At 45.4% G+C, this 71377-nt stretch overlaps 4 protein-coding genes and 1 long non-coding RNA gene across 9 annotated transcripts; 4 read left to right on the forward strand and 1 right to left on the reverse strand.

Moving 5' to 3' along the window:
- The first annotated feature begins 1033 nt into the window (after positions 1-1033).
- On the forward strand, positions 1034-12583 carry LOC127334822 (uncharacterized). 5 transcript variants are annotated; one of them, XR_007872483.2, is made up of 4 exons: positions 1034-1577; positions 2223-2327; positions 11081-11232; positions 12057-12583. XR_007872483.2 is itself a non-coding variant. In XM_051361362.2 (3 exons), exons 1-3 carry the CDS (start codon positions 1146-1148, stop codon positions 11123-11125), a joined length of 582 nt encoding a protein of 193 aa, XP_051217322.1. In that variant the 5' UTR covers positions 1034-1145; the 3' UTR covers positions 11126-12583. The 5 variants fall into 5 exon arrangements, 3 of the variants coding, with proteins under 3 accessions (XP_051217322.1, XP_051217323.1, XP_051217321.1); XR_011752378.1 differs by having other exon boundaries at positions 2223-10883; positions 11081-12583; XM_051361362.2 differs by having other exon boundaries at positions 11081-12583.
- A 12167-nt stretch (positions 12584-24750) lies between these two features.
- Positions 24751-27336, forward strand: LOC127334824 (uncharacterized). The gene is made up of 2 exons (XR_007872484.1): positions 24751-26644; positions 27049-27336. It is a non-coding gene; the product is annotated as an uncharacterized lncRNA (long non-coding RNA).
- A 1791-nt stretch (positions 27337-29127) lies between these two features.
- Positions 29128-31267, forward strand: LOC127334825 (monooxygenase 2). Its single transcript, XM_051361364.2, has 5 exons — positions 29128-29589; positions 29687-29752; positions 29910-30084; positions 30215-30443; positions 30523-31267. The coding sequence occupies exons 1-5, from the start codon at positions 29324-29326 to the stop codon at positions 31068-31070; spliced, it is 1284 nt and encodes a 427-aa protein (XP_051217324.1). The 5' UTR covers positions 29128-29323; the 3' UTR covers positions 31071-31267.
- A 3795-nt stretch (positions 31268-35062) lies between these two features.
- On the reverse strand, positions 35063-36410 carry LOC127334826 (uncharacterized). Its single transcript, XM_051361365.2, has 2 exons — positions 35693-36410; positions 35063-35581 (listed from the first exon to the last, which is right to left on the reverse strand). Exons 1-2 carry the CDS (start codon positions 36311-36313, stop codon positions 35372-35374), a joined length of 831 nt encoding a protein of 276 aa, XP_051217325.1. The 5' UTR covers positions 36314-36410; the 3' UTR covers positions 35063-35371.
- A 15397-nt stretch (positions 36411-51807) lies between these two features.
- On the forward strand, positions 51808-52871 carry LOC127334827 (probable glutathione S-transferase GSTU6). The gene is made up of 2 exons (XM_051361368.2): positions 51808-52235; positions 52339-52871. Exons 1-2 carry the CDS (start codon positions 51912-51914, stop codon positions 52720-52722), a joined length of 708 nt encoding a protein of 235 aa, XP_051217328.1. The 5' UTR covers positions 51808-51911; the 3' UTR covers positions 52723-52871.
- The last annotated feature ends 18506 nt before the right edge of the window (positions 52872-71377 follow it).

Genomic DNA, 71377 nt, shown 5'->3' on the forward strand with positions numbered 1-71377 from the left:
ATAAAGTCCATATTAGCCAACCTGATTTAGCCAACTTTTAACTATTTTCATTCTTAGAATTAATGTAAAAATATTCTGTACAAAATGTTTAGAATTGGTGCAAACATCTAGCCATTCATGCACCAAGCCACCAACAGACCGATCAAACAGCAAAGAATACAGAACTGAACTTTTTAAAACTGAAATAGCTCATGTACATACAGGCATACATCCGCACATCCTATAGCAGTGCACTTGTTATCTCACAGTATGAATTCATGGAGAAGATCTGGATGTATGTGACTCGTGGAGATCCAAGACAGCGACGGGAGATCTGAGACAGCAAGATCCAGCGGCCAATGCCTTACGGAGATCCAATACAGGAATAGGAGATTAGGCATAGGGGATCCCGACCACAAATAATGCCGCTGAATGGAGATGACGGGGACATGAACTCCTCCTCTCGGTTGGACGACGGGAACAGTGGCGGCTCGACGGGGACGGCGGCGGCGACCGGGAACCCTAGTGCTTGTTTCGTCTCGTGAACGGGAGGAGGAGGTGGAAAAAAACGCCCAAGGGGCTGTCGGGCTGGGGAAAATAGCAAGGGCCGAGCTTCATTATAAGGGAGGGCAGTTTTTTCGTTGATTCGTCGAAGAGGTAGGGGCATTTTCGGACTCCGTCGCTCGGGAAGCAGGCCGCAGCTCGGGAAGCATCTCTCGCCCAGCTTTCGGACCTCACGTACATTTCCTCGCAGCGCTTCTCACAAGTGCTTTGCAAAATTTTGCTGTTTGTTAGCAGAAGCAGAAAAACAGCAGCCCAAACAAACGGGGCCTATGGCTGTTGCAATCCCTGAGTTCTCAGCGTTTTGGCGGTGCGTGGGCCAGCCTATATTAAACGCGTTGCGCTATCTGCGTTCTCAGGCCGTCTCCACGCGAGCGAAACAGCTGGCGCGCGCGCTAGCCTTGGCCGGTGCCCTGTGGCCCCGGCCCGTCACACGTTTTCCGTTTTGCCTCCCTAAATCTTATGGCTTCGTGTGTGTGTGCCTGTGTGGGTCCCTTTGGTCATCGGTTTGGCGTAGATTGCGGGTCTGTATGACTTCTTCTTTTATGGCGTAGATTGTGGGCTGCTCCGTGAGGTTTGAGTTTGACCGATGGTGGTTTCTCTCGATGGGTTCCCCGCCGCCGTCCGGCAATCTCCCGCCGTCGTTCTTTCTGCTGTCGCCCCCGTCATCCGTAAGGTTGCTCGCTGCTACGCGTTGCGCGGTTTCCGTGTCGCTGTTGATGACCGCAACGTCTCCATGGACGCCGGACTCGGCCGGGACCGGGAGAACCAGGTTGCTGCTGCTGGCCAGGGGCTGCCCCTTTTCCCTCCCGAAGCTCTTCCTCGTGGGGCCTCCTCAACGAGGCCAGGCAGATGCACGAGGCCGGCAAGCTGCGGTGTATCCTGGAGGGCGCCGCGGCGCGGGACCGGCCCTTCGTCTGCAACGCCTGGGGAGCGTCCGCTTCATGCCCTCCCGTGCCTACACGGGATACTGCGAGATCTTGGTCGAGGAGGAAGGCCGCACTAGCCGCTGCGGTGACTGCAACGACAACAGCTTGGTAAGCTGCTCCACTTGCTTCCTGTAGGAAGTAGGAACCTTGTACTTTTAGATCCCAAACAAACACGTTGTTTGTGCCGAGGCTTGGAACACACATGACAGAAAAGGCTTCTACCCTCCTCACGTCCCTTCGGACTCTTCCCCAACTCCCGCACCTCCTAGCCAAGGCCAGCACCACCTCGTGCCGTTGCGCCGTGCGGATAGTTGGCGGCAGCGGCGGCGTAGAAAAGCTCGGTAGGGATCCGGTATAGGACGTGTATGTGGACAAGCTCAACTCCCACAAGTGTTACCTCAGCGAGGTGGGTCTGCCTTTAGTCTACACGGCTGTGTCCGTCCGGTTCTTGGTTTGGGCCTGAACTGGTCGGGGGAAACTGCATCCCTATTTCAGATTCGGGGCGGTTTCGCTCTTCCTTCAATACGGACAGAGCGACTTCTTCCTTGATCCGTGGTTCTTGCAGTACTGGAGTGATGGCCGGATGGGCTTCCTTGATTTGTTGATTAGTGATCTCTAACTCTGCTTGTTTTCCAAATTTTCTGTGCTATCTACTTGTTTCCCGTTGATATATTCTCCTCTGTATTGAACAATCTGTGTATTTCCCCTGAATATAATTGTTCTATCAGCTAATCATTGGATGTGCTACTGCAGATAATGGCGTCCAGCTCCAGCATGAAAGGGCTCTATGTTGGAGATGCGCTTGCTTACCATATCATGCAGTCCCCTGCCAAGGTTGGAGAGCCTATCTTGTGTCAGGTTTGTGTCCTCTGATAGTGTACATATATCCTGGCAAGGCTTCATTCATACTTGCCAAAGGTTTAAGACGGGTTGTCTACCCGACTGCTGAGAGTGTCCCCTTACAACGCGTTATTGACTGTTTGATTATTGCTGGGTGTGAACCATCGTTTTTTTATCTTGTGCAGTAATATTCTGATTACTTTTACGTTCATCCCCTCTCAGCTAACACTGGGCTCCAAACTATGTTAGACACAACACTTAGATGGAGGGTAAGTTGGATCTGGTAAAAATAATTACTTTCAGTCATGCCATGAATCCTCATCATCGACAGCAACATGCCAAGAATGTGAGTCAGCTCCATTCTGCTATCGTTGCTATATTTCCTTAGTGCAAGAACAATTCGGTGTTCTAAATGTCTGCAAAAAAATTCTTGGTTTGAATTTACTGTCCCTTTGCAATGGATGGGTGTAATAATTGCAATTGGATTTTTTTCCCAATTGGATGGCTTAATCGATAAATATAATGGTTTATTGTAGAATTATTGAGGTATTCTTAGACTGTTAAATATTAATGGAAACTGCTAGCGCACAAATTCCCTTTAATAAGGAAAATATATGATTAATCTGATGTGAGGAATAATGCTACATGGTGAAAAACAGTTACAATATTTCCATAAAATCCTATGGGTGAAGGCATTCCTTTCATCTTGCAGTCCTATAACTATAAGTAAAAAAGTTTGGAGGTATAATTAGAAAATTAAAATCGTGTATGCGGCTATGATTTATAGTAAATAGCATTTGACTCATATAAATAGTGGATCTATCGAGTCCTTCTGTCTGTGTTCCGTATCTTTTTTACTCATGTAGCTTGTGAGAATATTATAATCTTATGGGCGTACTGAGAGTAGAGTGTTCCGATGGGGACAGTAAGCTAAGATGACCAAAATGTACATAACTGTCGAAAATGGTTGATTTGGGAGTGACTTGCTCGAGATATGAAATTCATGTATATTACACCGTTCATCCCTCTTTTAATGTTGATTTGGGAGTGACTTGCGCAGGATTTCATTTCCCACCATAAATATCTAACATTGTTTTGGTAATAATGATTTTGTTTCCAAGAACAATCTGCCAATTGCTTTATGTGTTGTTTCTGAAGTTATATATTACTTCACTTCCTGCAATTAAAATATTCTTGAGGTCTAAACCACCAAGAATAAGTGATTTCATTTACCACCATCGATATGTAACATTGTTTTGGTAATAATCGTTTTGTTTTCAAGAACAAATCTGGCCAATTTCTTTATGTGTTGTTTGTGCAGTTATCAAGGTTCGGGAAAGCGGAAAAAAGCGTCGCTTATGCGCGCTAAAGCGCAATGCGGAGGCCTTCCGCATCGATTGCATAAGCGCTTAAGCAGAAAAAAGCAGAAAAAAGAGGGGAAAAGCGCCGCTTATGCACGCTGAAGCGCTAACCGGAAGGCCACCACACCGATTACGCATAACGCTTTCTTGAACCTTGGCAGTTATATATTCACTTCCTGCAATTAAAATATTCATGAGGTCTAAACCACCAAGAATAAGTGATTTCATTTATAACCATCGATATCTAACATTGTTTTGGTAATAATGATTTTATTTTTATTTATGTGTTGTTTGTGTAGTTATATATTACTTCACTTCCCGCAGTTAAAATATTCTTGAGGTCTAAACCACCGAGAATAAGTTACGTGGTATATAGTTCTACCTGATAGTTGTTGTTCAGCTATAAAAATAAGAGTAATAATTTTCTTTTAGAGTTCACATTGGTAGTGGTGATCGTGTGGTTTGGGATAGTTAATACTAATATAGGTTTGTTCTTCTTACCCAGTGTTGTTGGTAGTCTCATTTATGCCATTAGGTAGAGTAGGACAGCTTGATCTTTTTATGTGTTATCGTTATGGGGAGCTTGTGATGGATAAATAGGAAATCATTTTGTCTCTTATCATTTGCTTTGGTTACTGATCTGCAGTTAAATAAAGTGCTAATTTGACATAATGGTATTCCATCTGAAGTCATTATTATTATCTATTAAAATGGCACTATTATTTGTAGGTGAAATTTTCTATTTATCCATTATGTCGAATATACAAATGATCTTATTAACCACTATTAGCAATAGATTCATGATCTCATGTTTTCGTTTGGTGTTCCCAAGCTGAAAATGAGCGGGCGTGCTTCCTCTCTTTGCGGAAGTCATACATTTAGATTCTAATTCCTTTTAGGTTCCACAAGATTGAATTGCTTTAAATGAGGCTCAATTGTATCTTGATATTTTGCAAGGCGAACAAAATTTTGTTTAGTTTAAAAGCTGCGATTATCGGTCTTTCACATGACAAGATTTTTTATGGCGCCAATCTGTTTTAGGTATATTTTTGAATTCTCTTTGTGATGTTCATGGTGTATTTCTTATAACATGCCTGAATGTACATCCCATTTTCTGGTGTAACATTCATCGCATTCCTTATTTCTCCAAGGTTTTCCAAAATTATGCAAGAGCACTTGATACTTCAATAGTTTGTGAGATAATTTCGCATTATTGACAATTTAAGTTAAAGAAGAGAATATTCATGGTTCTCTAGGTTCAGATTAGATATCCAGTTTCACCATACACTTTCCACTTTACCTATTTTTTTGTGTCATTGATAGTTGGAACCCATTATTTCATAGTTTCTATAACATGGTAGGCTTCACCAGAACCCCATTATTAGTAAGAATCAGCAGATGGTACAAAATAATCATGAAATGTCATTTTTTTTTGCATGATGAAGAGAGTTTTGCACGTTGTCGGGTTTTTTTTATATCATATTGTATTTTTACTGATAAATAGAGTAATGTAATCGAGTAATATTTTTATCCTAAAAAATTATAAGTTCCTCCACAGAGTATTATCGTATGTTTACGTGTTTCATCTTTCAATTGATGGAAAAAAAGGAAAAATTACAAGATGATCATGTTCTATTTGATATTGTCGTATCTTATGCTTCAAAGTAAATGCAGTATGCATTTTGTTTTGTATCTCTGCCTTTATAATAATGTCAATATTGAGCTCTTATCGTTTTTATTATAAATTATGCATGACATAGCGTCAACCTTTGCTTTTTGTCGGAATGAACTTACCTATGTCATAATTATTAATGTTTACATTTAGATGTGTACATTACTTTCTTTCTAGAGGATACGTGATATCAAAGGCCACGTGTGTACCAGAGATATTGTATTACACTCTGCAGTTTGCTGTTATTTAGAGGATTCATTTCCACAAAATAAAATTATATTTGTACCTATCATGGCCGACGTGCAGCACCAAGGACTGCTGGCCGGCGGAGGAGGTGTCGGGGGCCGTGGCCTTCCCCTTGAAAGGTTCAGACACACGGACCTTGCTGCCTTCTGGCGGCGGCGGCGGCTTGGCCGCGGAGGGCCCTTGGCTTGACGGCGGAGTTGGGGTGGCCCCAGTTGGCTCGAGGATAGGAGCTTCTGGCGGCGGTGTAGAGGAAGCCGGCGCGGCCTTGGAGGGGGAAGAGTTGGAATGCTCCTTCTTTTTTTTCTTCGGGGCGAGAGGAACCAGAGGTTCCGCCCGCCCGGTAGCTTCTTCATCGGCGCCGATGTTGCTGGCGCCGGCATCTTGCTTCTCTGGAGGGGAGATGAGGTCCTCCTCCGCGCGGTGATCAGGAGGTGTAGGGGCCGCGCGCCCCGCACTTGAAGTGCCTCCCAGAGGGGAGGCAGAAAGGTTGCCGGTACCAGAGGGTACCGGGCTTGACTGAGGAGGAGGTGTTGAGGCCTCAGGCTTCGAGCCACTGGTGCTCTTGGAGAGTTTGAGCGCAGGGCTGAGCAAGAAAAAGAGAAAGAGTCAAAAAGAGAGCCAAAAAGAAGAGTTTGAAAAATAGAGCGAACAAAGGAACAGAAGCTTACCCGGAAGCAACAGGCATTGTTTTCCCCTTGTAGCGCCTCTTGCCTACTTCTTTTCCCCCAAGGACTTCCGTCCGGGAGCGTTTGGCGGGAGGGGCCTGGCTTGGGCCGGCATCTGGTGCCGGGGCCTTGTTCTTCTTGCCCTGGGAGCTGAGCTTCTCCAGGAACTCGTGGCCGACCTCGGCCTGCAGGGGAACCACGTGCTCGTGGACCTGTGGTTTGGGGCCAGCTGAGGGAGCATCTACAGAAGGAAAATAGCAACGATACGTAAGAGACCGGAAGAGGAAACTACCTCAAGTATGGTGAGCTCGTCGCTGGAACCGGAAGCCTCAGAATAAAAGTTACCAGGGCGCGGAGTGGGGATGCGGCCCATCTTGAGATCGTGCCAAGGGACGTAGGGATCTGGGTCAACCTTGTCCAAGGGGCGCTTCCGGCAAGGGCCTCGCCGATCCGACTCGATGTGAGGGAAGCGGTCCTTGGCCTGAAAACAAAGAGAAAATCAGTTAGCCGCAGCATAAAAGTTACCGGTAGAACAGCCCGGGTGGCACAATCTCTTACTTCGTCGGTTGGAGGGTTGGTGGAGCTGAGAGGCAGGAAGCCCCACTCCCAGTCATCCGGCATGTCTGTTTGGCAGATTTGCTTAGCCTTGAGGACTACATCCGCTTTGCTTAAAGGAAGGCCGGTGATCTTGGTGGGATCGCCAGGGCCGTACATCTCGCTTATCTTATGAGCCCGGCGCTTAAGGGGAAGCACCCGGCGTGGGATGAAAGTGCGGATGATATCGTCAGAGCAGATGTTGGTCTCCTTCATCAGCTTCTCCATGAAGCGTACCACCCGATTCGTCTCAATATGATTCGTACCGGGGAAGTAGCCCCAGTTGACCTTCGTGGGCGGCGCCGGGTTGAAAGCCGGCAGATTGATGAGATCCGCGGCGCCGTTGTTCTTCACGTAGAAAAACGTTGTCTGCCACAACCGGCAGGACTCGAGGCCAGTGAATTTAAAAAAGGGGCTCCCTTGGCGGGAGCCGATAATACAAGACCCGCATTGTACGGGGGGTTTGGGCTTAGGAATATCCTTGCCCTGGACCGAATTGATCCGAAGAGAGAAGAAGCGAGCAAAGGTCTCGCGAGCGGGACGGATGCCGATGTAGCCTTCTATGAAAGCAACATAGCAAGAAAAATAGAAAAAGGCGTTGCCGGGAAGATGGTGAGACTGGAGTTGGTAAAAATCCAGGACTTCGCGGAAGAAGTCGGAGGCGGGAAGGCCGAAGCCATGCTCAAAGTGAGCAAGAAAGACAACGAACTCACCGGGTTCAAGCACCGGTTCGATCTCGTTGCCAGGAAGCCGGCAGGAGACTCCCTCCGGTATCCTCCTAGACCAGTAAAGCCAGTCAATCTCATGTTGTGTCACGTCGGAACCCCTCCAGGCTCCGCGTGTGATACCGGAAAGATCTTTTCCGGGGGCCTGGCTGGAGCTGCCGGCCTCTTGGCCTTTGCTGGATTCAGCTTCCATCCGGGCAAGATCTGCGGTTAGCCCGTCGGAAGTCCTACTCTCTTGGCTACTAGAGGATGAGGCGGAGAGAGACTCTTCGCTAGACATGCGGATCTGAGAGACGCCGGTATCTACCCCGAAAAACAGTTTTCCCAAGAACTACCCTCGCGCGAAGATCTACGAGTAAGAAGAAAAGCAAAAGAAAAGAGGACGTAAATATTCTACCGGCCCAAGATCTGAAAAGCAAAGAAAAGAAAGGTAAATGTGAATCGAGCCTGACCTGGGGCGGCGGAGACGCTTAAGGAGAGGGTTGCCGGAGCAACGGTGAGCTCGCGAAGGCCGACGGAGGCTGGCGACGGCGAAGGGTGAAGACCGCCGAGCAAAGCCCGAAGCAGCGGCGGCGAAGAAGTACCAGTGGTTTTCTCCGCGGTGAAGATCTTCGGCGCAGCGAGAGCAACGACGCAAGTTCGTCGGAGCAAGGCTCTGGCGGCGACCGGCGGCGACGAGGTTGCAAGAGGCGAAGAGCTCGAAGCGCTGGGAAGTAGGCGAATGCGGGGAAAGAGATGAAGTGGAACCGCACTCCCCTTTTATAAGAGAAGGAGATAGTGGGCCAGTAACCGCTGGGCCGCGGCGGTTCACTTCGTGGGCCGCCACGTGGCGCGAAGATACACGCGCAGAAAAGAAAATGCCACAGGGAGGCCACACGGATCCGGAACGGCGGCAGGGATCCGGTGTGGCGCCATAAATGCTGGCGCAGAAGCCGAAGGGAAGTGACCCCTGACACTGGCGCGTCAGGTACAGTGCGCATGTCACTGACAGACGCTGTACCCGAGAAATTCTCGACTTCGCCGAGGAGAGAGTTAATGTCAAAGATGCCGGGGAATAAGATACCGGAAGATACCTTGCAAAGAGAGAAAGACGTGAGTCCATCAAAGATGCCGGGAGATCTAAACTTACCACCGGAAAGATCAAACCGGTACCTTAAGATATGAGAACCTGGCATGGTCCATCGGATAGGATCCACCGGACTATACCAGCTTCGGGGACTAATGTTGGGGCGATGACCCCCGGTATGCCAAAGGCATGCCAAAACCGGATGGTTTAGGCCATCAAGATACCGGTTTAATGTTTATACCGGAGCACGAAGTTAAGAGCTTGGCTAAGTAAAGCTAAGCCGGTATCCCCAGGAGGGGTATACCGGAACCGGATAGAGAAGACACCGGGCTACCGGCAAGAAGTGCACTGTAGCACGTCGGCAAGACTGGTCAAAGATTCTCTCCAGAGCTAGAGGACAAAGATGAGCTAAGCAAAGTAGCTTTAAACGAAGCCGTGACGATAAAGAAGAGGATGACGCTGAAAGAAGCCGGAGGACGTCAGCCTCCTTGATTAAAGAAGACCCCGGTGTCATCTATGACTAAAGTAACTTTGTAAAGTAGTTTGTCTAGTCAAAGATGCCATTAGGGTTTCTTCCCCTGTAAGCCACCCTCTCCCCTATATAAGGAGAGGGGGCACACCCGTACTCGGGACGATCAACTTAGAGAGAAATCATGTAAGCACAAACCTGTACCATGTTGAGATCAATGAAGAGAAAGATCTAGAGCAGAGTTATTCCTTGTGTGTTTCTTCTTCTACCTTTGCCCTTGGCTAAGTTCTTGAGGAAAGTAACCGGAAGTTCATCCAATCTAATCAAAAACTCTCCCCCGAATCCTCTAGCGTCCATTCGGCCCCAACTTAAGCCATCCTATGGCATCTGTCTGTTCACCACGACGACAGAGATTCCTTTTTGAAAAAATGGTGTATATCCGTATCTTTGATAAATTCATTGGTAGTTTTTTTTAAGTTTACTTTTGCCTTTTCAATGCCGTAAAAATATTTTGAGGCTAGGAATCTTCAGTGGTGAAGGAGTAGAGGAGCAACACGAGATGGCTTGTGCAACCAGAATGGAGCTGTCGCTCCCAACAGAGGTGTGCTAATTGATCTATCAAGGAGAGAAGGATAAGTTAAATTGTTAGCTGCCTCAGGAGTATGTTGGTGCCTGCACCTGATATGATCTTGAAGTTTGCTCAGTTGTATACTTATGACACTGTTAATAAGCTTGATCATTGGAATATGGGTTTATATGATGGTGAGGAGGGTGCCAGAGTTGCCAATTGTGATCCGTGGATTGTTTAAAGGACATGACAGTTCTAACACGTTGGTTAAGCAGATTAGGATGATTTATGTTTCCCAGGGGTGAATTGAGCTTGCTGGTCACCCATTATACCCTATATAAAAGACAAACAATTTACCACACCTCTTAGCAATTTGGTAACTGTAGATACACCAATTTCTCCTCCAACTATTCAATTACTATGTGACACGTATCTCTTGAATTGTTTCATCTGGTCAATTTCTTCGCGTTTCTTTTTTTTTCTAGCCTAAATTGGGTACCGGTTACCGGCAGGACTTCCGGTTATTGCGTGTTTACCATCGTGGGAAAATATCTACTGCTTATTATTGTTCCCGCACCGCTTTTCCGGATAATCCAGAAGCACCCAGTAAATTTCCATACGGTTCGCCCAAAAAAAAGCCCAGACGCCTCTCCTCACGCCCTAATTCATGCCGTGATGGATGCCTCCACCGTCCTCCCCCTTCCCCCTGAGCCGCCGCCTACCGTGAGCTCTGCTGCGCCCGAGCTCCCCTAGCCGACCTTCTTCCTGGCCGGCGGCAGCGTGGGTCAGGTCCTCATCTGCCATCGCGGTCGCCGCGGAGGCAGTCCGGCTTCCCCCGGCTGGTTTGCAGTGTGCGCATTCGAAGGCCAGCGGTGCGGCCGCCGCGATCGCTCCAACCGAGCACCGCATACAGCTACTCGACTACCGCTTCTCCTCTTCGCCTCCGCTCGCGAATTCGTTTGTCATTGCCACAGTTTCTACTTTCGTCCAAGAAGAGGCAGAGGATAGGCGCGGGGCGCTGTTGGGGGAAGCAAGATGACAGCAAGTAGTGTGACTGCACAGCGGGAGCCTGGGAGGAAGATGTTGCTGATTCAGGAGCAGTGACATCAATCCCATGGTCGCCCAGGAGAGGCCATCTCCTCTATGTCCAGCGTCATCTCTCCTAACTGAATTCAGTAATCTTTGAGGCATGGAGCTGAAGAACCTAGGTAGCAGGGACTAAATGTTGAATACTACGTTCTGTTGGTTACCCTTATATGCATTTTTGTTCTCTTGCTGATTCTAAGTATGTTTGGAATTACAGTCTGAAGATGTGTATACTTAGCTACTGTAGGTATTAGCTTTGTTTTTAACTTATTTATTTGTTCCTGGGATTTTTTAAAGTTCAACGCGGCTGCTTTTGTAGATTTCACAATGGTGGCGCTCATGGCCATCAGGAGGGAGATGCTGACTCACTATAGGGTGCTGGACAGCTGGGACATTAGCTCCACCGACTCCTCCACAACTGAGAATCTCTACATGACTGTCAGTATGTAGATTATGATGTCTGCAGGCCAGGTTTGTTTTCCATATTTGTGCACAATGCATCAGAATGGATATCTGATCATTCAACTATAATATTGACTGGGTGTTTTATTGTCTTTTAAACAAACAAACATATTTCCGTTCCAGCTTTCATCCATTTCCAACTACTTGGCCTTTATAGATCTTCTTTCTTTTGGTCAGAATAAGTTGTATAGTTGCCTGGTTTAGTTAGCCAGATAAGGGAATCCAAAACCTGAACTCATTTATATTCACTTGGGAACATGAACTATTTACTTGCAGGAGTATGTTTTGTGTTCGACAAGATTGTTGTTGATATTACAGTCCTACCGTCCAAGCATGTTGAAAAAAATATTTGGATTATTGGGAAAGTAGTAGCAAGTTCACCTATTTTTGTTTTCGACAAGACAATGTTGTTTTTGCATCTAAGTTTGGATTTTTTTGTTGCTGATTTAGATGGTCATTACGTTATACAGATTCAGAATGCATGACATAAGTCGAAAAGCTGAAGCTCCAAAGAAAAGATGCTTTCAATATGATAACTCCTTTTTTCTATGTTGAACTCTTTCGAATATTCTGATCATGTCCGTTTTACTATTCCTGGGATGTCTCTACTTCCTTACATAATTTTTACTGGCAATATTCATTGCCATTAACCTATGTTAAACACATATTGGAGTAGAGTAGAGGTTGATTTCAGAAAAGTTTCTTTAGACCAACCTCATTGGATGGATATGTTCTGTGTGAAACTTGGATAGCCAGTGATGGGTAATTTGTAACCATAGTTTGGTTTTCTTTTCTTACCTTACCAAGCTGACATCTGTTTTTTTTTGTTGTAGACAAACGTTAACTTATGACTTGAGCTACCTTCTGATAAACATATCAAGCCCTCCCATCTATCTTTTAAGAGTTTCTAGAGTTTGTTCAAAAAGTCGGTTATCATAATTTAAACACATATAACTGCAGTATCCAACTACACTAACTACTGAAGCTCTCTACCTGGAGCGATTGCCTGCCTGAAGGCCATCGAGTTTGCAGTCGAGGTAGGTATGGGATGGATAAAAACTGAAACTGATGCAGCCTTGCTAAAATCGGTTCTCCAGTCCTATACATTTGATTCAGCTCGCCATGTAGTTCTCTTCAGGTAGGCAAAATTCCAGCTGCTCACCAACTTCTTATATTACAAAGTATTGTAATGTAAGCCCTTTGTAATACAATGGCTCGCGCCTTAGCTGCTAATGGTGCTAGCTTAGTCTTGGGTGGTGTTATGATGTGGCATGATGATGCACCAGACAGTATATCTCATATTGTTGCTAGCAAGCTAGCTGCAACAGATCAATGAAGTCCACGGTTTGCTGTAAAGAAAGTCCGAACTACATTGTAACACTATGTGCTGTCAATTGCGAGTTCAGTAGAAAATTTACCGCCTCGGTCTACCACTACCTAACATGAAAATGCATGCCCTCCACCATGTAATCCATTGTATACAAATGCTTCTACTACAAACAACTATGCCATCGCTCTTCAGACATTGCTCTACAGGCGTGGCGTGCCGCCGCGCCAATGCCTCCTAGTTTGGCACTAAAATTGCCTGATTCGACCGATCCTAAGGTCTATAGGCCCTCTTATGGCATCTAAGGGTGTGTTTGGTAGCCTGTGTGGGCTATCTGAGCTCATACAAGCTGAGTCCAGCTATGTTCACCACATACAAGTGTGTTTTATTGTGTTGTGTTTGGTAGGTTGTATGACTTAAGCTGAGCTCAGTTGAGATACTGTTTGTTATCCTGTATGACTTGAGCCATGCCATATAAAAATAAAAAGCAATCAGGTCCCTAAATACAAAACAGAAAAGCAATCGGATCCCTACAGAGAAAACTAAAAAGCAATCGAGTCCCTAGAAGCGTTGGGCTCGAGCTCCGGCGCCGTTGCCGGCGAGAGGAGCCGCCGCCGGTGAGAGAAACCACCGCCAACGAGAGGAGTCGCCAGAAGAAGGCCGACTGGCCAAGCTCGTCCTGCAGCGCGCACAGTGAGGCCAAGCTCCTCCTGTCGGACGAGGTCGGTCGAGGACTCCTCCTCTGCCGTTCAGTTTGCCGGTGAGGCCAAGCTCCTCCTACCGGATGAGGCCAGGAGAGGCGGCGTGGCCTGCCTGCTGCTCGGTTGCTGGCGCAGAGCTCGGGAGTTGGTCGGGCGGGGCGGTTGCTGTGTAGTTGACGGGAGAGAGAGATGACGGGATGTGGGCTGGGGGCAAATGAGAGAGATGAGGCATGCGGGTCGGTGACCCCTGCGGGCCGAAGTGCGTGCGTGTGGAAGTTTTCCGGACGAACTCAGCTGAGCTGAGTTGGGAAGCCGAATCGAGCTTCTCAGGTGGGCATGGCTAAGGGTCCGTTTTCGTATGAGGTGGGCATAGCTCAGCACAGCCGAACCGATCTAACAAACAAGAAATAGTGGGACGGGGTGAGAGTTTCTGAGGTGAGCCGACCTACCAAACACGCCCTCAGTTATCCGTCCTGCCTTTTCATGTTTTTTGAATCAAAGTAAATTGCATCTGATATAGCTTCAGGTTCTTATTTATTGTCATAAATAGCTGGAATTCTCCTAGACCATATAGGTGGCTACAACCCAGATTAAAGCTCCCACGAGGTGCACCATAAGTGCCACACCTTGTGATAACGACAGGCAGGCGGCGCGGCGAAGCGCGCCTATCCATCTAGTTCTATTGTATATAAACACGCTTTCTAAATTCTTGATTCACAAAAGGTACCTCCAGTAGGACAGTATATTTGCTTTGATCGTCATTTATGCGTTCTTTCTAAATTTAAGTTAACAAAAATGGTAAGTCAGTCTCTTGTTCAAAACAAAATTGCACTTACTTTGGAAACCTCACGCTACCATTGTATAGTCAATAGTACCTGTTTGCCAAAAAGGTAAAATGACATGGATTAAGTACAAAAACACACCTCTCTGGTTTCTCAACGGGTGTAGCAAAATTTATTTCGTTTTGTTGCGATATCGTGGTGATGTCACTTAGACGGTCACGGTGGTGTTGTCTGGAATAAAAATCATCTAGCTTCAGTCCCACCTTGATGACACTTAGTTTGGCGTTGTAGAGGAGCTTTGGAGTTTTGTCTCCGTCGTTCTTCATCGATAATGGGTTTGTTCTTGTCGCCATCTGTTGGCGTCGTTGTTGTGTGATTGACAAGTACGCCAGAGAGGGTACCTCACGACGTGGAGAAAAAGGTTGATGAAAGGCGGGGAGCTATCGGGATGGTGAGACACAAGTTACCCAGTTTTAGATTTCACAACGGCATCGAGGTCATACGTGCTGCTATAATTCACTATAAGGCCAATAGTTGCACGATTACAACAAGAGGATTAGTTCTACCTCAACGACTCCCGAGATCTGGCTTATAAAGGTGTCGTGATCCAGGGTTTACATGGAGGAGTCGTACCCGGACACTACAATACTATCCTAATGTGGACTACTTCTTGACGTGCGCGTCACGGATCCGCCTAACGTATTCCGAATGGTCCAGCGAGCTTCTCCCGACATGGAAGCCGCGATACGACCTCCCACTCTGCCTTTATGGATGCTCGTTAAATTTGTAGATGTCCGTAATAAAATGGCCACCATTTCCTCATACGGACTCGATTTTGGTGTTCTTTGAACTCGTATGGACGAAGGCTCTTGAATTTGTATTTTGTGATTATGGAAAAAAAATATCTTTTTCTACCCTCCAAATGGCTGAGTCTGGTGGATGCACCTCCTCCATCTTTTGTTCCCCTTGCCTTGCTTTATCCATAATTGCATCTTGCACCTACACACATATAAAAGACAAGAAAACCTAATAAAAATAATAGTTATCCAACACTCATTGAAAATGACACACTTAGAACTAGATGGAGGATGATATGAGTGGCAATTAGCACATTTTACATGATTAAAATATGTTGTAAAATGCAGTCATCAAGTTGCATCAAAGATTTTCTTCAGTTACATGTGGGTTTGCAATTGAGATTTTAAAATTGCAGTCTACCTTATTTACGTGGTACAAAAAATTATTCACACAATAAAAAAATTCTTCATATACTATAAAACCGTGGGATGCAATCACTTGAATGAATCAGAATAAAAACGGTGGGATGACTAGCACCTGGACCTAGGGATGGCTATTGGACCCTGTTCCCGTAACCATGGGGGAATTCATCTATTTGGGAACGGGTGCGGGGAATTTTGATCCCCGCTATCTAAAATGGGGATGGGGATTAAGTTCTCCCATCCCCGTTCCCCGCTATGCCCCATTATAATTGTATATACATATAAGTTGGTATATTCTTATGTGAAATATGTTGTAATATTGTGTTTGTTGTAGTATATTTCAGTAATATTTAACATATGATACTAATTTGTTGTCATTTTACCAACTATATATTACAAAAGCTTGTTATTATTGTGTGCCAAAAATGTAAGATCATGAAATTATGAGAATATCATTTAAATTTCGCTTCTTCATAGGGAACCTAATCCTCATCCCGAACCTAATAAGAATGGGGATGAAAAAAAATCTCCCAATCTATACCTAATAATAAAGGAGCTAACGTTTCCGTGGTTCGGTCCGTTGGTTTCTGCCAAAATTTTCGTCCAACTTTCCGTGGTTCGGTCCGTTGGTTTCTGCCAAAATTTTCGTCCAACTTTTTGTTGGACTATTTTAGCCTCCCACTAAAACCCATAATACTGTGCAATGCCACGCTTTAGTTAAAAAACGGTCAACTGTTTCAGACCGAACAGTCCATGGATTCTCTACCTTCCATCGCCTCCTCACCAGCCCGCCGGCCACCCACCGCATCGTATTGCCCCTTGCTTCCCCAGTGCGCCGTCCACGAACCTCTCCCGGCGCTTCTTCGAGGGACTACCTTGCTTGCGTTGGTCCAGATTCCAGAACTCCTCGGTGCGCTCCCTCCCCTTCGAGCCTCCAGATCCGCCGGTGGTGGCAGAGGCGGCGGACGGGATTGCGGTCGGGCGGTGGCCTAGGGAACGCCCCAGGCAGGTGGCGGCGGCTTATGGCGAACTGCACGGACGATCTGCTCCGGCGAAGCGAAGCGAAAACAACAAGCCCCTGCTGCACCGGCCTCACTGCCGCCAACCGCCCCCATCCCTACCCGCGACGCTGAAGCTTTACTCGACGGGGTGGCGCAGGTACGACTCCCTCCCTCCCTCCGTTACCTCGTCGCAACCACCATCGCACAGCCAATCTCGCTCGCCGTGCCCCATCCCCACCTCACCAGCCTCGCTCAGTCCAATCTCCCTGGCGGATGAAATTGGCCAGAGTTGTGGATGGAGAAGGATGAACACGTAAGGGAATAGGATTGAGGGATTCAGGGATTGGATTCACGGATTGGAGGGCAGCGGCAGATGCGTCCCTTGGAGAAAGAAATTTGGCTGGGCCGCAGTGCCGCACTGCCATGGACGCGGTCTGGGCATGCCGTTGAGACGCTAGAGGCTCTGTTCCTTCGTACTCACTGTACGGTTGCTGAAATTGTTTCAACTGAAGATTAAAATCTTGTAGATCCAGGCTCTCTGTTCCAGAAAATTAAGCTGTTGGTGTCGTAAAACTTATTCCTTGCAGGTCGCTTAGTTGTAGCTCATGAGAAGTAGCAACAATATTTTGCTTGAGAGTTGGTTAGGTTGTGTTTCCTTTGTATACCGCACAGAGCTATTCTTGTGAGAAGCACCGGCTTCTATCCTTCCAATTTGTGCATTGAATCTCTGAACCTTCTGGGCAACTAGCCATAGTAGGTCTTATGCTCTGTTTTGCGATGTGTGCGGAACAAATCTAATCTTCCCTTTCAGTGATGCTATTGCTCTTTAGAACTGCTGTAGAACTGTGTTAGAAAATGAACTAAAAATAGTTCAGTCTAATGCATTAAATGGAATATTTTTTATACCAAAATAGTCCGTACAATCATATTTCACAATACATATCTCCTACAATGTTTTGTGTATGGGTATGAGAATTATAAATTAACGCTAATGTAACAATGCATTGAGCTACGTAATATGTTTTTCGAAATTAAAAATAATAATAGTTGATTACATGAATAATAGCTCATATTTTTTCCATCACTATGTCTGGGCCGATCTATTCATTTGCCATCACTATGTCTGGGCCGATCATTGGTATCGCTGTAGCCCATCATGTTAACCCACAGACTTTTTGTCTCAATTGTCCCACCTCGCTATCCTATACCGTCTCCCACCAATTTATATGCCAAAGTTCCCTCGATTGTAACAAGCCTCCTTGGAAACAACAAGCAACAGCGACCAAGATCAAATGTGAGATATGATAAGGAGCAAGTGCACGTTGGTGGAAGGAAAGTGAATTAAATAAAGGGAGGAATTGCAGTAAAATTGCACGCTGCTGGCATATGAGGGAAGGAAAAGTAATCTTTCAGAAGAAAGGAAAAGCAAATTAAGGGGATCAATTGCAGAAGAATTGGTTGATTCTGCCCATCGGTGTACCTCCAGCTAGGCTGAGTGGACCCTCACATCGCTTGTGACACTAACCGGCTCTATTCTGGAAGGACGTCAGCCAACAAGCGCCGCGCAAACATCGTACAGGCCAAGGCCGGTCATCACCCCGTAGCAACGCACGGGCATTTCTGCTAGTTATTAAATAAGGATGGGGATTTTTTTTTGAGCATAATATAAGGATGGGATGAGAAGGCACTCCATGGTAGGGAACAGGGCCACCAATCCCTACCTGGACCCGCGAAGCATTGCCGATTGACCGATGATCCATGACCATGATAGCATCGGATCAGTCCTGGATTAACAGCACAAAAGCTGGCCCATCGAGTGGTGTCACTTCTCGTATAAGGAAAAGCAGAACTACAGTTTAGAAAATAGAGTAGTTGCTAATACACAGAAACGGCAATCATTTTCTGCTCTGTTGTGCTACTTCTGTTATATATGTCCACTTGTTTCAGATTTCTTTTTTTTCAAGAGTACGCCTTTATTTTTATAGAAGACGGAATTTTGATTACAAGACGACTACAACTCGCTGCGAACACTGAGCGCAGTACGAACTCCACTCTAGGCTAATCCTACGACAGCCACCACCGAAATTACAACTCGGACACAAAAGATCCTATCCAAAGAAGAACACTGAGTCGCGTCTCGCTCCACGCCTGTCGCCCCGAAGAACAACGCCTCCAACTGAACTCCCATTTTCAACGCACCATCAAAGTAGAAGATGGCGGAACTTGGTCGGTCCCTATAAAGGCATCGTCTCGAACTCTCCAGCGACGTCGTACATAGCGCCTCAGACTATCCACCTTGGAAAACTACGAGCACCGGAGGATCGCAACAAGATAAAACTTGACGTGTCTCCAAACGCAATGCTCTCAATAGAGGAACAACATCGAGATGCCGTCATTGCGCCGATTCTATTCCGAACCTAGGCCTTCGCCTGGAGACACCACCAAACCAAAGCGGGAGCGGGGGGCGCCGACACACCTCAACGGCGCCTCCAAGGAGGATAAAGACGCCCGCGGTTGCCGTCACCGCCGGCACCGACAAGGCAGCAAGACATTCGTCCGTATAGCCGCACACCTCCCACACGATCCACAGGATTGTCGCAATCGACCTTGTCAATTACACCACCGCCGCCGCAACACCTCACCATCGTAGCCACAACATCGTTGTTTTGAGTTTCAAGCTGGCGCATCTAGCACTTTCACGCGCGACAAATATCTAGCACACCCCACCAGCGAGTAGTGTACCACTTTCTGTATGAAGATGAGCCTTTAATCACTTCGAAATTTATAAAGGTAAAGCAAAAAAGAACCAACTTAACCGAAAGATTAAGCGGTTTAGGTCTAATTATAGTCGAAAGTATTTTTCCAATAAGTTTAATTCTTTTTCTCTGCAGATCATGTATTATACATGACATAACCCCTCAATATTCACCTCAGTCAATAGCGTGGCAGAGAAAAGGAACCATAATATAAATGATCTTGTTAACACTATGTTAGATATATCGGGTCTATCCAAGGTATGTTAGATACATCGAGACACCCTTGTGGCAAAAAGAATCTTGCTACAACATTTTGTTTGCCATAAAGAATATTTTTGAGCACCATTGACGGCGAGATAATAAAGACACTCCATCAAAACAATCCCTCGGCAAGCGCTATCACCATATCCAAGAGGGATCAACGCGTTGATCTTGCCAGGCCGGCCGTCGATGCTACCGTGACGCCAGATAGCGCCACCGCCTTGTGCGCGTCCATGATCCCGCGACCGTTATGGAGACCCTGTTACACCACCCCGTCGAGACTCGCCGTTGTAGATGGTAGATGACATACCGCTCCACCTTGGTCCCCACGCGAGAAATACGTGGAGACCGACGCCCAGCCATCAAGCCGTCCACACGTCCATCGAGCTGATGATGTCGCTAATGATGATTCCCACACGGGATTGATGCCGCATACATCGCCATCATCCGATCCAGGAGGCCTCCATAACGCCTCCAACGAGGGCTACGATGCCCATGGGTGCCGCCTTCAATTGTGGCCTCCCCTAGATCTGAGATTTCCCCTCGGAAACAATGGAACGAGAGATGCCTCCACCATCGCATCCAACAAGGAATACGGCACCCATGGACGTCGCCGTCGATAGTGACATCCTCACCCGCTTCATCTGCTGGACCATTGTCCCCTCCTCGACGTGAACCGCCGCAACCCATGGGCCAATCGATCCGCCGTCAGAAAGCCGCCACGAGACAACACCACCACCAGCTAGATCCATTTGCACCGATGATGAAGACAACCAACAGCGGTGGCCGGTGGAGGCCACATCGTTACGTGACCGGTGCATGCCATGGGCATGTACACGCCACATGTCGTTCCGAGGTAAGCGCTAAAGATCCACCACCTCAGCCACGCCTCCAAGGCACGGTGGAGTGATACCCTGCACGGGCTTTGCACCGCTGGGATCGGACGGCGGCGAGGGTGGAGATGTGGCGGGATGGGAGAAAGGTGAGGACGTGAGAGGAGGGTGTAGGTACGAGAATCAGAATTATTCCACGTCCCACTAGCACGTGGATCAGCGAACCACTACCGATCGACCGATGATTCATGACCATGAGGGCATCTCTAGCGGGCCGACGCATTTCGGACGTCCGAAATGTCCGTTTGAATCGGCCCGCGGACGTGATGTGGCCCAGGGCGACCGTTTGCGTCTGGGGTACCTCCAGCGGTGCAGACACATTTTTTAACCGGGGACAATGTCAAGCTCGCTAATGGCGTTTTACGTCCCGTCGAGGACTGCTGCTAGCGATTAACTGTTCCCGCAACGACGATCGTTCCCACGCGTGCCCAATACATTGGCAAGTTTCGCCGGTGCTTCGCACGCGCGGGAAACGCCCTGCGCGCCAATGCCGTTTCCCGCCCCGCCGCGGCTATATATGGTGGACACCGGCGGGGGCGATGAGCACACCTCAAGCTAAACCCTACCATCCATCCATGGCTGACCACATTAGTTGGGAGCACATTGTTCAGATGTGCCGTCACCTCCACCCGGAGGAGGAGGAGGAGGAGCAGGTAGTCACCGCCGGTGTTGAGGCCCAGCAGCTGGACCTGGAGGCGGCGGCGGTGGAGGCGGAGGTTGCGGAGGCGGCGGAGCGTGCGGAAGGGCGCCTCGCGGCGATTAGGGCGGAGATCGCCAATGCCATGGCCGAGCTCGCGGAGGTGCGGGCGGCCATCGCGGCCCCTCCGGCGGACGCCGTCATGCACGACGTCGCGGACGACGACCCCCCCGTGCCCAGCCGCTTCGAGTGCACCGGCGACCAGCGGGTTCTGCTCGCGTCCTTCAAGTCCCTGGCTGGGGACGCCCAGCGGCGTCAGGCTTGGGTGGCGGAGGAGGAAGCCCACAGCTATGCGATGGCCATGGCTCGGGGGGTTAATGTGCTCCGACCTGGACTCGCTCCAGCGTAGGGGCCCTTCTCCCGCGCGGGTCGAGCAGGAGAACCGGGAGCTGGAGGTCGCCATCACCGCCGGGGATGAAGCGGTGGCGGAGGCGGCTAGGGACAGGGCCCGCTTCATCGCCGACGTGGCGGCGATCCGAGCGCGGCGGCCGGGCGAACGAGGACGCGGCGGCGGCGGTCCAGGCGCCCGTGGAGGAGGAGGAGGCCCGAGCGGCGGCGGAGGTGGCGGCTACCCGGGTGGCGTTGGCCCGAGCGGATGCCCTGTGGGACAGCTCCCTGGCCGAGGCCCTCGAACGACGCAGGCGGCAGGACGAGATGTCCGTTCGCCGGCGTGCGCGGCGCGCGAGTGCGCGAAGCGCTCCCGCTTCGACGACGGCGTCGGCCCTTCCGGCGGCCAGTAGTAGGGCGCGCGACTGTGACTAACCGAGGCCGGTGTAGGCCGCGCGACGGTGAGTAGGTACGGCCGTTGTAGTTTTAGGTTAACTTGACTAACCATCTCTGTAAAGATGGTCCTTTTGGCCAATCAATATGTGGTGACCCGGCATACCACTGCATGGTGTAGTATGCAAGTCTGATATAACACCAATGAAACACCGTTCCACTAGTATTATATCGCTCAGAGTGGTACAACAGAAACATATGCGGGTCCAAGGCATGTCTATAGAATTACAACATCGACTCTGTTACATAAGATCATCACAGCCTCCTACTTTACAATGAGGTAAAACTGCAAATAAACTCCAGAAGAACGACTCGTGGTCTAGTCCTGTCACGAACTCTATTTGTAGAGTATTTAACTAGTTAAAGAGGCTAAAAATAGATTCTAGCTAAGTAGGAGCTAGGTTTAGGAAACTAGTTCCCTTCTATGGCTAAACTAGGTTTTCTCCCTGATGTATGTGGTATCTGACTCCTCTGACAGGGTCTTGTCTCATGAAGTAGTTGTTGACTCCTCGGCCTTCGAGTTGCACGGTAGATACTCCTTCGATGCCTCCATATCTAAGCAGGGGATTTAAGAGTGGGATGAGTACGAGCGTACTCAACAAGTTCATTATAGGAAAGAGGTGTTTAATGCACTAGCTACGACATTAGACCACAAAGTCTAATACCAATGCAGGTTTTCATAATCATTTCTTCAAAAGGTTGCTTTTATTCAGAAGAACTATGTCCGTCAGCCTTCACCGGTTTACTAGAACTTCATGGAGCTCCTTTCCGACCGCGTTCGCAGTTCCATAACCCGGAACAGGGAGTGACAGGTCACGGTTCTTTACACTCTGCAGAGGTGTGTTGCTTTACCCATAAGAGATCTTAACCTTGGTGCCAACCGAGCTTAAGTTCTCGTCCACACTTCCTTTGGTGTGAGGCCCGGTATAAGATCATAGCCAATCATATTCCTCCGCTACCTCATACACCCACCCTTTGCTGCAAACTCCGACCCTGGGTCCTCGCCGGTCCCATTATTCCCACTTACGGGTGGACCCCGACCACGACAACAGTTCAGGTCTCTACCATGAACTCCTTCGCCGGCAGCTGCAACCCATCATAGACCGCAATTACCGTGGGGACTTCATCGGGACCCCCACCCTACCACTTGTCCTCTCTTGGATCAAGGGTACCACTTGTCCTCTCTTGGATCAAGGGTCTACGGTAAAGCGCATCCGTTGATGTACAAGAGGTGGAAATACAATTGACTATTCCGTCCCACTCCAGATCTTATGGTTAACACGGGTATTACGGCACAAGAATCACTGGCGACATTTGTTGTTTAATCCTAGATGGATATAAACCCTTGCAATGGAACCTCCACCATATCAACACAATCCATGGTTCCATTGCCCACCACATAGTCATATTCATAGCTATGAAAGTAGTGGTTTTGGTTTTTATGCAATAGTGATAACCATAGTACTTTGCAAGTAATTTGATAGAAATACTCAAATGACATGAGCAAGTGATGAACTTGCCTTTCTTGGCTGCAAGATTATGCAGACAAGGTCTTCGATACGCAATAACTCCAAATTCTGAAATAGCATCATCGTCCGGTAAGGACGATGTTTAAAAGATTGGCAATGATGCAATAATGCATAAGTATGAGATGCAATCTCTCTAAGCGTGACCTAACCCCGATGATTTAGGATTAGTGAGTTGTGAAGATTTCTTTAGAGTGTGTTGCACTTTTAGAATGGTTCTCAAACAAGGTTCTTATTAGGGTTGGGTTGTATTAGTATCATAAACAAGTGGTACAATGAATCATATACACACACTAGGAAATAGTAGTTGACATAATCTTAATACGCAAGAATCAGTTGTCAGTTTTAAGTCCTATAAGACATGACTAAATATTACTTATTATTTACTTCACAAATAATAACTTTTAAAGAACCTAATGCTTAATGAACAATAAGTATTCCAAATGGGGCTATTAGTTTCTAGGGTTTACTAATCTTTTTTAGTTGGTTCACTAAGTAATTATTAGATGGGTCTTAAACAAGATGGGTTCAAAATCTTCTAGTAATGGAAAGTCCTAGGTTCCATATATTGTGGTTAAGGATATGTGATCAACAACTCTCAAGGTAAGTGGTTGATGTGATAAGGTTGACTTGTAAGTCAATGTTTTTAACTGGGTATATGATTTGTAAATGAATACTGTTCAATCAATGATAAAAACTTGAACTCTACTCATAAGCCAAGGCTATGGCTTAGATATGTGGTATATGGAACTTATCCAATAAGAGGACACTATTAGTAAGTGGTAACAACTTAGATGAGTTGGACTAGGGATGATTACTAATGGTTAATAGGTTTAGTATATCAAGCTTGTAATGGCACAGTATTGAATGATACAACTAACAAGGTATGACGTCCTATTTTAAGGTTTAATTCATAAAGTTGTTACATGTAATCACACATGGTCATGCATAGTTAGCTAAACAATTGGATTTGGATCAAGGATGTGCAACTCATGTGGTTTATTTGTGGTTGGCCTTATTTAGTTTTATATGTGAGTACAAACTTATAAAATTGTTTTTAGAATATATAGTTATAACACTTTATACCATGGTTAGGTTTAAAGAATTTATGTTTAGGTTTTTAGGAATTTCCTAAAGTATTAAATTATTTAGAATTTATTTAACTACTTTAAGATAGAGAAAATATTTATCAAAATATAATTAAGTGCTCTAATATAATTTAGAATCATTTTACATTATATATCTTGTGAATTCTACATGATTTTTCTTAATTAAAATCACATCTTAAGTTTTATTTCTTAAACCATGTTAAGTAATTGTGAAAACATATTTATAACATGCTTAAGGTTGGATTAATATTTTAAACAAGTACAAATTCAAATTATGCATATAATATATTTTTAGAGTTCAATCTACAATTTGTATTTTTATAATGTCTGTTTGATACCTCAGAGTTATTTTATATTCTCCAAATCATAATCAAACAATTATATAAGTTATCTATGTAATATTAGATTAGTAGGTAATTAATATAATGTGTGAATATTAAACACATAAGTGTATACATATTAGTACTAACTAGACACATGAGTGCATTTTAATAGGCTAGTTATATTTTGGCTAGAGCTAATGGGTTCGTTGATTCACTGGATTCAACTAGGCAATTAGCACAAATTGAGAGGGTGGCCGATTGGGTTGGGTCAAACCCATACACGAACACAACACACGCATGCATACTGAGCCGGACCGGCTCCACCACACACGCACGCGCACGACTCTCTCGGCCTCTTCTCTCAACACGCCCACGAGACAGTTCGTTCCCCTCTCGCGTTGACTCCCTCCTGGCGATGTGCCCGCCGCCGCTTCAATTCCGGCCGTCGCCGGCCACATCCGCCGCCGCCGCACGTCGGCCAAGTCCGGTGCCGCTGCACCCGCCGCAACTTCGCCTCTTCCTCCAGTACTGTTTTGCCGCCGCCGCGGCGCTCGCCGGCGCCCCCACGCGTAGCCCCGCAAAACCCTAGCCATGGCTCGGGCTCGCCGTTGCGGCCACGGTGGTCCCAGGTCCCGGTTCTCACGCCTCCTGCTACTCCACCGCGACGCCTCCTCGTCGCTGGCCTCGAGCCCCAGCTCGACTACCCCGATGCCAATGACCTCCTCCTGGTTCCCTGCGTCGATCTCCTCGGTGTGACGATGGTGGTGTGATGATGTGATGCGGCTGCTGCCTCTCAGCCTCCCAGGGGTAGCCGTGGCCTCCTGCATCACCCTGCAGTGGTAGGCTGCGGTTGCCCCAGCCTCCACTTCGACGACCTTGCAGACTCCCTGGATTATGGGCTCGGCGATACCTCCTGTCAAGTATAATCTCGGTTCACCCCCGCTCTCCCTCTCACCTGTGTTCTATGATCAATTGGTACTAGTTGTGTGGCTATATTCTCCTGGACATGTATTAAATTTGTGGGTGGTTTCATCTGTGAGATATTTGGTTGTGGCAATGGTCACCTAATCATCTAGGTATGAATATGTGTGTGCAGATGAAGTGCTGCTGATGTATTTGTGCTAGCTGGATATGTCTTGCTTAGGTCTAGCTATTTTAGCAATCTGGTAAAACAGTTCATAGATGCACAAGATATGATCTCTAATTAATTTGTCTACAAGCATCCACACAGATATATCAAACAACGTGTAGGTGAGGTGTTGGAGTGTGTTTAAGATCAGCTATGTATACTAAATCATATAAGCAATTATTCCAATAATTGGTTGGTGTGTAAATAAATAGATGGCAGCGTATTATCATCATGTTTTAATTTTGTATTGCAAGTGTAAGTGTGGGTAATATGCTTGAGCTTATGATGATTTCCTGGTACATACATATGGATGATATAAGTAGCTATTTTATATTTTCTGGCTGTGATCTACTTACTGGTCAAGTTTTGGTGTTCTTGGATGATCATCTAGATGTGTGGAATATAGTTCAGATTAAGCATAAACTTTCCTAGTTGATTTCAAGTGGCTTTAATGTGCTGAAGTGATCTAAATATGGATTTTGGACAACTCTAGTTGATGTCCAGCAACTCTATTTGTTTACACAAACGCCCTCTCTTATCTTCTCAACAAAGTATTGATCAAGAAATGTTGTATGCTAGTATCTAGCCCTGCCAAAGAGGATTTCCAATTCTGAGGTACTTCTTATGGTGAGTTCATCCCTCTACCCACAAATACGCTCTACTTCTCTCCCTAAGCCAACCTTGTGATCTTCTGCAGCTTGCTCTTCGGGTAATCGGAGCAACCTGCGTCTTGTGGCTTGCCTCCACCTCCTAGCTGCTTCAGCTTGGTCCTATCTATTGTATGGAGTTGCCCAAATTCGTTGGGTTTCTTGTATCATGGTGCTATGTGGTCAAAATGGCTGATATGGGGCTCCTTTTATAGGATTTTGATGCTCATCACAAGTTGACACCTCAAGTGGTGACTCTTACTCATTTGGTGAGTAAGCTACTAGTGTGGCATGCCCTCATGCATAGCAATCTTTTAAGCATGAGGTGGCATAGCTTAGAGTGCAAGTCTTGTAGATATTTTCATCCTTAGGTGGCATGATCATTATCCTCTAATGGCTTTGTTTTGGACAGCCAAGTGGCATTTGGCACTAGATGGACTTATGGGCTGATGTGATTATGTGGGCTGCTACTAATAGTTTTTGGCTTTACATTTAAATAGTGGCTGAAACATTGTGAACTAAATATTAAGTGAACATTTTCTTAAGTGATAATGGGTTTATCTAAACAAGATCAATTATGAGCTTAGTTCCAAATGGTTTTATCTTGTTTGCATTTGTCCTTTGTTGCCTCCTAATCTTTCTCCTTTACACTATTTGTATGCTTGTTTTGTAGATGGAGATGAGAAGAAGAAGAAAACAAGATCAAGAAGATTCCAAAATCAACTTAGCTTAGGATTTAATTCATTTGCTACTGTAATATTAATTTGTATTCATTCCTACTTGTAATATTAGATTGTAGGTTTGTAATATATTCTAGTTCTTATTTGGTAGACATATAACATTCAATTCATGTTTGTATTATCGAGTTGTTGTTTAAAGGACATTGTATTGTTTCTTTGGAATCCTGTATTCCAAAGTTGGAATTGTATTTGATGTATAAGTATGGTATTTCCGAAGTTTAGCTTCTAGAGTGTGGACTTAGTTTTCATGTGACTTACATGCATAATATATTATTTGTTCATTATTATTATTTGTTCTCAAATTGTCTAAAATATAATAGAGGTCATGTCCAAATTTTGAATGATTTAGGTTTGATTTCACTAAGGCGTGATCATATGAGTTTCAAAATACTCATAGTTAGTTTTATTCAAATAGTTTGAACTATAATTCGTGATGTAAACGGATTTAGTTTTATGATATTCCACATATTTAATAAGTTATGATTTAAATAAGAATGTGTGGCTTTTATGCACTTTAGACCCTGTGGTTTACCTTATTTGGTAATAAGTTTAGAAGTGAATTAAATTACACGCAAAGGTAGTTGTTAACTTTTAAGTGTTAATAAGTTAGGGTTCAGTTCTTAAAGAATGTGTTGATGTAAATCTAATTCTATTTGATCTAATCCATAGATCAAATCATATCTACCTAAAACAAGGTTTTAACAAAGGTTGCACTGAGGTTTAGAGCACTTGACTTGATGAGCTACTTCAATTCCACCAAGGTCAAGTGAAACTTCTGTTACTGTGACTGTTTTACTTTAAAGCGCGAAAATTCCCCGGATTTTCTATGCATGAATGCAATGCACACATCTGTTTCCTCTATTTTTGTAACCCCAATACCTGGGATATTACACAATAGTAATGAAAAAATCTTTTGCTTACCTACTCACTGCCGACCGGGCCTGGATGCACCCAACGCGGACAGATTTCGCGACCGCGGAGACGCAAACCTGGCGCATATTTGGGCCAGGTTTGCGTCTCCGCGGATGGCCCGGTCACTTTGCGTCGCCCCGCTGATGGTGGTGCCAGACGCATTTCCGGTAACGGTAGACGAAAACGGTCGATCAGCGACCGTTTGCGTCGCGCCGTTGGAGATGCCCTGACACTATGATAGCATCAGATCAGATGTGGAATAAAAGGACAAAGTTGGCCGATCGATCCATGTCACCTTCGTAGAAAAGTTTTTATTTTTGACAATCAATACCACATATATTCATAGGAACAAATAGTACATGGTAAAGATACATGAACTGACTTCAACGATTGCAAAATAAAGTCTAAACGATAGTAACAAATCTTCGAGGTTTTCAATTTTTTTCTTCTTCCAGAACACAATCTTCTACTCTTCTGAAGGCAGTCAAAGATTGATAACGAACCATAGACCTGTAGATACCGACGAAAGTTCTCCCATATTTTTTTGAGCCGCAATGCGAAGGCTGCGTGCACGCACGCAACCATTAAAGCAGTCATACAATATCGGCAAGAGTACCAACACCAGTATATCAGGGAATAATAACAGACTAGCTTTGTCATCATCGATGGAGAGCCAAGAGTACGAATCACCATTGTCGAGGACGTAGCAGCCGGGACAAAAACTGCGAGGATAATCCTCCTCGAGGCAACAACGACAAAAAATCCAAAATCGATCTGGTGAAGCAAGATCCGAAGGCCTATACCTAGAAAATTGTGATTGTTCAACACCACCATTGACGCCGGGAAGAAGATCTCGTCGCCAAACGAAAGGCCGAAGATCACTTATTGCAGACGATGCCATCTCTATTGAGGAGAAACCAACAAGAAGGCAGCTACCAAAATCCTAACATAATCTAATGAAAACAATACTTTTATTCAAAACTCCACGTATAGATCGGGTTCTCCACTCCTCCCGACGTCAGCGAAGCCGACCAGAAGAGGGGAACCAATATATGGAGGAGCATGAATTGGAGGTGGCTACGGTTGAGGCGGCGGCTGAGAGGAGAGACGGGAGGAAAAAGACTTCTCAGCGAGCTTATCCCTTCGTAGAAAAATTGTTAACACACAAAAACGACAATATGCTTTTCTGTTCTCTTGTGCTAATGTCCACTTGTTTCAGCCCGGCGCATCTGTATGTACTGTACCATTTTCTGAACCGAGCAATAATCGGAAGCTAGCTAGCAAGGTTTGGTGACGATGGCCGATCGTAGCGGCACGGCGGCTGCCATGGATGTGGAAGCAGAGGTGGTCATCGTTGGCGCCGGGATCGCGGGGCTCGCGACGGCCCTCGCACTGCGGCGCGTCGGCGTGGGCGTGGCTCCCGGCGGCGTTCTGGTGCTGGAGCGGCACGCCGAGCTGCGCTCCGCGGGCGCCGCGCTCACCATCTTCCCCAACGGCTGGTTCGCGCTCCACGCGCTAGGCGTCGCCCACAAGCTCATCTCCCGCTACGACGCTTTCGAAACGTGCGTTTTCCGTTGCTGGAAGAGTGATTGTTGCTGTACTAATCATTTCTGTGGATCACTTGCTTTAATCAGCTGTGTTTGCTGCATATATATGCAGATCCCGAGTGACCACTCTTGAAACTGGGGCGACGCAGGTGTTCCGCTTTGCTGGGCGCAAAAGCAGGTATATACAATCTTGATTTAAGTTTTCCTTGCTGAATCGACCATATATAGCATCGATGATCGAGGGAGCAGAGCAGCTAACAAAACTGTGGCGAATTTTCCGTTTGATTCCTCAACCCGAACTTGACTGATCCATTTCCCTGGGCCGACAAAAACAGTGGTGACGACGTCAAGGTGAGGCCGATGCATCGGAAGGCACTGCTGGAGGCGCTCGCGGAGGAGCTACCTCCGGGCACCATCAGGTTTTCGTCAAGGGTCGTCTCCATCGACTCCGAGGGTTCGCCCCAGATCGCCGTCCTACGGCTAGACGACGGTACCGTGATCCGATCCAAGGTAACACACCCATAGGATCAACCGCATCGACGCACATACATGTGGCATGTGAAAATGTGCGCATTACTGGCATCTTCCTTTAAGAACGACTAACCGTAAGTAAGAGTCGTCTTGTATGTTGATTGTTCAGGTGCTGATCGGGTGCGACGGGGTGCACTCGGTGGTGGCGCAGTGGCTGGGCATGTCGGAGCCGGCGAGCTCAGGCCGGTCCGCCGTCCGCGGGCTGTCGGTGTTCCCGGACGGGCACGGCCTGAAGAAGGAGATCCGGCAGTTCCTGTCCGAGGGCCTCAGGGCCGGCATGGTACCCATCAGCGAGACCGATGTCTACTGGTTCCTCGTCAACAACACCATCTCTGCAGGCAAGACGTGTAGTACATTTGATTGCTCGCCATTCAGTACTGCGGCACTGCACAACTGAAACTGAAACTGAAATTGCAGAGAAAGAAGCCGGCGCGGACCCAGCAAAGATCCTGCGGGAGGTGACGGACAACCTGGGCAGGAACATGCCGGCAGAGTACCTGGACGTGGCGCGGCACTCCGACTTGGGCAACCTGTCGTGGGCGCCGCTGCTGTACCGGCACCCCTGGGCCATCCTAACCGGCCCGGCGGCGCGGGGGGCGGTGACGGTGGCCGGCGACGCGTTCCACCCGATGACCCCTGACATGGCGCAGGGCGGGTGCTCGGCGCCGGAGGACGCGGTGGTGCTCGCTCGCGCCCTGTCGCGTGCTGCCACGCCCGCCGCCGGCGTGGCCGCGTATGTCTCGGAGCGGCGCTGGCGGGCTGCCTGGATGGTGGCAGGAGCCTACCTGTCAGGCTGGGTTCAGCAGGGTGGCACCAACGTCCAGGGCGTGCGCGGGTACATGGTCAGGCTGTTCCGTGACTGCATCTTCTACAGGTTCTTGTTCCCCAGGCTCGCCGACACGATGTGGTTCAACTGCGGCGAACTGGTGGAGCGGAAGGAGCAGGGCAAGACACACTCGGAGTAAACTGAATGTTTAGTTTATCCTACTAGTAGTATGTGCTAAAGCCACTGCAGACATGAAAACATCTGGGGTTTCTGGATCCCTGAGTTACTGATTCCTGATCGACAGACAAGAAGCGTAAAAGCACAAGAGCTAGGGATTTCTGAATAAAAATAGCGTCACCTTTCAAAATATGCTATGAAGATTATAACGTGTTAATAGCCGAAAAGTGTCTTTGGCTCATGGCCTGATGTTATTTTTTTTTTGAAAATCATACATATTTGTTTTTAAAAAATCTGAAAATAAATTTAGACGTAATAAATGACGTAACCTATAAGCGTGTAAAATTTTAATATGAAATTATTTATATTGTAGACTACACAAAAAAGACAAAATCTGTTCAAATTTGCAGATTTGAAATATGTATACCCAGATCCACGCGTTTGTTAATTTTGTGTAGCCCAGAATTTTTTGTATTTGAAATTGAAATTTTACACGTTTATGGGACAATTCATTGGCTACACCAAATTGTTTTTTTTAAATACATAAATTTGATATTTATTTTTCCTAAAATAGCAGGAGCACTGGTGCCCTGGTGCCCAGGAGCACCAAATTTCTGTCCGCTAATAGCACGCTATTTTACAAAATAGCGTTTCAAAAAAAGTTAAAAAATAACAAATATAGTATGTATACTAAGGATTTTAATAGCTAAAAAATTATCCACATTAGAATGATCAAAAAATCAAATTGACAAAGTCTTGATGGCACTGAAAGAGATGAACTAGATGGATAATGCATGCGGTCATCAGCTGATTCAGAAGAAGAACCACATATTGCACCTCATCACAATGAAAAACTAGAAGCAACTTCTTCTTCCTAGAAAGATTGCATCAGCAACTTTTACTCGTTGTGTGTTCGAGTCCCAAACTTCTTCTTCTTCAACATGTGCGCGTTGTGTGAGGAGGAGTGAGAATTGTCGATGTGCTTATGTGGTTTCCAACGGGTTGAATGATTACGGTTAGAATGAGGATTTCGGAAGCTCGTGGGCCAAAAGATCCAAAATAGCCAGTCGGCTGCTCAATTTCCCTGTAAAAAATAGCACCGCTATAACGCTATAAAAATAGCGCCGCTATAACGCTACGAAAAATAGCGCGCATAGCGTCGCTAATAGCGTGATTAGCGCCATAGCGAGCCAAATGTGCATAGCGTAGCGTTCACTTTCCAAATACGCTGTAGCGCCGCTATAACGCCGAAATAGCGCGTTATTTTTTCGTTGCGATGTTCACATAAAAAAATTATATTTAAACAACTGAAATTTAAATAAATGTTTACTATGGGCCTGGCCCAAAATCGAAAACCCAAACTAAACTAAACCTGGGCATATGGGCCTGGCCCAAAAGCCATCTGGGGTGTGCGGCGTGCAGGAGCACCAATATAATATGGCTATTGGTCCAGCTATTACGTAATAAATCCCATGGTTTCCTTAATTTATACTAACTCCATTCAAAAGCTTAAGGCTTATATTATTTTTAGAAAGTCAAACTATGTTAAGTTTGACTAAGCTTTTTTGAAAAATTGACAACATGCAAAATACAAAATTAATATTATTAAATAGATGATGAAATATATTTTCGTATATTATCTACAAAATATTATATTTGTTGATATATTTTTTCAAAAGTTTGGTCAAAATTAACTTAGTTTGATTTTTTTTTAAATAAACCTTAAACTTTGTGATGGAGGTAGTATAGCATAGGAAATTAGCATCCATAGCCATTGTTCATTGATATTTGTTTAAGTAACATTTAATTGTAATTTTCCTATGCTTTGATGTTTAATTTATCTCTTCTCCAATTCTACATAATTCTTCTTGAGAAAATATGATTGGTAATATTGTATAAGCATATATAGTACCCATGTGAAAATGTCACAATAATTATGTAGTTATACTTTATTTGTCAATTTAGGACCTCATAGTAATTGTCAAAGTGGTATATGGTATACACATCTATATTGCATTATCAGTGTATAAAGGGTGTCTCGCCTGCGCTGGCGCCAATAAAATAGACGCTAAGGTGGAAATATATCCTTTGAATTTCATTCTGGCTCTTTTTTTGCAAACATGTCAAGTCACTAAAACCTCTGCTATTTGCAAACATGTTATTCATTGGGAAACAATAGGGGATTTGACCAATTTAGACCGCTTATGCCATTCACTAAGATTTCTTGTTAGATTGCGATTTACATTTAGATTTATTACTTTGTCATCCAGTTTCGAATGCTCCTATCAATCACTAGTGGAGACACGGCCTTCAGTTCCGACCTGTAAGGGGCTTTAGTCTCGGTTGGCCAAACGGCCCTTTAGCCCCAGCCCGGTTACCAGCCGGGACAAACGGTACTCCACGTGGGATGCGGATGTGCGTCGGCGCAAAGGACCTTTAGTCCCGGTTTGTAACACCAACCGGGACTAAAGGCTATTTTGTTAAAAAAAAATCCATTTTTCTAATTATTTTTTACTCCCTCTTTTTTTCGATTTTTTCATAATTTCTAGTATTTCAGTTATTTGACAAGTTTAGTCTCTAACTACACTTAATCTCTAGTCAAATTACTTACCGGTGGTCAAACTTCCCGCTCGATCATCCATCCTCCCGCTTCACGCTTAACTTACGAGTTCCTTCCCGTCCCGCTTCCAAGTGCTTCGCGCGCATGTTGTTGATACTAGTATCATATCAATCTTATTAACATGTTGGTCGATGTGACACTTCTTTATTGTTTGAGTACCAAATAATTATTTTAATAAACAAAAGTGATGATGTAATGATAATCTCGAATAAATAAGTAAATATTAATTTTTTTAAAATTTATATTATAATTAATTTTTTTAATTCCAATTTTTTAAATATTTTTTGCCAAACCTGAAAATTTCAAAATCTAAAAATTGGCAAGTAATAGTAATCTTTATGCATGATGCAATTATTAATTTAAAAAATTTAAAAATATAAAATCCTAAATTTGTGGCAAAAACTAAAATCTTCGTGCTTTCATATTTTTATTTGGAATTTTGAGAATCTAAAAATTAGCTAACCGGGTATTGAATTCAGATGTAACTTTTTCCCACGATTATTTTGATATATTATACGATTTTTTTTCGACGTCGTATGCAAAAGTTAATGCCGTTTTACCTTTTTCTAAAACGAATTGCAAACAAATTGAAATTAAAATCTCTTAAATTTCCCCTAATAGTAGGTTGCGTAACATACATGAATCTCAAAATATTTTATTTTTTGAATTTTTTATCATTTTGTTTTCTATTTTACAAATCTAAAAAAGGCGATCCACAGGGGGTGGGGTTGAGGTGCGTGGGGAGCCAAAAAAATCTATAGTCCCGGTTGGTAAAGTGAAACGGGACTAAAGGGTAGACCTTTAGTCCCGGTTGGTAATACCAAACGAGACTAAAGGCTTTTGGCCTGCCGTCACCCCTTTAGTCCCGGTTGTATCTCAGACCGAGACAAAAGATTCCTAACGAACCGGGACCAATGGGTGATATATGCTTGGGCGGATTCAGGACGACGTGGCCAGGCCTTTAGTCCCGGCCCAGGACCTGACGAAAGGCCTGTTTTCTACTAGTGACTATTTTCCTCACGACCAGTTATCTTTGAAGGAGTTTTCTTAATAACGATGTTTTTAACACCCCAAATGTTGGTCCTCTCGATTTTTTCTGGAATTTCTTGACCCAAATTGTTTGGCCATTTAAAAATTTCCATTTACTTCTTTGTCTCCCCTTTTAAACTCTCAAAGCACGGCCAACCTTAAGAACCTTATTATTTGATCTCTTTCTCTTATTGTATCTTGCTATGAGATGATCCATTCTAAACATTCAAAAAAAATAAAAAACTCCAAAATTAATCTCCTTTTCTATTTCAAGAAAAAACATTCTATTCTTACCTTCACAAAATTTTATATCTATGAAAAATCCACTAAATATCGGGGATGGTCCAGCATATATAGCCCAAATATGCAAAAATATACACCTAATATGTATACATAGGACTAGGAGAAAACAACATGCGTACATACAATTAATACATGTACGACAGATAAATATACTGATATACAGCATCAGCAAATCAAATTCCACACAGGTCAACACAAGATGCACGCAGTAGCTAGCGACACATGCACAAATACCGAACGTCCGAACGTACATTTTCACACACACATATACCGAGCCATACGAACAAACCCCGGCTCTACTTATTCGACACAATTAAGCTGGCGCATATGAAGTGTGCTGAACCGCCGACCGAAATCAGCAGCAAGATGAGCTAGCCGAAGAAGTGGTGCTTCTTCTTCCCCTCGCCGCGGCCAGACTCCTCCTCCTCGGCGTCCTCCGCCGACTCCTTGTACTCCTTCTTCTCGTGGTGCTCGTGGAACGCGTAGCCGCCGCTGCCCACCGCCGCCACCGCAGCGACCTCCTCCTCGATCTTGTGCCGGTGCGCGTTCTCCGGGTCCTTCTTCACCTGGTGCTTCTCGTACTAAACAGAGATGGCAGTTCGCACCATGAATCATCGACACAAACGTGTGATCGAACGTACTCGTAACTTTTCCCGCGAGGAAATAATATCGTTTCTGGTATATGAACGTACCAGGGCGAAGGCGCCGGAGGCGAGGCTGCCGATCTCGCCGAGGTGCTCCTTGTGCTTGTGCTCCTTCTCCTCCTTCCTGTAATCCTCAGACGACTCGTCCCGGGACGCACCGTAATCCTCGTCGTCGGCTCCAGACTTCTTGTACCCGCCGCTGCCGTACTCGTCGTCTCCACCGGACTTCTTGTACCCACCGCCGCTGTACTCGTCGTCACCACCGGACTTCTTGTACTCGTCGTCGCCGGACTTCTTGTACCCGCCGCTGCTGCGGTCGTAGTCATCGGTTCCGGATTTGTTGCGGCCGTAGTCCTCGTTGCTGGACTTGTTGTAGTCGTCGCCGCCGGACTTCTTGTACCCGGCACCACCGCTGTACTCGTCGTCGCCGGTAGACTTGTTGTAGCCGCCGCGGCCCTCGCTGCGGTCGTAGTCATCGGTGCCGGACTTCTTGTACCCGGTGTCGTAGTCGTCGGTGCCGGACTTGTTGTACCCTGTCTCGTAGTCGTCGGTGCCGGACTTGTTGTACCCACCACCTTCGCGGCGGCCGTAGTCCTCGTTGCTGTTCTTGTTGTCGTAGTCGTCGCCGGACCTGGCGCCGTAGCCGCTGCGGCCATATTCGTCAGCCATCTCGATCGAGTTCGGAGCTAGGGGAGAGACAAAAGAAACTTGTCACAACTGGCTCACAGCTTACAAGTGTAAGGCTCACTGATTTGTACTAAAAACATAGCAACGTGGAGTATTTATAGCTCGGACTCTCGGAGGAGGGTAGCGAGGACACGGCCGGGCAAGAGGGGAATGCAGTTAGGCAGGCAGATCAGAGTTAATTTGCTGCCTACGTATTGCTAAAAGGGATTTGCTCGGTTACAACCCCTTTCGTAAACTCAAACACATCAAAGACCGAGATTGTTTTCGTATCTCTCAATAATTAAACTTATGGAGTGGTTCGAAACGATCTCAACCTTTATAAGTTTAAGACTACCCACAATGGGAGTATCATAGGTAGTATCATGCATTCCATGCATGCAAAATGCTGATGTGGCAGTGCAATTAAGGATGAGAGAGGGTACTAGTATCATAGGAAGATACTGTATCATAGCACATACTACTAGAAAAATTAATGTCAAGTAAATTTTGTACATATATTTGCATTGAGATTCTACAAAACAATTAATATATAGATACTATGATACTAGTATATGATACCATGCATTGTGGAGATAGTAACATGTAGTAGTATCATACGCATGATACTTTTATATGATACTATGCATTGTGACTAGTCTAAGTTTTAGGGGGGGCAAGGTTGTACCGGAGCAAGCCTATTGCTAAAATTAAACAACTCACGGTACTCCCTCCTACATTAAATATTACTTCGTAGAATTATATAAAATGTAGGCTAAAATGTGTCTAAATTTATCAAACATGTGACAAGTATTTAGTACTGGAGGGAGTACTAATAATTCCTTCAAACCTCTCATGGATAAAAGGGCATTCTTGGCATTGCACGTCTGCATTATTATGGGGCCACATTTAGTGATGGGATGGGGGTTTATTCCCTGAGGTGCTCGAATCTTGGTTTAGTATTGGTATTGGTAAAAAGGTATTTCAAATCAGAGAGTGAATTGAATATAACTTTATCAAATTTTCACACCATATTGTTCAAATTTGGTGAAAATTAATTCCAGATATTTTTCATTGTGAGTTTAAATTATAGTCAAAGTGGAATTTAAAACATAATTAAAATTATGGTAATTTCCGCAGCACACCCAAAACTATTTGACCCTAAACCAAATTTGATTTTTTAAAAGTGTAAAATGCACAAATACACATATCGGGTCGGAGTAAAATAAAAACTGAACCATTGAGGCTTTGCAACAGGAACAGCCAACTATTGAGATTAGTTGTACACAAACCCCAAATCTACACAGAAGCTCGATCATTGATGTCATCTGTGAAATGTGGGGCCCATATGTGATCATTTTTTGGGTGTCAATATGTCAAAAAGATCGAAGTATTTGAAAAAATCGAAACACTTAGAGAATTGAACCATAATATTACATCGGAAGAAAAATGAGCTTACTCTGAGTATCCAAATGGTGTTATGAACATAAGAAGAGTTTTCTTTTTATCAAAATGCCACCTAAAAGTCGAAGTCTTGGAAAATTCCAAACAAATCCTGAAGAATAAAGTCTTAGTGTGATGACTAATCTGGGAGAAATTTGTTTGGACATTATCTTGTCACGGTGTATCTGAAGTTCAGAGTAGAAAAGAAAAATGATGTAAATCATTGTCGAAATGTTTCACCCAAACAAAATCAGGCATTTCGTCAGGTCCATTATTTGCTCCGAGATATTTCACATTGCGAGATGGATACTGATTGAAAATGACTAATACAAGTGGTTCTTCGTAGAGGTGACACTTGTTTCAAGCTGTGGTAACGAACTGCTTGACTGACAGGTGGCAGCTCGTCCCACGGACATCTGTTTTCACAGCAAACCATCGGAGAGGCTTATTCTTGTGCCCACAATAATATTTCTGGACCAAAAGGCTCCGAGATTAGCCATGGCAATATGGCATCCCACATGTCTGCGTGCGCGCCCGTGTGCCAGTTAACTGAAACTGTCGGTTTTAGGCGGGGCGCTGTTATCCAATTGAACTGAGGAGAGTTGGTGTTATCCCTTTCAGAAATCAATGCGTCTACGTGCTCGATCGGTAGGCCGACAGTTTAATGCGTGTCTCACTCTCATCATGGCCGGTGTCGGTAAGACGGTAACGACGGTAAGCTCCAGTGAATACTGCCCCCACACGGCCACACTACACTGCATGGAGCCATAGACGTATAGTACGTATACATACATAAAGAAGGTGGATCGCAGGTTCCATTCGCACAGCAGAAGATGATATAAGATCTTCCTTTTCCCCACTTTCTAAACGGAGGCAGCTTAGCATCAGTGATGAAGTGATCTTGCAACTTGCAAGAGGCAAAGATCTCGCAAGTATGACAGAAAATGAGCAGATAAGCTTGACGATGCCCGGCCTTGAGGTTCACTCGGAGCAACTTGCGATTGCGAGGTGGACGTGTTGGGCAGAAGGGCCAATGTGTCGATCTCGAGTTGGTTGCCGCGGGACGAGCGTGTGAGCGTCGAACAGGAAAGTGTCGGCAAGCGTCGGCCGAGAACCATGGCATATCCCGCGCATTATCCGACGACGCGCCCGTGCCCGCGCGCGGCTGGCTGCCTGTCACCGACTGTGGGTGGGATCGCCATCGGCGACGCGCGCAACCCGACGGCCGCGACGGCGACCGCCCGCGCGGCGCCGATGGGCGGACCGGCCATGTGTGTGGCTCGGGACAGTAACGCGGCGCGCGCGTGTCGTGTGCGTCCAATCGGGTGATAGCAAGACCGACAAGCTCAATGTGTAAACGTACGTATGTACCGGCCGGGTAGCATAGCGGCCTATCTATACGAATACGATCGATGCATCTGTTTCCACCTTAATTGCATCTACGTACAATGCTCTCTGTCTAATTTGAGATCCGAGAGACCATAAGAAAGTGCAGTTAGGTTTCTTTCATTCACATAACATGCAGCTTGTCTGGTCCTTTTTTCTGCATGAATGATGACTTCTTTTTTTCGAAACGAAGCATGGCGACTTCATTGCTTGCTTTCAGAACATCACTACGGGAACGCGCCAATGTGCCGACGGCCAGATCCTATGCCGACGGCAAAACATCGGGGCCATCGGTACAGGACCCGTTCAGGCCAGGCTCGCTGGCAAGCCGTCGGCACAGAAAAACCATCGGCACAGGAAGGTCTGTGCCGACGGCAACCGTCGGCATAGTTTCGGCCGTCGGCACAGCCTCTCCGCCGTGACGGCGAGGTAACAGCGTCAGCCGTCGGCACATATCAACTATTTTTCATTTTACCACATTAATCTTAAAAAAATCATAACTAAATCATTATAATTCAGAAAAATACAAATAATATATTAAAATTTTCAGAAAAATAAGTTCTATCTTGAAACAAATATCAAACTTGAAATACTGCAAATATCTTAAAAAGCATTCTTAAAAATGAACTATCATGTTTGATGTTTTATGGATTAGTAGAGTCTATGTGTTTTGTTGCCCATTCTTAACATCAGGGTGTGGATGATTTGCTACAGCTTGTTGATACTGTAATGAACCTATCATATGATGTATGGTTGTATGTCGTTGCCGTTTTGGATTTATATAAAGCCGAGTCTAGGCCTTCTCTGTTTAAAAATAGAGGTAAAGATAATTTTCTTGAAGAATGACCATCGCGCAAATTGCAACAACCAAAAGTAGCTGCAATTTTTTTGCGTAGTTCATAATCTTGATGGAGACACACACTGAATCCCAAGTTTCTTTCCCTCTATTTTTAAACAGAAGCTCTATTTGATCATCTTCAAACAAATTAAGGGTGAGATCATTCTTCAAACACACAAACCTATCAAATTAAGATTCACGCAGACGGTCATTCTTCAGACAAATCACTAGACAACCCACACACAACACTAGCACATGCTATGTTTGATCATCTTCATACGATCGGCCATTCACCCTTAATTTGTTAGTGACAGACAACTTAATTGAAAACATACATAATAGTCCTATGTTTGATCATCTTCATATGTTGATCATCCATTCACCCCTGTTAGGGATTGGCAACTGAACTGAAAACGTACACCATAGTCCTGTCCCGCATAAAGTTGGAAGAGCTCGAACATCCAAGACAAGCACAGTTCCATTTCAAAAAATTCAAAAACGATCTATACCATGTGAAACCTTCGCGTGGTGTCATATTATATGTCATAGTTACAAGGAAAAATATTAAAGTTGGAAAATTACAAACATCACAAAAATTTCTTGTAGTTTATGTAGTACATAATCTAATGCTCATGAATTTTTAGAAAAAATCATTTTTATGTACAAAGTATGATATAGATGTCATATTTGGATTTACAGATTTAAAGATATTATTTGTCATTTTTATGTACATAACCGATTTAGACATATTATTTGTCAAATTCTGATTTACAGATTTAAAGATATTAATTATTCCATATTAAATAGAAAAGGAAAAAAATAAAATCATTTTATTGTCCATTTAAATTCAAGATTAATATACTTATTCTTGTAGTTTATGTAGGTAATTGTTTGAAATTAAAAAATATAAAGATGTGCAACATCAAGGAATAGGGGTTAATAGTATTGATATTATGGTATTATTATCAACAAGGTGTCATTTGTTTCACGGAAGCAGTCTAAATGGAACCGAGATGTTAAGCGTGCTAGGGGTGGAGTAGTGTGATGGTGACTGATCGGGAAGTTTTACCACGAGTGAAATTTGACCTAATATTAAGTGAAGTTAGAGTTAAAATGGTGCATGTGAGAGATTAAAAAAATTGGGATAAAATATTTTTAAAAAAAAATTAAAAAAATTGATTTTTTTTTGAAAAAATTCGAGCCAGAATGACCAAACGGCGTTATTTCTATGTCGATGGCTTTGCCGTCGGCACAGGATGCTGTGCCAACGGCCAGTCTGTGCCGACAGCAACTTTGTCTATGCCGAGGCGTTATTGGAGCTACTAGATTCATGGTTCCGCCTAGATACATGTATAATTCTAAATATGCCGGTATTCTCTAGTGGGAATTTTTTTGGGGAGTCGTGTGATTGTTGTTTTGTTTTCAGGGCAGTTTGGCAAGCTACACTAAAAGCCCAGTCCTAACATACGGCTGCGTATAGACTTTTTTCCCTGTGAAAATCTGAGGCATTTACGTAAGATTCGGTCATGTGGCATCTTCGTGAGACTTTAACTCAGTATGTTGTAATTGGTGATATAACTTGGATATCGGTTCACTTATGTGAATCATCTGACCGTGAATTGGATGCATAACGAGTATTGCAGACAATAGACATCTAGTACTCTAGAGTCCCCCACAAAACACACTTGTCATTTTCTTCTTGCATGCATCTTGGGTCAAGAGTCGAGACCACCACAAGTGCACATTCACTCTCTATTCGTTGTAGTTGCCCCTTGTTCACACAATCCGCTGGTGCGCCACATCTCATGATCTCATGCCACTATGGTCCTCCTGTTTCCCAATCCCCTAACCTATCAACTAATGAGCCGCCAAACTTAGGATCTACGGTGGGGTCATACATGCAGTAGAAAGGGGCATCATTGCCCGATGGATCGTGTTGGAGACAGCAAAGCATTGAGGTTTTACCCAGGTTCATGCCCTCGAATGCTTACTATCCCTACTTAGTTCTTATATTGGTATTATCATTTCTTCTTTTAAAATGGAGTGCGTCCCCATCCTCTTCACCGATAGATACATGTAACATAATTGGTACTATGAATGGAGCGTTACAAGAGTATAAGAGATATATTAGATCAACATATCAAGTTACTAGCGTTTTGAGACTACCGCAGGTGTTGTTTTGAGGCAAATGGGGTCGACCTTGAAGAATGTCCTTGCGTCCTTTATATAGGGTTGATTGTCGAGCAATAAAATATTGAATATCTTTAGATCTCGCAAGAATACTTCTAGAGGCACTTTAATTATTTTGTTTGTTGTAAGGATGCTCGAGTCACTAGATAATACATGGGCGACTTTAACCATGTATGGGTCGCCCTGTGTAGGTAACATTCCTACTACATCAGGGTGGGCATAGGAACGATTACAATGGTTTGCATCATAAGTTCAAATGAATAAGCTCGATGGATCTATGCTAGTAAAAATTAGCAAAGGACCATAGATCGATATGAATTCTTGGTGATAATAATGACTTAGATCAATGGGCACCATATCTTCTATTTCTAAATAGGAGCACCCCACTACTTGATTTTCCTGCACATGCAAGCACTCCACCTCATCAAGCCTCCACGTCACCAAATTTTCACACGTCATCCCATTTGGAATCGGTATCGCTGGCGAGAGTAATCAGTAATGCTACGAATCAGTCTACGGAATTAACTTACGAAGGGGTGTGGCCTCTTGTGATTGGAAGGGATTCATCAGTTGCTCCGATTTTTACTCATTCAGTTGCACAACATCCCACCACGTCATCCCGTAAGTAGGTTTCCGTAGATATCACCCCGTAAGTCTAGCATTATTGGAGAGTAATAGGCAGCACCGGATGCACTTCCTCCCGTTCAGCTACTCTCTTCCTCTAATTACAGCTGTAACTGCTGCACGAACTGATGAGTGGGTTGCATGCGATTAATTTTCCGTTATCTCTCTTCCACGCCTTTTAAATTGACTGGTCCTGCTACGAGTGAATCCTACACACCACAATAGGGTGCTATAGCGCTACTGTTTAGATTAGCGTCCACAGCCGGCAGCCTCAAGTTTGATGATCGGCGATTTAAGGTGCGATTTGATGACCTCAATTCTCAATCCTGGAAACGGCTGCGCAGCCTACCGCCGGTGTCCGATGGTGGAATGGGACTGTGAGACGGTGAGCCTAGCATCGTCTCCTGCCCTCGATGAAACGTCGACCAGCATGGTGCGGCGTGGCTGCCTGGGCACATCCAGCCTTGCTTCCATGGCGTCGGGTGTTTCTTGGGCGCAGCCTCGGTCTGCAGCTTCTGATGCCGAGTGACGAATGTGCGTAAGACGCATCTTGGGTCAGCTGTTGCCCCGCACAACACCAAGCTGTTATGTTTCCAATCTTGTCAGTCAAGTTTCAGTTAGTAGTTTCAGTTAGCTGAATAAGGGTGGGTTCAGTGTGTCTGTACGCTGGCGATCCAGTAGCTTTTCTTTTCAGTTCATGCCGTAGATGTAGGCAGCTCGATCACAACGTGGGATGGCACGTCGTGCATGATCGCAAGCTGCGCGTAGTGGAGGTTGAGGCCGAGCGGCTGTGGGATGGCGCAGTCAGTAGGACTCGGTCGAGGCTCCAGTTTTTTAGCGAGGTTCAGTTGTAACCGATCGCAGTGAATAAAAGGATAGAGAACCAGAAAAGCCGAGACGATTGACGGCACAAATCCTGTCTTTGTCTCTCTTACTGAGTAAGATTTAGCCCCAAAACTAACATCTGGTATCAGAGCGAGAACGAGAGGAGGGACCATGTCGGGGACGGGCGGATCAAGGACGCCGGGCGGCACGCCGCGCACGGCTGAGCGCACGGGAGATCGCTCCGTCACGCCAGCGCGGACTAGCCCACGAAGCCGCGGCAGGAGCATCCGCCGTCGCGACAACGAGATCGTCGTCCACGAGCGCACGGTGCAGGAGAGGGTGTACACCGGCGGCAACGTCACCTGGCCGACCCTCACGGCCACGAACTACGTCGAGTGGGCCCTCGTGATGCAGATCAACATGGAGGCCAACTTCATCTGGGAAGCGGTGGAGGGAAACCCCTCCAGCCACGCCAACGACAAGGCCGCCCTCGCCGCGCTTCTCAAGGCCGTTCCTCCAGAGATGGTGGGCGCCCTTGCAACGAAGGGCACGGCGAAGAGCGCCTGGGAGGCGATCAAGACCATGCGCCTTGGAACGGATCGGGTCCGGCAGGCCACGCTGCAGCGCCTGTGGAAGGACTTCGAGCAGATCGCCTTCCACGCCAACGAAACCATCGACGACTTCGGCATGCGGATCACGAGCCTCGTCAACAACCTGCGCTCCCTCGGCGACACCGTGGAGGAGGTGAGGATCGTGCGCAAGATCCTGCGCGTCGTCCCCAGGGATTACTCACAGATGGCCTGTTCGATCGAAACGTTACTCGATCTGAACGCCCTCTCTGTTGAGGAACTCATCGGGCGACTGCGTTCCTCGGAGGGACGCGGGAGCGACACGCCGGCGCAAGGTGCAAACGGCACCCTGCTTCTCACGGAGGAGGAGTGGGAGGCCCGGCGAAGGCAGAAGGAGCAAGGTCAAGGCTCGGGCGGCGGCGGCAATGGCCGCAAGAAGGGGAAGCCCAAGCCAAAGAACGGCAACGATCGCACCGGCGAGCGAGACATGTCTAAGGTAAAGTGCTATAATTGTAACAATCGTGGACACTTCTCGAAGCAGTGCACGGAGCCAAGACGCGAGCGCAAGCAACAGGCAAACCTGGCCCAGGATCAAGAGGAGGAGCAATCGCTTCTCCTGACGAGCCTCTGCGCGCTGACGGTGACCACGGAGTGCACAAGCCCGGAGCAGCATGTGCTCCTGAACGAAGAGCGCTCCAAGGCAAAGGCGGGGAACACGGACGGCGCCTGCGACACCGCATGGTTCCTGGACACTGGCGCCAGTAACCACATGTGCGGCCGGCGCGAGTTCTTCACCAAGCTGGACACCGGCGTGCGCGGATCTGTCAAGCTCGGCGACGACACGTCCGTGGAGATCGAGGGACGCGGCTCCATACTGTTCCAGTGCCGGAACGGTGAACACCTTGCTTTGGAGCAGGTCTACCTCATCCCTCGCCTCCGCAGCAACATCGTCAGCCTCGGTCAACTGGACGAGGTCGGCTTTGACACCCATATCTGCCATGGGCAGCTGCGCCTACGTGACGCCGATGGACGGCTCGTTGCTCGCGTGCAACGCAATCGCGTCCGCCTGTACGTGCTCTACCTCGACCTGGCACAACCGGTGTGCCTCGCCGTGCATGGCTCGGAGGACGCCTGGAGATGGCATGCACGGTACGGCCACATGCACTTCCAGGCACTGCGTCAACTCGCACGACGGGACATGGTGCACGGCCTCCCGCTGCTGGAGGAGGCCGATCGTCTCTGCGACGCTTGCCTCGCAGGCAAGCACAAGCGAGCACCGTTCCCGCGGGAGGCGTACAATCGAGCAGCTGAGAAGCTCGGTTTGGTGCACGCTGATCTCTGTGGCCCGATTGACCCGCCAACGCCTGGAGGTAAACGGTACTTCCTCCTGCTTGTTGATGATCACAGCAGGCATATGTGGCTGCACCTGCTAGCAAGCAAGGACCAGGCCGGGGCAGCGATCAAGCGGTTTCAGGCTGAGGCAGAGCTGGAATCTGGGCAGCGGCTGAGGATGCTGCGCACGGATCGGGGAGGTGAATTCACCTCCAAGGAGCTTGGCGAATACTTCGCCGGAAACGGCATCAAGCGGCAGCTGACGGCCGCGTACACGCCACAGCAAAACGGTGTGGTTGAACGGCGCAACCAAACCGTCGTGGGGATGGCTCGATCCCTACTCAAGGCAAAGGGGGTCCCAGGAGAATTCTGGGGTGAAGCGGTCACCACAGTTGTATACCTCCTGAACCGCGGCGTCACGAAGAGCGTCGACGGCAAGACACCCTTCGAGGCCTGGCATGGACGGAGGCCGAGCGTCAAGCACCTACGCGTGTTTGGCTGTGTGGCACACGTGAAGAACACACGGCCTAACCTCAAGAAGCTGGAGGATAGGAGCACGAAAATGGTGCTCTTCGGCTACGAGCCTGGTAGCGCTGCGTATCGGGTGTACGACCCAGTCGCTCGACGAGTCCAGGCCTCCCGCGACGTCGTCTTCGACGAGGACTCATCCTGGGACTGGTCCGGAGCGCTGTCAACGGATGGGTGGCGCGGCGAGCTGGAGGGCTTCGCTGTCGAGTACTTCTGCGACCAGTCCAGCCCGAGCTGGAACACGACGCGCCCAGAGCACGCTCTGGACACCGGCGTGAACAGCGGAGCGCGCTCCGAGCGCGCACCAGCGACGCCGGCAGCACACGGACAAGCTTCCTCACCGTCAACGCCTGCGACGCCAAGAACGCCGCCACCTCCACAGGCGGAGATTGTCTCGCCACCAACGGATGCCTCACTGCCGTCTCCCGGTGAGGAGGCCCCACGACGCTACCGCACCCTCCAGAACCTGTTCGACACAACGGTCACTGTCGAGCCGGAGTACAGCCTTATGTGCTTGCTCCTCCACGACGAACCAGCGAGCTTCGCTGAGGCGGAGAAAGTGCAGGGGTGGCGCGATGCCATGAACGAGGAGATGGAGAGCATTGAGGCGAACAAGACCTGGGAACTTGGCAAGCTACCCCCGGGCAAACGCGCCATCGGTCTCAAATGGGTTTACAAACTCAAGCGAGATGCGAATGGCGAAGTGGTGAAGCGCAAGGCACGGCTCGTCGCAAAGGGCTACGTGCAGCGGCAGGGGATAGACTTCGAGGAAGTCTTTGCTCCCGTCGCAAGAATGGAGACGGTGCGCATGCTAATTGCCCTCGCCGCTCACTGCGGATGGGCAATCCACCACATGGACGTCAAGACCGCATTCTTGAATGGAGACCTCCTTGAGGAGGTGTACGTCGAGCAACCCCCCGGTTTCACCGTCGACGGGAAGGAACACATGGTTCTTCGCCTGAAGAAAGCTCTATACGGGCTACGCCAAGCCCCGAGGGCGTGGAACACAAAGCTGGACGCCAGCCTGCGCACCCTCGGCTTCGAGCGCTGCAAGCAAGAGCACGCAGTCTACCGTCGCGGTGAAGGGGACTCACGGCTGCTCGTCGGGGTCTACGTCGACGACCTGATCATCACGGGCTCATCTGATGCAGGGATCACGAACTTCAAGCAAGAGATGACCAAGCTCTTCAAGATGAGCGATCTTGGCGCGCTCAGCTACTACCTGGGCATAGAAGTGCAGCAGAAGGGCGGTCTGATCACGCTTAACCAGGCCACTTATGCCAAGAAGCTGCTGCAAAAGGCAGGGATGGGGGACGCCAATCCCTGTGCCACTCCGATGGAGTCCCGCTTGAAGCTCAAGACCGGCGATGGCGAGCCGGTGGACGCCACCTTCTTCCGCAGCATCGTTGGGAGCCTCCGGTACCTCGTCCACACGAGGCCTGACATAACCTTCGCGGTTGGCTACGTCAGCCGTTTCATGGAGGCTCCGACGACGACACACCTTGCTGCGGTGAAGCACCTGCTGCGTTACATAGCAGGGACACTGAACTTCGGCGTTCAGTTTGAGAAGGGACAAGGAGAACCGAAGCTGCTTGGCTTCAGCGACGCCGATCACGCCGGCGATGTCGATGACCGGAAGAGCACAACGGGTATGTTGTTCTTCCTTGGTCGAAGCCCAATCAGCTGGCAGTCGCAGAAACAACGGGTGGTGGCCGCATCGTCCTGCGAGGCAGAATACATCGCGGCCTCTACCACTGGATGCCAAGGACTTTGGCTCAGCAGACTCCTTGGAGAACTGCTGAGCGGCGTGGTGCGTGCGCCGATGATCTTGGTGGACAACAAGTCGGCAATATCGCTCTGCAAGAACCCTGTGCTGCACGACCGTAGCAAACACATCGACACCAGGTACCATCTCATTCGAGACTATGTCGAGAAGGGTGAACTGGAGGATGAGTATGTCCGCACGGAGGAGCAGCTGGCAGACATCCTGACGAAGGCTCTCGGGCGCATCCGATTCCAGGATCTGAGGAGCAAAATCGGTATGTCTGTGAAGAATTGACTACAAGATTGGGGAGGTGATTTGTTATGTTTCCAATCTTGTCAGTCAAGTTTCAGTTAGTAGTTTCAGTTAGCTGAATAAGGGTCGGTTCAGTGTGTCTGTACGCTGGCGATCCAGTAGCTTTTCTTTTCAGTTCATGCCGTAGATGTAGGCAGCTCGATCACAACGTGGGATGGCACGTCGTGCATGATCGCAAGCTGCGCGTAGTGGAGGTTGAGGCCGAGCGGCTGTGGGATGGCGCAGTCAGTAGGACTCGGTCGAGGCTCCAGTTTTTTAGCGAGGTTCAGTTGTAACCGATCGCAGTGAATAAAAGGATAGAGAACCAGAAAAGCCGAGACGATTGACGGCACAAATCCTGTCTTTGTCTCTCTTACTGAGTAAGATTTAGCCCCAAAACTAACACAAGCGACAGTGTGCGCCGGGCATGGCTCAATACTTTTCGGCTACTAGGAACTGGAGTTGTGTAATGTATAGATGGCGGCACGTGAGCGTGAGAGACGACTAAAACGTGGTCATCCATATCTCTTACTGATGCACAAGATCAGATGGTGACAGATCAAGATCAAAGTAAGAAGACAAAGGGACAAGGTGGAGGAATCAAGGTGAATATGATTACATGACCCATCCGGCGATCCAGCAGTGATCTGCACAAGGAGTGCTATAAAGGATCAATCAGGTGCGACGAGTTTCACCACTTCCTCTGCATTGTTGCCTCCGTGTTAGGTATCTTCTTAAACTTTGCAAAATAATTTTTAATCATAATCAACCAATCTGTACAAAGGGGATAGATTGGAAAAATTATGATATGTGAGTAAATCTTTTTTTTTTACGATTACTTTTCGTTTCATGCAATATGCCAGCTTATTCTGGAGAATATATATAATAAGCATCATACTGCTAAATATTTAGTAGTTGCTCTAATCATAGATTTTGTCAGTTGAGAACTTACTAAAAACAAGAGTTGAAGAGAACCAATGGCTTTCAGCTTCTGCCTTATTCCACTTTCTTTACTAACATATCTGTTATATTAGTGTTTTGTCACACGATGTTCCAGTATGTTATTCTCAAAACGTCTAACAGAGTATATGCACTTAGTAGTTTAAGAAAAAAGAAAACATTGCATCATGTGAATCCTACTTCCAAACCACGTTGATACTTCATTTCAGTATATGCCATAATGGAACAATTGTTGTTCAGAGTGATGATGAGTCTTCTTAACATCTTCACAATATTCTGAACTTCCTTATGTGAAAGCATTTTATGAGAAATTTCCGCCGCAACGCGCGGGGAATCATCTAGTATATCTAAAGGCAATCCCCTCGGGAGGATCTTGGGTCATCTTTTCATAGTCATCCGTAGGTGGTCTTCCCCTTCCTTCTGCACGGATGTCCTCTTACCGTACGACAAAGCCTACGTGGCTTCCAATAGTAGGAATTTTTGTCATCTTTTTTGTACAACCTCCGAGTCACATTAGGTAAGACTAATATAGATGTACCTAGATATTTTTTAGCACCCGTACTAGTGACAAGTAATATGCATCGGACGAAGTAATTTAAAATTTTAACAGTTCTTGGGGATACTGCTACCTTCCAACTACTTTCGTAAAAAAAGTATTTTTGAATCTTTCAACTGTGTACGCATAGGTCCACCAGGCCCATACGGGTTACACAGTTCTAGTGTGCGAAAGCTAAAATATCCATCGCCAAGCTCATCATCAATATTCATAACGACATGACGATGAAAAGCTTGTGAGGATAAGATGATATGAGGAAAAACACCCCAATTAGGATTCCCAACTTTCATGATACGCAGATCCAAAAATATAAATTAGTATGGTCTCAAATTACATAAAAAGGGCCCGAATGGTGCCTAGAGCCCACAACAAATAAGGCCTCAATAAATAACTGAACAACCTATGCTAATAATAGGCTTGAATATGTATAGGACAGGAACGGGGTTTTGCTCCGCTACCGAAGAAACACATCTGATACACGGGTTAGGGTTTTGCCACCTCTCCCTACTTGCGCCGTCACCGTAGCCTACTCCATTCCACCCGCCGGTGTGCGCCGACAAACAAGAGAGAATGTCTCTGGAACCGCTCGGGTTTGCGATCCTGTAGGGGAGAGGGAGAATTAGGTTCTTGGGAAGCGCTCTGCGCGAGTGCTAAAACTCTCCATCAGGATCATCTTCCGTCCAAGTCGGACGATGTTGCCTACCGTCGTCTTTAATGCCCTCTACTTCGACCCGTTATCAACAACGTTGTCATCAACAACGTTACTACTGCAACGACGACGGCTACATTTCCACCACCACCTCCGCCTGATCGGTATGTGTGACATATCCCAATTTTTTTGTGATGGTTTTTGTATCGCATGCTCTGCTGATGTTCATGTCGATTAATGCATCTAGAATTTTCGAGTTTCACATGTTAGTAGTTGTTGTCGCCATGCTTAATATTCTAGAATTAATCAGAAAAATTGTGCCTAAATTATCCAACAGTGACATCATTACAAAAATAATAATATGCCAAAAAAAACCACCACTACCAATCAAAGAATTAGTGAAATCGGCAATACTTGGTATATGTGCATTTTAGGAATTACTCATATTTGTCCACACATTTTAGATCTTACCTTTTTTTCTTCGATCGTCAAGATGTTGTTGAGGTTGAAGTACTCAAAGCCCTATACCAAGTCGTTTAGATACCAAACCGACCATATGCGTGGGTCCAATGTGGACAGGCTCAACTACCCGACCTAGGGTGTTGATCTCTATGACATCAACACCCTGGATCAGGGCATTGACTTGGGCAACTCAACAATGAGTTCTGGAAGTAGAGCGTATCCATTTAGGATGAGAGTGCATATAGGCACGACACTTCAACACCTTGATCCACGGAATTGATCAGTGCAACCTGAATGCCGCAATGAAGATGTTCATCAAAAAGGTTAGGTCGGGAATTATTATTTTTAGAACGGGTCATTTCGTGTTGAATTTAATGTCAGGGTTCAGATTTGTCATTTGTGGCTGGCAATGTGCCACATTGGATGTTAATCAACTTGCTATAAAAAGAACATGCACATGAAAAAAAAATGCACAAAGATGCTCACACTTGTTATATAAAGAAAACAAATAGATAACAAATAAGCAAACTAGAAAATAAGATTTTAAACCTGAAACCATTTTTTTTTTTGCAAAACTTCGGGCTAACATGCTCCAAAACTAACTTAACTCCACATTCATAAAGTTAAAACTAAAACTACAGTACTTGAAAACAAAGCAACTTGGGCCTAAGACTTCGAAGGAAATGCATTACAAAAGATGGGACTCCGTAAAAGATATGAACGGAAAGCAACTGCACAACCGCAATTTGTGCTACCACATGATGCGTCATGCTATACGCACAGGCACAGGCACCAACAGTGGACTCTCGTGGAAATGGAATTATTGTTTTCGATCTTTTAAGGCTGTAGTGGTCAAAGATGGGTTAAACAATTCAAGCTGACAGGAACATGTGCATATTTTGTCATTGCTTACTTCCTCTCCAAGATGGGCATGCGTATCTTGGTTCCATGATTTCAGTTTGCAAACATCACTGTTAAAAAAAAAGTTTGCAAACATCACGCATGACGCATTGTTCTGAGAGTTCTGATTATTTTCCTGTCAACCCAATTAATCGCCCGAACACTATAAATACATGCAGTTCCCTCTCGGTATGATCCACCAAGCAACCAGCAAAACACAAGCTAAATTGCTAAAACAAACGGATCAACCTTCATACACAAAGATCTAGCAGGACACAATGTCACAATGGCCGGAGGAGATGACCTGAAGCTGCTCGGCGCATGGCCGAGTCCGTTTGTCACCAGGGTGAAACTTGCACTGAGCTTCAAGGGCCTGAGCTACGAGGACATCGAGGAGGACCTAGCTAGCAAGAGCGAGCTCCTCCTCAGCTCCAACCCGGTGCACAAGAAGGTACCTGTGCTCCTCCACAACGGGAAGCCTATCTGCCAGTCCATGGTCATCGTGCAGTACATTGACGAGGCGTTCGCCGGCACCGGCCCCTCCTTGCTTTCCTCCGATCCTCATGAGCGTGCCATTGCCCGCTTCTGGGCTGCCTACATCGACGACAAGGTTTCATAGCTTTTCTTCTTTTCTAACTATTGTACAAAGTACTGAAATTTACTGTTCAGGCGTTTGGGATCTCGTTTTACTGATCACCGATGTGTTTGTGCAGCTTGTCACCTCGTGGGTACAGTCGTTCAGGGGCAAGACAGAGGAGGACAAGTCCGAGGGCACCAAGCAGATGTTTGCTGCACTGGATACTTTGGAGGGAGCCCTGAGGGAGTGCTCCAAGGGGGAGGGATACTTCGGCGGTGAGAGCGTCGGACTCGTCGATGTTTCGCTGGGAAGCCTGCTCTCGTGGCTGAACGCGACCGAGGTGATGTCCGAGACCAAGATCTTTGACCCCATTAAGACTCCGCTCCTAGCAGCATGGGCAGAGCGCTTCAGAGAGCTTGATGGCGCCAATGCCGCCTTGCCGGAAACCGACAGGATGGTGGAGTTCGCCAAGAAGAGGCAGGCGCAGGCTGCGGCGGCTGCAGCAGCTTCGGATAACTAGTAAATTGAGTCAGCATGGGGACTCATAGTCCCATTCGATTAAAGTATTCGTGTTCGCTCTCAAATAAAGATCAATTTTTATTGTGTACTCCCTCCATTCTATAATGTAAGTTACTATTATAAATTTATAATCAAGATGTTATTAGAACCTCTGACGCATACATATAGCATATTGATTGTAGTAATATATTCGACTCCCTTCATCCACAAATAAGTGGACGGGTGGGATTTTCGAGATAGATTAGCAAAAGGAGATAAAATTGCATTGGGAAGATGCAACCAACATCTCTCTCCTCTATAATTATTTCACCTCCAATAAGCTAAGTGCATTTACAAAATTAAGATAACATGTGCTGAATATTATTGGATTTGATTTCCGTGCTATGAGAGAGAAACATTTTTTCCTAATTTAAAGTGCATTAGGAACATAGAAGTACAATCTTTTATGGACAAAATTTGAGGCTAGATATCTACTTATTTGAGGACGGAGGGAGTATGTGACAACTTCTCTGATACTCAATTTGTTTTTATATATAAAACCACTAAATATTCCGTGCCCAAACTTTAATTAACAATTTGGCTGATAAAAAATAAATTATATAGCACCAAAACCATGTCGTTGGAAACAACTTTCAGATATAAATCCAATAGTATATTTTCTGTGACATATAGCTCATATTATGTTAGCTAAACTTTTAGTCAAACTTGTACATCGAAATGCGTTGTGGCCTTAAAGATGGAGGGATTATAACAAACACATATGGTATTTGGTAATTAAGTAATGATTCTATGATTGTCTTATCTTGAGATATAAGAAGTCAGAAACTCAATTCGGCTCCCGGATGCGTATGATCCTTCTACCATAAAAACATATTTCCAAATGTGAAAAAAATTTGACAAATTTTTTTACATGTACATCTCCATAATATATGTGTATTCGTCAAGTTTCACGAAAAAATGATATTTTTTGTAGTCTAAGCGAAAAAAGAGAAAATTTATCTTGTGACAAGTCTTTGTTTCAGCACCGCATTTTGTCTTTTTTACACACACCACATGACATGTCGATTTTTCATGAAACGACTTTGTGAGCGCGTAGCACATGAAGATGTACGTGCGAAATTTTTGTTTTATTTTTTTTTTGACATTTTAAAATGTATCTACATGTATTTCAAAATAAAGGGAGCATATGCTCCCATGTGCCAAAACATCACTCCCGATAAGAAGTACAATATACACACAGAAAGACATTGGGTACTCCCTCTCTCACAGTTTATTAGGCGCGCGTGTACTCCTAAGTCGCCAATTTAACCTATATAATTTGAATTATATAATACAAAAAATATATCATTAGAAAATAGAACATCTAAACTTTCTAATGATACAATTTTTATAGCATATAACTAATGCTAACTTGATCAAATTTGCGACCTAGGGTTACGCGCACGCCTAATAAACTGTGATAGAGGGAGTACTATAGTTAAGGAATTTCTTGATTAATAAATCAACCAAAGCAGTTTCACGGTGGGAATGTCGCCTTCTAGGCTTCCAATGAGATTTTATCCGTTCTAGACTAGGGATACTACCATCCTCCTAACCATCCAACGTCCAACCAATGGGTGGGTTTCTTAGTTCTATTAGTTCTTCTCACCTCTACAGTTTGGTTCTTATTGATCAGGTAGGTGAACTCCCACTCAAAATAATATCCCTCGCATTGTCTTAGTGATTACACGAACCAAACTCACTACACCAAGTCCGATCATCACGTGAGATGATGTAGTTTCAATGGCGAACATCAACATGTTCATCATATCATCTATATGATTCCTGCTTAACCTTTAGGTCTTCCGTGTTCCAAGGCCATGTCTGTACATGCTAGGCTCGTCAAGTCAAACCCTAGTTTCCGCATGTGCAAATCTGGCTTGCACCCGTTGTATGCACACATTGAGTCTATCACACCTGATCATCACGTGATGCTTCGAAACAACGAGTCTTAGCAACGGTGCTAACTAAGGACGAACACTTTATTATCTTGATTTTTAGTGAGAGGGATCATCTTATAATGCTACCGTCGCGATCTAAGCAATATAAGATGCATAAAAGGATTAACATCACATGCAATTCATAATGTGATATGATATGGCCCTTTTGTCTTTGCGCCTTTGATCTTCATCTCCAAAGCACGAACATGATCTATATCATCAACGGGCATGATCTCCATCATCGTCGGTGTAGCGCCAAGGTCAATGGCGCCGTCTTCATGGTTGTTCACCACATGTAACAACTATTACAACTACTTTGAAATAATACTACTACATAAAATATAAAGACAACCATAAGGCTCCTGCCGGTTTGCCACAATACAATAACGATCATCTCATACATATTCATCATCACATCATGGCCATATCACATCACCAAACCCTACAAAAACAAGTTAGACGCCTCTAATTTGGTTTGCATATTTTACATGGTTTAGCGTTTTCGAGTAGGATCCAATCTACCTACGAACATGAACCACAACGCTGATACTAGTGTTGTCAATTGAAATAGTAAATTGAATCTTAACTATGGTGAGAGTGATAGACACCCGCAAAGCCACTTATGCAATACAAGTTGCATGTCGAGCGTGGAGCAAGTCTCATGAACGCTGTCATGTAAAGTTAGCCCGGGCCGCTTCATCCCACCATACAGCAAGATGCAAAGTACACATAACAAAAGACAACAAAAGAATCAACGCCCACAAAACCATTGTGTTCTACTCGTGCAACCAATCTATGCATATACACGGCTCTGATACCACTGTAGGGATTCATAGCATAGAAAACAAAAAATTTCCTACCGCAAGAACGAATAACAAGCCAAGATCTAATCTAGTAGATTGTAGCAACAAGGTGAAGATCAACATATCCTCGAAGATCTCTAAGCGTTAACGAGATAAATCTCGTGGTGGATGTAGTCGATCACTTGCTGCTTTCAAAAGCGCGTAGAAGATCTTGATAGTGCCACAAATGGGCAGCACCTTCGCACTCGGTCACACATTCGGTGTTGATGACGACGTCCTTCTCCCCGTTCCAGTGGGCAGCGGTTGTAGTATATCCTCCTCGGAATCCCGCCAGCACGACGGCGTGGTGACGGTGGTGGTGGAGATCCCCGGCAGGGCTTCGCTGTAAGCGCTGCGCGAGAAGGAGGAGGGAGTAGCTAGGGTTTGGGAGAGGGGGGGTGCTTGGGCGCCGGCCTTGGTGCCCCTTGGGTGGTGCGGCTGGCTTGATGTGGTCAGCCCCTCCCCTCTCCTCCTCTTTATATAGGTGGAACCCCTAGGGTTGCCCCAAAACCACTTTGGAGTCCAACTCCAAAACTTACCATAACGGGGAAACCTAGGTCAAGTGGGATTGCTCCCTTTCCTTGCTTCATGGCCGGCCAACTAGGTGGAGTCCACCATGGACTCCACCTTCCCACTTGGTGGGTTGGCTAGGGTTGGTGGAGTCCCTCCGGGACTCCTCCTTCCATAGTGATTTATTCCGGATTATTCTAGAAACTTCTACAACCTTCCATAAATTCACCGGACCGTTCCCCAACTTGGAATGTGACTTCCTATATATGAGTCTTATTCTCCGGACCATTCCGGAACTCCTCGTGATGTCCTGGATCCTATCCGAGACTCCGAACAACATTCAAACTCTATTCCATATTCCATATCTACTTAAAACGACATCAAACCTTAAGTGTGTCACCCTACGGTTCGAGAACTATGCGGACATGATAGAGACTCCTCTCCGATCAGTAACTAATAGCGGGACCTGGAGATCCATAATAGCTCCCACATATTCAACGATGACTTCGTGATCGAAAGAACCATTCACATAAAATTACAATTCCCTTTGTCTCGCGATATTTTACTTATCCGAAGTTTGATCGTCGGTATCTCCATACCTAGTTCAACCTCGTTACTGATAAGTACTCTTTACTCATACCGTGATATGATCTCCTGTCAACACCCGGATTTTTAAGTCCAGATGCCTATTATGCCATACATCGCAATCCCAGGAAGATTGTTGTTGCGAGACATAACAGTTGATATCATAAGTCATCATTCATTATAAACCATAATCGTCTTACAAAGGTAGATCACATGATCCAATATTACACAAATAGTTGATCTAATTATCAACGAACTCAATACATAGCGGAAGCGTAGTAGTAGTGGACTATCTAATTCCACAGGTCAACGCTTGACGTCAGAAGAACTCCTAGTTGTTGTAGACGTCCTGCTGGCCGTCATCGTCATACTGCTGCTCCTCTTCATAGTCTGGCCATTTGAATAGCCAGTCGTGAGTACTTTTAAAGTACTCGCAAACTAATACTAGTGTAAGTAACATCAATTGTATTAAGGGGTTGCTAAGCTCTAGGTTTATTTGCATAAAGCCAATTTTAGTTCATAAACATTTAGTAAAAGACTCCTCATTTGCTAACTAACTCAAGTGGGAACATTAGTGTCATTCCCACAACTCAGTTGTGATTCAAGTCAAGTTCACCATTCAAATCATCATTCCTTTTTAAGAAAACATCTGACAACGGAACAGTATGGCCTTTCCAATCGTCCGTAACCGTGGACACGGCTATTCGAATAGGTTTACACTCTGCAGAGGTTGCACACTTGTGCCACAACATTTGATTACATCCATCAGGGATAACCCTGAATCATCGTAACTCAGTACGCGGATCATCAACCATAACCTTTCACTTACAGATCCTAGTATAGGCACCTCTCCCCATGAGCTTGGCCTCCCAGTGAAGACAAACCGTCAGCCTGGGAACTGCACAGGGCTTGGGCCGGACATTCACCTCATTTCACGTCATTTCACATCAGTTCACTTTCAACGGAGGCAGTCTCGGCATAACCCCTATGACGCTTGTTTAGAGGGAACCCATACTAAGACATATAAACTTCCAGTTAAGCCCTACCCATAATCAGGTATTGTGGGGGTACTTGTAAATTGGAATGGTATCGCATCCGAACCCAACCATCAGTTTTTATCAAATTCATCATGTCATTCAAGTCACATTCACCTTCAAAATCTTTCAAAGTCATTTCATTTCACATGTTCCCATCTAGAGTAGTCAATTTTATTTGTTAGCACTAGCAACTAGTCATGAGGGGTGCTAACTAGCTTTGATTGCTTTTAGGCTAAATTTGATGCTCTTGTTCTACTCTATGTCTAGACCAAGTGAATCATGAATCAAAAAGTAAACTTTGATAAACCAAACTTGATAACTTGTAAAGTAAAAACTTGGGATAGGATCATTAAACATGAAGTATGAGGTAGTGGTGCCTTGCTCCATTGGAGCTTTGCACTCGTAAGAATATTAGCTTGCCTTGGTTGGTGTACTGATCAAAGTGGTGTTCTTCTCCATGAAGTAGACCTCCTCCTCCTCCTGGCACTCCTCGGTACTAGCGTCTAAAAACGGATACGATGTACACAATCACCAAGCAAATCTTAAGAGCTAGACTAAGCACACAATTGGTTTACACAAGCTATTCTAGCATCACAACATTATTAACATGTTGGTTGACTTTGTTTTCTTTTAAAGAAAAATAATTTCCACTCATTACAATTATTAATTAGGGTTGCTAGTTAATTCTTTGGGAGAAATAATTTCCTCTCATTGAATCTTGTTAAGATTTAATCTCCTCAAATAATAATATATGAACCTAGGTTGACCAAGGTCTATACTTCATAATCATCATTTGGGAAAATGATTTAAATGAGGTGCTATACCTCATGCAATTTAATACTACCATACTCATAATTTAATATCACCAAATAATTCAAGATGAGGTTATGTGGACCATGGTCACTACCTCATGTTGAGTTATTTGGAACAAGATTTAGTTGAGAGAAAATCTCCCATATGATTTAATAAATATTTTTGGATAATTTAAATGGACTAGAAATACCCATAGATCCATTATTTAATCTAGACCATGATCATCCAAACAACTATGTCATATTTTTACATATTCTGATAGACAATATGAAATGTGACTTTTCAAAGTTGGAATCAACTCAAAAGCATTTTTGGTTGATTTTTAATAAATGTTTGAAGTTTGAAAAGTCCCTGCCATGTTATTTTTGTCACAGTAATTCTACAAAGAAATTTGAGGTGATACTAGTGGGGTTGAATAGAGTTTTTTCACAAGCTTTCCAACAACACCAAATTCATCAAATTTGGTTGGGTAGATTTGATTCTATTCAAATTTGAAAATAGCATCTGCAAGCAAATTGGAAATAAACTGAAATTCGAAATTTGAAAAGCTGGGCCCGGCGGGAAACCTAAACGGGCCGAAACCATTTAAAAACGAGAAGGCCAGCCCACCACGCGTCCAGCACGTGTGGGCTGCCTAACAGGGTGGGCTCCACCCATCAGTCTCACTTAAAACAGCAAATCGGTATGGCTAATCTGGGACGCACGATTAGGCGACGATCCAACGGCTCACGGCCATCGTCGTCGACGGTGAGAGAGAGGCTCTGGCACGGCGAGGGAAGGGGGTCGACGGCTCACCGGCGGCGCGGCGATCGTCGGCGAGGTGCTGCGGCGGCGTTGTGGACGACGGCGAGGCTCCTCGAACAAACGGAAGCTCCGGGGGTGGCTTCTGGCGTCTCCTCCTTCCGCGGCAGTGCCACGGGCTACGGTGGTGAAATTGGGCGGAGCTAGTGAGCAATGTCGGGAAGAGAGTGGCTGAGGAGAGGTTGTGAGAGGAGGGGAAGCTGTTGGTGTGCTTGATTTGGAGAGGGAGGCCCTCCTTTTATAGCGGCGGAGCGAGGCCGAAGGGGGCGGCTCAGGTCACCCATGGCGACGTCGCTACAGGGGCACGGAGTGGCTGGCGATGACGCGCGCGAGTTGGCGGGGTCAGTGAGGTCACGCCAGGCGTGATTGCGGTGAAAACGAGGCAAGGACGAGGGCATGAGGGTGACGAAGGCGGGCAGTACCGCGGCGGACGTCGGCAAGGTGGTCGTCGTCTACAGCGTTCCCGCGGGCAGGTGGGCATGTCCTGGCATCTCCTGGTGGCGTGACGCAGCTGCTGGTGAGCGGAGAGGGCGAGTGGTGGCCGTGGTCAGCGGGGCGACGTCAGCGTCTGGCGCGCTCTGGCGCTCGCCCGTGCACGCTCTGGCGTGCGCGTGCGTCACTGGGCGCGCGTGTCCTAGCGCGTGCGATGCACCAAAGCGTCGATGGCCGTGTTTAGCAGGTGCAGGGGAGTGTGAGGGGTGCGTTTGACACGGTGGTGCGCTTTGGATTTGACCAGAGAGAGTGAGAGCATGGTGAGGGGGTGGCATGCCACGGCATGGATGGTTTTGGTCAAAAGGGTGACGATGGCCTGCTCCAAACCTTGTCTATGGTGCTTGGCAGGGTGCAAGAGGTACAGGGGGTACATTTGCTGATCAAAGCTTAATGATTTAGGCCAAGACCTGATGGATATTAGCATGTGTTGGTTTGGCAGATTTCTGCCTGCCAAGTGTTCGGTCAAATGACCGCAAGAGGAAAATCTTCAAATTTTGAAATGAAAATTGGTGGAGTTGATTTATATATTTATTGGCACACAATGGTGGTGGTGGTGTGCCAATTTGATTTGATTTGCAAAATTTCAAAATGGGCATAATCTTGTTTTTGTTTCATTGTTGCTACTTTGCTTGATCACAATTTGAATTCTAGCAAGAATTTGTAGGGGTGTGTTTGAGAAAAGTTGTTCACCTTGATGTTGTCTTGGATGAGGTGCAAAGAGTTGGATTTGTTTGGTTTCAAAATCTTCAAAGAAAAAGGCTCAAAGTAGGTGTCATGCTAAAATGGGCAGATTTGACCATTAGTGCATGTGAGCACAATTTGGTTTCAAATTTGATTTGATTTGAGTTTCTTTGATTCAATAAGTGTTATTAAGTGTTTATTAACATTCTACAACTAATGGCACAAGCCAATTTGGCCTAGGTTAAGTATTTGCAAAAAAGGCCAAAACCATATGTGAGGGTTTTTGGGATTTTCTATTTTCTTTCTTTTCTTCTTCTTTGTTCTTCTTTGTGATCTCTTAAGGATCAACGATAGGTTTTGAGTTTTATTGGTGAGCACACAAGCAAACATCATGGCAATAACACAATAACAAAAATTAAGGATGAGCTCTATGCATAGCACATGTGTTAATAGAAAGTTTTTGTTGGTTCTCAATTTTGAATTCTTGGAAACTCCTTCTTTTCTTTATTTGAAATTTGGGATGTTACATCTCCCTTGTGAACCAGTCACATGCTTGCAAGCTAATTGGATGCCATTCCACCGAGAGGGCCCAGAGTATATCTATCCGTCATTAGGATGGACAAATCCCACTATTGATTCACGTGCCTTAACCCTATACTTTCCGAACACTTAATGCCACCTTTATAACAACCCATTTATGCAGTAGTGTTTGGTGCCATCAAAGCATCCATCCGGTGTAGGTGATTAACATGATCTCATGTTCGAAGGATTAAGTTAGTATGCATATTAAAGCTTGAAGCACAACAAACTTAATGACTTGATTATATGCTACGCTTACTATGGGTGTATGTCTATCACATCATTCACCTAATGATATGATCTTGTTATTAATAACATCCAATGTTCATGATTAGGAAACCATGATCATCTATTAATCAACAAGCTAGTTTAACAAGAGGTTTACTAGGGACTCTTTTATGTTTACGTAACACACATGTATTAATGTTTCCGGTTAATACAATTATAGCATGAGATGTAAACATTTATCATGAACACTAAGATATAACAATAAACACTTTTATTATTGCCTCTTGGGCATATCTCCAACAACCCCAGCTCGGTACTAGTACCGGGGCCATCGGCGATTCCTTCTCGGAGCATCTGATGCGTGCAGTTAACACACGTCCGTTGGGAACCCCAAGAGGAAGGTGTGATGCGTACAGTAGCAAGTTTTCTCTCAGAAAGAAACCAAGGTTTATCGAACCAGGAGGAGCCAAGAAGCACGTTGAAGGTTGATGGCGACGAAGTGTAGTGCGGCGCAACACCAGGGATTCCGGCGCCAACGTGGAACCTGCACAACACAATCAAAGTACTTTGCCCCAACGTAACAGTGAGGTTGTCAATCTCACCGGCTTGCTGTAAACAAAGGATTAAACGTATTGTGTGGAAGATGATGATTGTTTGCGAAGAACAGTAAAGAACAATTGCAGTAGATTGTATTTCAGATGTAAAGAATGGACCGGGGTCCACAGTTCACTAGTGGTGTCTCTCCCATAAGATAAATAGCATGTTGGGTGAACAAATTACAGTTGGGCAATTGACAAATAAAGAAGGCATAACAATGCACATAAATATATCATGATGAGTACTATGAGATTTAATCAGGGCATTACGACAAAGTACATAGACCGCTATCCAGCATGCATCTATGCCTAAATAGTCCACTTTCAGGTTATCATCCGAACCCCTTCCGGTATTAAGTTGTAAACAAAAGACAATTGCATAAAGTATGGTGCGTAATGTAATCAACACAAATATCCTTAGACAAAGCATAGATGTTTTATCCCTAGTGGCAACAGCACATCCACAATCTTAGAACTTTCTGTCACTGTCCCAGATTCAATGGAGGCATGAACCCACTATCGAGCATAAATACTCCCTCTTGGAGTTACAAGTATCAACTTGGCCAGAGCCTCTACTAGCAACGGAGAGCATGCAAGAACATAAACAACATATATGATAGATTGATAATCAACTTGACATAGTATTCAATATTCATCGGATCCCAACAAACACAACATGTAGCATTACAAATAGATGATCTTGATCATGATAGGCAGCTCACAAGATCTAACATGATAGCACAATGAGGAGAAGACTACCATCTAGCTACTGCTATGGACCCATAGTCCAGGGGTGAACTACTCACACATCGATCTGGAGGCGATCATGGCGATGAAGAGCCCTCCGGGAGATGATTCCCCTCTCCGGCAGGGTGCCGGAGGCGATCTCCTGAATCCCCCGAGATGGGATTGGCGGCGGCGGCGTCTCTGGAAGGTTTTCCGTATCGTGGCTCTCGGTACTGGGGTATTCGCGACGAAGGCTTTAAGTAGGCGGAAGGGCAGGTCAGGGGGCGTCACGAGGGACCCACACGCTAGGGCCGCGCGGGCCCAAGCCTGGCCGCGCCGCCCTAGTGTGGCGTCACCTCGTGGCCCCACTTCGTATCTCCCTCGGTCTTCTGGAAGCTTCGTGGAAAAATAAGCCCCTGGGCGTTGATTTCGTCCAATTCCGAGAATATTTCCTTACTAGGATTTCTGAAACCAAAAACAGCAGAAAACAGCAACTGGCTCTTCGGCATCTCGTCAATAGGTTAGTGCCGGAAAATGCATAATAATGACATATAATGTGTATAAAACATGTGAGTATCATCATAAAAGTAGCATGGAACATAAGAAATTATAGATACGTTTGAGACGTATCAAGCATCCCCAAGCTTAGTTCCTACTCGCCCTCGAGTAGGTAAACGATAACAAAGATAATTTCTGAAGTGACATGCTATCATAATCTTGATCAATACTATTGTAAAGCACATGAGATTAATGCAGCGATTCGAAGCAATGATGAAGATAATGAATATACAACTGAATCATACAGCAAAGACTTTTCATGAATAATACTTTCAAGACAAGCGTCGATAAGACTTGTATAACAGTTAACTCATAAGCAATAAATTCTTAGTAGAAAGCTTTGAAACAACACAAAGGAAGATATAAGTTTTCAGTGGTTCCTTTCAACTTCAACATGTATATCTCATGGATAATTGTCAACACAAAGTAATATAACAAGTGCAATAGGTAAACATGTAAGAATCAATGCACACAGTTTACACAAGTGTTTGCTTCTAAGATAGAAAGAAGTAGGTAAACTGACTCAACAATAAAGTAGAAAAATAGCCCTTCGCAGAGGGAAGCATGGATTACTATTTTTTGTGCTAGAGCTTTTCATTTTGAAAACATAGAAACAATTTTGTCAACGGTAGTAATAAATCATATGTGTTATGTATAAGATATCCTATAAGTTGCAAGCCTCATGCATAGTATACCAATAGTGTTCGCACCTTGTCCTAATTAGCTTGGATTAACACGGATTATCATTGCATAGCATATGTTTCAACCAAGTGTCACAAAGGGGTACCTCTATGCACTTTGTCTGAGGTCTAAGGAGAAAGTTCGCATTGGATTTCTCGCTTTTGATTATTCTCAACTTAGACATCCATACCGGGACAACATAGACAACAGATAATGGACTCCTCTTTAATGCATAAGCATTCAACAACAGTTAATATTCTCATAAGAGATTGAGGATTTATTGTCCAAACTGAAACTTCCACCACGATTCATGGCTTTAGTTAGCGGCCCAATGTTCTTCTCTAACAATATGCATACTCAAACCATTTGATCATGAAAATCGCTCTTACTTCAGACAAGACGAACATTCATAGCAACTCACATGATATTCAACAAAGGTAAAAGTTGATGGCGTCCCCAGAAACATGGTTACCGCTCAACAAGCAACTTATTAAGAAATAAGACACATAAGTACATATTCTTCACCACAATAGTTTTTAAGGCTATTTTCCCATGAGCTATGTATTGTAAAGGCAAAGAATGGAATTTTAAAGATAGCACTCAAGTAATGTACTTTTGAATGGCAGAGAAATACCATGTGGTAGGTAGGTATGGTGGACACAAATGGCATAGTTTTTGGCTCAAGGATTTGGATGCACGAGAAGAATCCCTCTCAATACAAGGCTAGGCTAGCAAGGTTGTTTGAAGCAAACTCAAGTATGAAATGGTGCAGCAAGACTCACATATGGACATATTGTAAGCATTATAAGACTTTACATCGTCTCCTTGTTGTTCAAACACCTCAACCAGAAAATATCTAGACTTAGAGAGACCAATCATGCAAACCAAATTTTAACAAGCTCTATGTAGTTCTTCATTAATAGGTACAAAGTGTATGATGCAAGAGCTTAAACATGATCTATATGAGCACAACAATTGCCAAGTATCACATTATTCAAGACATTATACCATTTACCACATGTGGCATTTTCCGTTTCCAACCATATAACAATGAATGAGGTAGTTCAACCTTCGTAATGAACATTAAGAATAAAGCTAAGAACACATGTGTTCATATGCAACAGCGGAGCGTGTCTCTCTCCCACATAAAGAATGCTAGGATCCGACTTTATTCAAACAAAAACAAAAATAAACAAACAGACGCTCCAAGTAAAGCGCATAAGATGTGATTGAATAAAAATATAGTTTCACTAGAGGTGACCTGATAAGTTGTCGATGAAGAAGGAGATGCCTTGGGCATCCCCAAGCTTAGATGCTTGAGTCTTCTTAAAATATGCAGGGATGAACCACGGGGGCATCCCCAAGCTTAGACTTTTCACTCTTCTTGATCATATTGTATCATCCTCCTCTCTTGACCCTTGAAAACTTCCTCCACACCAAACTCAAAACAAACTCATTAGAGGGTTAGTGCATAATTGAAAACTCATACATTCAGAGGTGAAATAATCATTCTTAACACTTCTGGATATTGCACAAAGCTACTGAAAGTTAATGGAACAAAGAAATCCATCAAACATAGCAAAACAGGCAATGCGAAATAAAAGGCAGAATCTGTCAAAACAGAACAGTCCGTAAAGACGAATTTTCCAGGGGAACTTAACTTGCTCAGATGAAAATGCTCAAATTGACTGAAAGTTGCGTACATACCTGAGGATCACGCACGTAAATTGGCAGATTTTTCTGAGTTACCTACAGAGAACCCTGCCCAAATTCGTGACAGCAAGAAATCTGTTTCTGCGCAGTAATCCAAATCTAGTATTGACTTTACTATCAAAGACTTTACTTGGCACAACAATGCAATAAAATAAAGATAAGGAGAGGTTGCTACAGTAGTAACAACTTCCAAGACTCAAATATAAAACAAAAGTACTGTAGTAAAATCATGGGTTGTCTTCCATAAGCGTTTTTCTTTAACGCCTTTCAGCTAGGCGCAGAAAGTGTGAATCAAGTATTATCAAGAGATGAAGCATCGACATCATAATTTGTTCTAATAATAGAATCATAAGGTAACTTCATTTTCTTTCTAGGGAAGTGTTCCATACCTTTCTTGAGAGGAAATTGATATTTAATATTACCTTCCTTCATATCAATAGTAGCACCAACAGTTCGAAGAAAAGGTCTTCCCAAAATAATGGGACAAGATGCATTGCATTCAATATCCAAGACAACAAAATCAACGGGGACAAGGTTATTGTTAACCATAATACGAACATTATCAATTCTCCCCAAAGGTTTCTTTATAGCATTATCAGCGAGATTAACATCCAAATAACAATTTTTCAATGGTGGCAAGTCAAGCATATCATAGATTTTCTTAGGCATAACAGAAATACTTGCACCAAGATCACATAAAGCATTACAATCGAAATCATTGACCCTCATCTTAATGATGGGCTCCCAACCATCTTCTAACTTCCTAGGAATGGAAGTTTCAAGTTTTAGTTTATCTTCTCTAGCTTTTATGAGAGCATTTGTAATATGTTTTGTAAAGGCCAAATTTATAGCACTAGCATTGGGACTTTTAGCAAGTTTTTGTAAGAACTTTATAACTTCAGAGATGTGACAATCATCAAAATCTAAACCATTATGATCTACAGCAATGGAATCATTGTCCCCAATGTTGGAAAAAAATTCAGCAGCTTTATCACAAGCAGTTTCAGCAGTTTCAGCAGTTTCAGGCAGTTTTGCACGCTTTGCACTAGGAGTAGAAACATTGCCAACACCAATTATTTTACCATTGATAGTAGGAGGTTTAGCAACATGTGAATTATTATCATTACTAGTGGTGGTAATAGTCCAAACTTTAGCTACATTATTCTCTTTAGCAAGTTTTTCATTTTCTTCTCTTTCCCACCTAGCATGCAATTCAGCCATCAATCTTATATTCTCATTAATTCGAACTTGGATGGCATTTGCTGTAGTAACAATCTTATTATCATTATCCTTATTAGGCATAACTTTCAATTTTAGAAGATCAACATCAGAGGCAAGTCTATCAACCTTAGAAGCAAGAATATCAATTTTATCAAGCTTTTCCTCAACAGATTTGTTAAAAGCAGTTTGTGTACTAATAAATTCTTTAAGCATGGCTTCAAGACCAGGGGGTACACTCCTATTATTGTTGTTACCCAAATTATTCCTATAAGAATTACCATAACCATTACCACTAGCAGGATATGGCCTATAGTTGTTACCCAAATTATTCCTATAAGCATTGTTGTTGAAATTATTATTTTTAATGAAGTTTACATCAACATTCTCTTCTTGAGCAACCAATGAAGCTAAAGGAACATTATTAGGATCAATATTAGATCTACCATTCACAAGCATAGACATAATCACATCAATCTTATCACTCAAGGAGGAGGTTTCTTCGACAGAATTTACCTTCTTACCTTGTGGAGCCCTTTCCGTGTGCCATTCAGAGTAATTGACCATCATATCATCAAGAAGCTTTGTTGCCGCCCCCAAAGTGATGGACATAAAGGTACCTCCAGCAGCTGAATCCAATAGGTTCCGCGAAGAAAAATTCAATCCTGCATAGAAGGTTTGGATGATCATCCAAGTAGTTAGTCCATGGGTTGGGCAATTCTTTACCAAAGATTTCATTCTTTCCCATGCTTGAGCAACACATTCATTATCCAATTGGTTACAATTCATTATGCTACTTCTCAAAGATATAATTTTAGCGGGAGGATAATATCTACCAATAAAAGCATCCTTACATTTAGTCCATGAATCAATAATATTCTTAGGCAAAGATAGCAACCAATCTTTAGCTCTTCCTCTTAAGGAGAAAGGAAACAATTTCAATTTTATAATGTCACCATCTACATCCTTATACTTTTGCATTTCACATAGTTCAACAAAATTATTAAGATGGGCAGCAGCATCATCAGCACTAACACCAGAAAATTGCTCTCTCATGACAAGATTCAGTAAAGCAGGTTTAATTTCAAAGAATTCTGCTGTAGTAGCAGGTGGAGCAATAGGTGTGCATAAGAAATCATTATTATTAGTGTTTGTGAAGTCACACAACTTAGTGTTTTCAGGAGTATTCATTTTAACAGTAGTAAATAAAGCAAACTAAATAAAGTAAATGCAAGTAACTAATTTTTTTGTGTTTTTAATATAGAGAACACAACAAGACAGTAAATAAAGTAAAGCTAGCAACTAATTTTTTTTGTATTTTGTTTTAGTGCAGCAAACAAACTAGTAAATAAAATAAAGCAAGACAAAAACAAATTAAAGAGATTGGAAGTGGAAACTCCCCTTGCAGCGTGTCTTGATCTCCCCGGCAACGGCGCCAGAAAAAGTGCTGCTGGCGTGCAGTTGACGTGGGAGATAGAAATCTTTGTGATGTAACTTTTCTTCAGGTCCCCGGCAACGGCGCCAGAAAAAGTGCTTGATGCGTGCATTTAACACACGTCTGTTGGGAACCCCAAGAGGAAGGTGTGATGCGTACAGTAGAAAGTTTTCCCTCAGAAAGAAACCAAGGTTTATCGAACCAGGAGGAGCCAAGAAGCACGTTGAAGGTTGATGGCGACGAAGTGTAGTGCGGCGCAACACCAGGGAATCCGGCGCCAACGTGGAACCTGCACAACACAATCAAAGTACTTTGCCCCAACGTAACAGTGAGGTTGTCAATCTCACCGGCTTGCTGTAAACAAAGGATTAAACGTATTGTGTGGAAGATGATGATTGTTTGCGAAGAACAGTAAAGAACAATTGCAGTAGATTGTATTTCAGATGTAAAGAATGGACCGGGGTCCACAGTTCACTAGTGGTGTCTCTCCCATAAGATAAATAGCATGTTGGGTGAACAAATTACAGTTGGGCAATTGACAAATAAAGAAGGCATAACAATGCACATAAATATATCATGATGAGTACTATGAGATTTAATCAGGGATGTCATCGTGGTGAACAGACAGATGCCATGGGATGGCTTAAGTTGGGGCCGAGTTGGACGCTAGAGGATTCGGGGGAGGGTTTTGGATCAGGTAGGATGAACTTCCGGGTGCTTTCCTCAAGAACTTGGCCAAGGCCAGAGGTAGAAGAAGAGAGACACAAGGATGAACGCCGTTCTAGATCTTCTCTATTCCATGAACAAGGTTACAAGAGGTATCTTCGTACATACATGCGTCTCGCCCGTGAAGAGGGCTGCCCCCTCTCCTTATATAGGGGAGAGGGTGGCTTACATGGGAAGAAACCCTAATGGCATCTTTGAACAGACAAACTACTTTACAAAGCTACTTTAATCATAGGTGACGCCGGTATCTTCTTTAATCAGGGAGACTGATGTCCTCCGGTTGCTTTGGGCGTCACCCTCGTCTTTTACGTCATGGCTTCGTTTAAAGCTACTTTGCTTAGGTCATGCTTGTCCTCTAGCTTCCGAGGGAATCTTTGACCAGCCCTGCCGACGTGCTACAATGCACTTCTTACCGGCAGTCTGGTGTCTTCCTAGCCCTTACCGGTATACCTCTCGCCCGGGGATACCGGTACAGATTTACTTAGCCAATCGCTTAACTTCGTTCTCCGGAATGAACCTCAAACCGGTATCTTGATGGCTCAAACCATCCGGTTTGGCTTGCCTTTGGCCTACCGGGGGTCATCCCCCCAACATTAGTCCCCGAAGCTGGTATAGTCCGGTGAATTTTATCCGACGGGCTATGCCAGGTTCCTATCTCACAAGGTACCGGTTTGATCTTTCCGGCTCCCTGCCCGAAGAAGCCGACCTCTTTGCCTTAGCCTCTTTCTGCTATCGCCCGGACTTTTCCGGTATCTCATGTCTTACTCACATTTCCCTTTCTTTGCGAAGTGTTTCCGGTGTGTTTTCTCCGGTATCATCGACATTAACTCCCTCCTCGGCGAAGTCGAGCATTTCTCGGGTACAGCGCCTGTCAGGGACATGCGCACTGTGCCTGACGCGCCAGTGTCAGTGGTCACTTCGCTTCGGCTTCTACGCCAGCATTAAATGTGCCACACCGGATCCTTCTGGCCATTCCGGATCCGTGCGGCGACCCTGTGGCCTCTTGATTTTTACGCGTGTACCTTCGCGCCACGTGGCGGCCCAAGAAGCGAACCGCCGCGGCCCGGCGGTTTCCGGCCCATTTCCTCTTCTCTCTATTTAAGGGCGGAGCAGTTCATCTTCATCCCCTTCTCCGCATTTGCCCTCACTCCAGAGCACTTCGAGCCCTTCGCCCCTTGTTTCCTCGTCGCTGCCGGTCGCCACCAGAGCCTCGCCTTCGATGAATTTGCGCCGTTCTCCCCGCCGCGGTGAAGCTTTTCAGCGCGCGGAGTTCTCGCGGTTCTTCTCCACCGCCGCTCTTTCAAGCTTTTCCCGGCGGACCTCGCCGCTCTCCGTCGCCAGTCCTCGTCGACGGCCAGGAGCTCGCCTTTTCTTCCGCGAACCTGTTCCTCGCGCCCTCTGAAGCCTCAGGTGAGCCTCAATGCTCGTTTGCTTTCTTTCTCTTGCTTTCCAGATCTTGAGTTGGTAGGATATTTACTCTCCCTTTTCTTTCGCTTTTCTTCTCACTCGTAGATCTTCGCGCGAGGGTAGTTCTTGGGAAAACTGTTTTTCGAGTAGACACAGGCGTTTCTCAGATCCATATGTCTAGAGAGGAGTCCCTCTCCGCTTCGTCCTCCAGTAACCAAGGGAGTAGAACTTCCGACGGGCTAACCGCGGATCTTGCCCGGATGGAAACCGACGCCGGCAACGATCAAGAGGCCGGCAGTTCTAGCCAAGCCCCCGGAAAAGATCTATCTGGTATCACACGCGGAGCCTGGAGGGGCTCCGACGTTACGCAACACGAGATCGACTGGCTCCACCGGTCTAGAAGGATACCGGAGGGAGTATCCTGCCGGCTCCCCGGCGATGAGATCGAACCGGTGCTCAATCCCGGTGAGTTCGTAGTTTTTCTTGCTCACTTTGAGCGTGGCTTCGGCCTTCCGGCCTCCGACTTCTTCCGCCAGGTCCTGGATTTTTATCAACTCTAGCCTCACCATCTTCCCGGCAACGCCGTTTTTTACCTTTCTTGCTACGCCACTTTCATGGAGGCCTACATCGGCATCCGCCCCACCCGCGAGACTTTTGCTCGCTTTTTCTCTCTTCGGATCAACTCGGTCCAGGGCAAGGACATTCCTAAGCCCAAACCCCCCGTTCAATGCGGGTCTTGTATTATCGGCTCCCGCCAAGGGAGCCCCTTTTTTAAGTTCTCCGGCCTCGAGTCCTGCCGGTTATGGCAGACAACGTTCTTTTACGTGAAGAACGACGGCGCTGCGGATCTCATCAACCTTCCGGCTTTCAACCCGGCGCCGCCCACCAAGGTCAATTGGGGCTACTTCCCTGGGACGAATCACATCGAGACGAACCGGGTCGTACGCTTCATGGAGAAGCTGATGAAGGATACCGACATCTGCTCAGATGACATCATCCGCGCTTTCATCTCCCGCCGGGTGCTTCCCCTTAAACGCCGGGCTCATAAG

Source organism: Lolium perenne, chromosome 2 (genome assembly GCF_019359855.2).
Source record: "Lolium perenne isolate Kyuss_39 chromosome 2, Kyuss_2.0, whole genome shotgun sequence".
In the NCBI taxonomy this organism is placed as follows: domain Eukaryota; kingdom Viridiplantae; phylum Streptophyta; class Magnoliopsida; order Poales; family Poaceae; genus Lolium; species Lolium perenne.

Bases quoted from the DNA above. Each gene is read 5' to 3' on its own strand.
- LOC127334826 (XM_051361365.2), bottom strand. From the start codon at position 36,313: ATGGCTGACGAATATGGCCGCAGCGGCTACGGCGCCAGGTCCGGCGAC. The intron at 35,582-35,692 runs GTACGTTCATAT...ATCTCTGTTTAG, and splicing joins CCTCCGGCGCCTTCGCCCTG to TACGAGAAGCACCAGGTGAA.
- LOC127334827 (XM_051361368.2), top strand. From the start codon at position 51,912: ATGGCCGGAGGAGATGACCTGAAGCTGCTCGGCGCATGGCCGAGTCCG. The intron at 52,236-52,338 runs GTTTCATAGCTT...GTGTTTGTGCAG, and splicing joins CTGCCTACATCGACGACAAG to CTTGTCACCTCGTGGGTACA.
- LOC127334825 (XM_051361364.2), top strand. From the start codon at position 29,324: ATGGCCGATCGTAGCGGCACGGCGGCTGCCATGGATGTGGAAGCAGAG. The intron at 29,590-29,686 runs GTGCGTTTTCCG...ATATATATGCAG, and splicing joins CGCTACGACGCTTTCGAAAC to ATCCCGAGTGACCACTCTTG. The intron at 30,085-30,214 runs GTAACACACCCA...TTGATTGTTCAG, and splicing joins GTACCGTGATCCGATCCAAG to GTGCTGATCGGGTGCGACGG.
- LOC127334822 (XM_051361361.2), top strand. From the start codon at position 1,146: ATGGGTTCCCCGCCGCCGTCCGGCAATCTCCCGCCGTCGTTCTTTCTG. The intron at 1,578-2,222 runs GTAAGCTGCTCC...GTGCTACTGCAG, and splicing joins ACTGCAACGACAACAGCTTG to ATAATGGCGTCCAGCTCCAG. The intron at 2,328-3,630 runs GTTTGTGTCCTC...TTGTTTGTGCAG, and splicing joins GAGAGCCTATCTTGTGTCAG to TTATCAAGGTTCGGGAAAGC.